The sequence below is a fragment of the Nicotiana sylvestris genome, chromosome 1 (genome assembly GCF_000393655.2).
Source record: "Nicotiana sylvestris chromosome 1, ASM39365v2, whole genome shotgun sequence".
Classification (NCBI taxonomy): Eukaryota; Viridiplantae; Streptophyta; class Magnoliopsida; order Solanales; family Solanaceae; genus Nicotiana; species Nicotiana sylvestris.
Genome location: NC_091057.1, coordinates 162,715,559 through 162,787,647, shown reverse-complemented (window position 1 = coordinate 162,787,647; position 72,089 = coordinate 162,715,559). Strand labels below are relative to the sequence as shown.

General features: G+C 40.0%; 2 protein-coding genes and 1 non-coding gene across 3 annotated transcripts in view; all 3 read left to right on the top strand.

The window, feature by feature from the left end:
* Positions 1 to 25,315: 25,315 nt before the first annotated feature.
* LOC104239270 (CRS2-associated factor 1, mitochondrial) lies at positions 25,316 to 47,473 on the top strand. The gene is made up of 6 exons (XM_009793865.2): positions 25,316 to 25,917; positions 27,226 to 27,353; positions 27,572 to 27,797; positions 27,870 to 27,997; positions 46,534 to 46,853; positions 46,960 to 47,473. Exons 1-5 carry the CDS (start codon positions 25,350 to 25,352, stop codon positions 46,744 to 46,746), a joined length of 1,263 nt encoding a protein of 420 aa, XP_009792167.1. The 5' UTR covers positions 25,316 to 25,349; the 3' UTR covers positions 46,747 to 46,853; positions 46,960 to 47,473.
* On the top strand, positions 41,849 to 41,955 carry LOC138882066 (small nucleolar RNA R71). Its single transcript, XR_011403540.1, has one exon. It is a non-coding gene; the product is annotated as a small nucleolar RNA R71 (small nucleolar RNA).
* Positions 47,474 to 62,217: 14,744 nt separating the features above from the next.
* Positions 62,218 to 72,089, top strand: part of LOC104239269 (lysophospholipid acyltransferase LPEAT2) — a 19,967-nt gene continuing 10,095 nt past the window's right edge. The window contains exons 1-9 of the mRNA XM_009793864.2: positions 62,218 to 62,798; positions 63,824 to 64,004; positions 64,202 to 64,261; positions 65,162 to 65,325; positions 65,418 to 65,481; positions 66,752 to 66,820; positions 67,716 to 67,811; positions 68,496 to 68,540; positions 69,624 to 69,694. Of these exons, the coding sequence (XP_009792166.1) occupies positions 62,320 to 62,798; positions 63,824 to 64,004; positions 64,202 to 64,261; positions 65,162 to 65,325; positions 65,418 to 65,481; positions 66,752 to 66,820; positions 67,716 to 67,811; positions 68,496 to 68,540; positions 69,624 to 69,694 (1,229 nt within the window). The 5' untranslated portion in view covers positions 62,218 to 62,319. The remainder of the gene's footprint in view (positions 62,799 to 63,823; positions 64,005 to 64,201; positions 64,262 to 65,161; positions 65,326 to 65,417; positions 65,482 to 66,751; positions 66,821 to 67,715; positions 67,812 to 68,495; positions 68,541 to 69,623; positions 69,695 to 72,089) is intronic.

Below are 72,089 nucleotides of genomic sequence, written 5' to 3'. Positions count from 1 at the left end.
AGGAAGAGTGTCAGCAGCAAGCAACCAAGCAGCAGTCACACATCAGTGCAAACAGCAACAATGTAACCTCTAGCTCAAGAACACCCAACAGCAGTTCAATAACGATAACCCACAGGTGGTCGAGCACCACAAAACAAACCCAGAAACAGAGTTGCAACCAGAAGGAAAAACCCAAAATACTCAATGCAATAGCAACAACAACTCAATAATCACAAAAGCTCGGCAAATAACCAACAACAACTTCAAATAGCAATAAGACCATAATCAGCTAGCAGCATATAGAAGCCCAGAATAGTAGTAATCCCACAGAGAAAATCAGAATATCCTAATGGAATAGTAACAACCCAATTAGAATAAATGACTTGCCAAAGACAACTTGACCAACTTAATCTCTTATGCAGTTTTCAGACAGTGTTTGGTTACAATATTCTGAAATTTTCTTTCTGTTTTTTCCAACTTTTTCCGTCCCTTTTTAGCTAAAAATGGCTCTATTTATCATCTGAAAGAGACCCCCTAAGGTCTGCCTAGGATTTCACAGCCTCCAGGGCTGCCCATACCCTTCACTTCCCATGCCTAAGCATCTTCTTGGTGCAAGTTATTTGGTTCCCCATGCTTGGCTTATTGCTCTAATCAAGAGTCATGGGTTCATTTAAGTATTCATTTTAAACTCCCATGCTCTTATGTTTTGTACCCACTAATACTAGATTAATAGTATTTTTGATTAAACAATTGATAGCCCATTAATCCTGAACATTTAATCAGTTTTTTGCCAAACCAAAATTACCCAACAGGCCCTTGATCATTACTGCCTTGCCCCACCCTTTCACTCTATTAAATCTGCCAGTTATAATCATTCGAGAACTAGTTCGAACCCCCCGCCCCCCACAGCTAACAAACAAACCTATAATCAGTCCAACACAACAATTCAACAAAATCAGCCAGTAACAGTTAGGTCGCTTGTTATTTAATACTGTGAAACTAACGACAAACATGTGTCGAGTCGACTTTGCGAGTTATAACGTATACTAATTAGTCGCTAATCAACTAAACTCAAAACAGAACAAACTGAGTGATTCAAGCATTTTTCGGATAACAATGTAACTTTACGACACTTAATTATTTGACGACGTTACTCAGGTCGACTATACGAACTATTATACGTAACAATTAATCGACTAACAACATAGACTAAACAGGGCACCAATTTATTTCAAAACTCGGGATATTTAACATGTAGTTTACGAAATTTAACTAGTCAACAGCATCAATCGAAGCGAATAGACATCTTATAACACTCAATTAACACTTAAGAAAAGAAATCGACCAAACAAAAGGGTCTTTGAAGATTGGGGGGGGGGAATTGACAGAAAAAATAATCGAAAATCCAAAATAAATCCACAAACATATGCATAACACATAAACAAAAGGAAAGAAAAGAAGATTACACCGGAAACTTGCCTCAAAGCGAGCCAGGTTTGGTTTTCAGGGTTCTTGAACTCAGATTTGGGGTTCGCAGAGTTCTGCTTACATCTGACCGGAACCAAAGCTGATTAGGGTATGAAGGATGTTAGGGGAGTGACTAGGGTGAATTTGGGGTGGTTTGGTGTAGATCTGGGTTTGGTCTCGAATCTTCAAATCAAGATTCGAGATGGAGGGGGCTGATTCGAGGCAAGGGGGTAATAGATTTGGGTTTGGGGTGGTGAGGTGCATCAGGGGTGTTACTTTGGTGGTTGCCGGTGTTGCTGCCGCCGGATTTATGGTGAGAGCGTATGGGGGCGGCTAGGGTTCGGAGGGGTTCGTCTCTTGAGAGACGACGATGAACAAGAGGTGAGGGGGTGTAGTTTGGATAAGGGGCGTGGGGTGTGATAGAGGGTTTATATACGGAAGGGGAAATTTGATCTGGTTCGTTAGATCAGATGATCTCAACGGCTTGGATCCACTGGTGAGGGACAGGACAGGGTCGTTTGGTATAGAAACAGGGTCGTTTGGTTTAAGTGAAGGGTTGGGTTGACCCGAGCAAACAGGTCGGGTTATGGGTGTGAGTGTGGACCGTTGGATGAGTGTGACTGAACGGCTCAGATCAAACGCCTTATGCGGCGTCGTTTTGGGGCATGCCTGATATCTTGACTAAATTGGACCGGGTATGGGGTTGCTTTGGGCCTATTTTTTTGTTTCATTTCTTGGCCCAACCGATTTTTCATCACTCTTTTCTTTTTCTTTAATTACAAAAACTCCTAAATAAATTGTAAAATAAAAATAAAGTTACACATCTATTATTAACACCTATAATAATCAACACACAATTTAAATGCATATATTTTGATTTTCTTTTAACCAAATTATGGTTAATTAATTTCTAAATGTGTCCGTAATTCCTAAATGCACGCAACATGTATTTGTATTTTTGTTTACGAACAGAACGATTGTCAAAAATGTCATGCATATTCTCAAAATCGTACCCGAAGGTATCTTTTTAACTTTGAATTTTTGTGGGAGTAATTCTCATACAGAGCGAAAAATCTCGTGCTTACAGCTGCCCCTCTTTGCCCGAAGACACGAAGGGTTTTCGTGCAAAGATAAAGTGAGCGATTTTTGCTCAACCGAGTACTCCGTGTGAAGCATTTTTTTTGAAAATCTTTGACCGAACCTTTGCTTCAGAGGTTTCCTACATATCCTGGGCTGAACAGGAATCAGGTCAATGTAGTTCGGGAAGTTTTGGTAGCTGGGACTACCATGCGACTGTAACGTTCGCTGTCGTTGTGTGCTGTTACATGCTGATGTATGCTGTTATTGCTTACCAGTCTCCTTGTTACATTGTGCTGGAAAAAAAAACAAGAAACTAGGCTAGACTATGGATCATAAGATCTCATCTATCTTTGACTTGTTCTTGTTGCCTTGCTTTCTTGTCGGCTTGTGCTTTCATTGGTCCTTTGCTTTTCCGAATACCAGTTTTCATCATTTTGTTCGGTCCGCTGAGGACATGGCTTTTTCATCAAGTTGGTCGGCGATTCCTCCAGGGATATGGCTTTTTTCATCAGACTTGTTATGCTGGGCATAATTTAATGTACACAAGCCGCTCCTTTCAAGACGCGTCTTTTCTTCCTTTAGACTCGGGTGCTTGAATTTATGCTGGGAACTCTTGTTGCAACATTCCGTTTCCCGGGGCTGGGGATTTTTATTGTTTCCTGCTGGGGGTTCTTGTTGTGATCTTCTACCTTTCTGTGGGCTGCTGATTCCAATATCTGCAGTATAAGACTCAAAGTATTTCTCTCGTTACGCAGAGGGGCGCCTGAACGCAAAAATATGAAATGTATGCCCGCATTCTACTAGTGGGTGACCTAGAACATGAATGTATTCCCGCATTATACTGGTGGGCGACCTAGAACATGAATGTATTCCCGCATTATACTGGTGGGCGACCTAGAACATGAATGTATTCCCGCATTATACTGGTGGGCGACCTAGAACAGAAATGTATTCCCGCATTATACTGGTGGGCGACCTAGAACATGAATGTATTCCCGCATTATACTGGTGGGCGACCTAGAACAGAAATGTATTCCCGCATTATACTGGTGGGCGACCTAGAATATGAATGTATTCCCGCATTATACTGGTGGGCAACCTAGAACATGAATGTATTCCCGCATTATACTGGTGGGCGACCTAGAACATGAAATGTATTCCCTCATTATACTGGTGGGCGACCTAGAACATGAAATGTATTCCCGCATTATACTAGTGGGCGACCTAGAACATGAATGTATTCCCGCATTATACTGGTGAGCGACCTAGAACATGAAATGTATTCCCGCATTATACTGGTGGGCGACCTAGAACATGAAATGTATTCCCGCATTATACTGGTGGGCGACCTAGAACATGAAATGTATTCCCGCATTATACTGGTGGGCGACCTAGAACATGAAATGTATTCCCGCATTATACTGGTGGGCGACCTAGAACATGAAATGTATTCCCGCATTATACTGGTGGGCGACCTAGAACATGAAATGTATTCCCGCATTATACTGGTGGGCGACTTAGAACATGAATGTATTCCCGCATTATACTGGTGGGCGACCTAGAACATGAAATGTATTCCCGCATTATACTGGTGGGCGACCTAGAACATGAAATGTATTCCCGCATTATACTGGTGGGCGACCTAGAACATGAAATGTATTCCCGCATTATACTGGTGGGTGACCTAGAACATGAAATGTATTCCCGCATTATACTGGTGGGCGACCTAGAACATGAAATGTATTCCCGCATTATACTGGTAGGTGACCTAGAGCATGAAATGTATTCCCGCATTATACTGGTGGGCGACCTAGAACATGAAATGTATTCCCGCATTATACTGGTGGGCGACCTAGAACATGAAATGTATTCCCGCATTATACTGGTGGGCGACCTAGAACATGAAATGTATTCCCGCATTATACTGGTGGGCGACCTAGAACATGAAATGTATTCCCGCATTATACTGGTGGGCGACTTAGAACATGAATGTATTCCCGCATTATACTGGTGGGCGACCTAGAACATGAAATGTATTCCCGCATTATACTGGTGGGCGACCTAGAACATGAAATGTATTCCCGCATTATACTGGTGGGCGACCTAGAACATGAAATGTATTCCCGCATTATACTGGTGGGTGACCTAGAACATGAAATGTATTCCCGCATTATACTGGTGGGCGACCTAGAACATGAAATGTATTCCCGCATTATACTAGTAGGTGACCTAGAGCATGAAATGTATTCCCGTATTATACTGGTGGGCGACCTAGAACATGAAATGTATTCCCGCATTATACTGGTGGGCGACCTAGAACATGAAATGTATTCCCGCATTATACTGGTGGGCGACCTAGAACATGAATGTATTCCCGCATTATACTGGTGGGTGACCTAGAACATGAAATGTATTCCCGCATTATACTGGTGGGCGACCTAGAACATGAAATGTATTCCCGCATTATACTGGTGGGCGACCTAGAACATGAAATGTATTCCCACATTATACTGGTGGGCGACCTAGAACATGAAATGTATTCCCGCATTATACTGGTGGGCGACCTAGAACATGAAATGTATTCCCACATTATACTGGTGGGTGACCTTTCTTGCATCGCGTCCTTCTGCCATCATCAACCTTTATTTCCCTGCAGCAGACAAAAGGATTTTGTTAGTTTTAATCATGGTGGGCAGCGGTGTCCTTCCCGCTGGGGGATGATTTTTCCTTTTCTTTTCCTTGCTCTGTGCTCCCACAACTGGTTGGTGGATAAAGTTGCTTGCTAGGGTGACCTGCCTGCTGGGGATGGTTTTCCATCTATCCCCTTTCCTGCTTTCTCTTTAAGAACAAGTTACGGGAGTCTGCTTCAATCCCGGAACCACTCCCTTAGGAGTTTTATTTCCTCCCAGAACTGCAAGGCATGGAATTTTATCGCCTGGGGATAACCTTTAGGAATCTTGCATCAGATTAATTTCCCTTTCCAGTGGTGTCTGACCACTTCGGACTTGAGTCCGTGATTTATCGACATTCTGCGGGGAAACCTTCTCGGAACTTGGTCCACAAGTCCTTCACCCGTCCTTTTCCGCTCTCTTTACGTCACCCTTAACTTTCTACACAATTCGTCCTTTGGTTTTGCAACCGACACTTTTTGTCTTATTGCCTCGGCTTTTGGCCTGTCCCTTTTGTACTTTGCTTTTGTACCCCTTCGGCCTCTGGTAGTAAACTCTGAAAAATCCTTTTCAAAACGAATTTCTAGAAAGAAATGAAAAAGATAGAAAAGGGGAAAAATCTTTTTGAACCAATACTGGTGGAAAAAGGAAAAGAGAAGAACTTATCTGGATGACATGACTGGTCCTTATGATCATGACGTGCACCATAGATTCCCGACCCAGTCTATTTGTATCAATCATCCTGCCTGATAGTCTTACTTGTTGGGGATAAATGGGTGTCCATTTCTTCGCGAACGTGGACCCTTTTGTCGATCTGTCTTGTCGCCTTATGGTGCCCTTTGAGGGGTTTTCACTAATGAGACTTTCTCTTTTCTCTCAGCTCCTGGCGCCTTATGGTTCCTGTGAAGGTTTTCACCGATAAGACTCTCTCGTTTTATATCTCTCATCTTTCGTCGCCTTATGGTGCCTGCGAAGGTTTTCACCGATAAGACTCTCTCATTTTATATCTCTCATCTTTCGTCGCCTTATGGTGCCTGCGAAGGTTTTCACCGATAAGACTCTCTCATTTTATTTCTTCAACGGGGAATTGAAGTGTTGTCGATATGACCCTCTCTTCTGGAGATTCCTTTTGACTATCAATTCATTTCCAGTTTTATGATCCTCTTCTTTGCTGGGGATCAGTGTATTATTCTCGGCTTTATTTTCCTGACTTGGCACCTCTTAGAGGTTGATCGGGAGGTCTTTTGGACATCCATGTTGGTTTTGGTGTGGGGCTAAAAGAAAAGCTATCAAGAATTCGAAATAACTTCAACGGGTGAGCCACTACAACTCTTGGAATCAATCCTTTGTTGAAACTTTAAAACATAACCTCTGCCCCAGTTTTCTTGCTTGGGGGATTCTATTTTTTTACACCATGTTGGGCTATGCGCGTTACGCACAACTGTGCACACTATGCACACTTCGCACACTATGACCGAGCCGTGAGGCGCCTGCGTATCCTCTTTGAGGAATCAGGTCAAACGTAGTTCCTAACGGTTTTGTTTTTCTTGTGATTTTTATCTTCTCTTCTTTTTTTCATTTTCTTTTTAATTTTTTTTCTTTCTCTTTTTTTTCTTCTTTTCATATCTTTTCCATTAGTGATTCCAAAAGAGGGGTATGAAAGAATAACTTAAGGCTCAAAAGGGGGAAACAAGGGTAAAAAGTGTTTGGATAGAAGAAAGAATTGCCTCCGTCATTTCATTATCCAATAAGTACCAAATACAAACAAACGAACCAATAACTACCATAATCAAAGAAATTACGCATAATATCTTTTGACTGCATCAGAATTGATAGCCATGTCGACACATCTTCCCTCGATATCCGTCAAACACAAAGCACCATTGGACAACACTCTGGTCACGATATAAGGCCCTTGCCAATTTTGGGCAAATTTGCCTTTTGCCTCGACCTGATGCGGGAGGATCCGCTTCAATACCTGCTGCCCTACTTCAAACTTCCTGTGGCATACCTTCTTATTATATGCCCTTGCCATTCTCTTCTGATACAGCTGACCATGGCACACTGCTACCATTCTTTTCTCGTCTATCAAGCTCAACTGTTCCAATCGAGCTTTGACCCATTCATTGTCATCAATTTCGGCTTCAGCGACAATCCGGAGGGACGGAATTTCGACCTCCGCTGGTATTACTGCCTCAGTTCCATACACCAATAAATAAGGAGTTGCGCCTATGGAAGTCCGGACGGTAGTGCGATAACCCAACAAAGCAAAGGGTAATCTCTCTTGCCATTGTCGGGATCCTTCCACCATCTTCCCCAGTATCTTCTTGATGTTCTTATTGGCTGCTTCGACCGCTCCATTCGCTTTGGGACGATGGGGTGGAATTGCGGTGTGTAATCTTGAATTGTTGGCATACCTCTCTCATCAAGCTGCTGTTAAGATTTGTACCGTTGTCCGTAATGATCACTTTTGGGATCCCAAATCTGTAGATGATATGGGAGTGAACAAAATCCACCACTGACTTTTTAGTTACCGACTTGAAGGTTTTAGCCTCGACCCATTTGGTGAAGTAGTCAATGGTCACCAGAATGAACCTATGGCCGTTGGATGCTGCCGGCTCGATAGGCCCAATGACATCCATGCCCCATGCAACAAACGGCCAGGGTGCTGACATCATATGTAACTCTATTGGCGGAGAATGAATTAGATCTCCATGTATCTGACACTGATGGCATTTCCTTACAAAAGTGATACAGTCATGCTCCATGGTGAGCCAATAATACCCTGCTCGAAGGATCTTCCTTGCCAATACATATCCGTTCATATGTGGCCCACAAACTCCAGCATGTACTTCTGCCATAGCCGTCGTGGCTTGACCGACGTCTATACATCTTAACAATCCCAAGTCCGGGGTTCTCTTGTACAACACTCCTCCGCTGAGGAAGAAACCATTCGACAAACGCCGAAGGGCTCTTTTTTGGTCTTCAGTGGCCTGTTCTGGATATATCCCCATTTTGAGGTATTCCTTGATATCATGAAACCAGGGCTCGCCATCTACTTCCTCTTCTATCGCGTTGCAATAAGCGTGCTGATCACGAACCTGGATGTGCAAAGGGTCAATATACATTTTGTCAGGATGGTGTAACATTGATGCTAAGGTGGCCAAGGCATCCGCAACCTCGTTATGAACTCTCGGGATATGTTTGAATTTCACTGATCGAAATCGCTTGCTCAGACCGTGCAAACATTGCCGATATGGTATGAGTTTCAAATCCCGTGTTTCCCATTCACCCTGAATCTGATGTACCAAGAGGTCTGAGTCTCCCAAGACCAAAACGTCTTGGACATCCATGTCCGCAGCTAATCGCAGACCCAAAATGCAAGCTTCATACTCGGCCATATTATTGGTGCAATAGAAGCGTAGTTGAGCTGTAACAGGATAGTGGCGTCCTGTTTCAGAAATGAGTACTGCTCCTATTCCAACCCCTTTTGCGTTCGGGGCTCCATCGAAGAAAAGCTTCCAACCCGGTTCCTCGGGTAATTCCAGCTCACTTGTATGCATCACTTCTTCGTCGGGAAAATACGTTCTTAAAGGCTCGTATTTTTCATCAACGCGATTTTCTGCCAAATGGTCGGCCAACGCTTGGGCTTTCATGGTTGTTCTCGTCACATAGACGATATCGAACTCTGTGAACAGAATTTGCCATTTTGCCAACCTTCCTGTGGGCATAGGTTTCTGAAAGATATACTTCAATGGGTCCAAACGAGATATGAGATAAGTAGTATACGAGGACAGGTAGTGCTTCAACTTCTGAGCCACCCAAGTTAGGGCGCAACACGTTTTCTCGAGTTGAGTGTACTTGACCTCATATACTGTGAACTTCTTACTAAGATAATAAATGGCATGCTCCTTCCTTCCTCTGACATCATGTTGCCCCAGTACACAACCAAATGAATTTTCCAGGACCGTTAGATAAAGAATTAAGGGCTTCCCTGGCTTAGGTGGAACCAACACGGGTGGATTGGACAGATATCCTTTGATTTGGTCAAAAGCCTCTTGACATTCTGCCGTCCAGCTTACCGCAACATCTTTTTTCAGCAGCCGAAATATGGGTTCACAAGTTGCCGTGAGTTGAGCGATGAACCTGCTGATGTAATTGAGTCTCCCCAATAGGCTCATTACCTCTGTTTTGTTCTTTGGCAGTGGCAAATCTCGGATGGATTTGATCTTGGATGGGTCTAACTCAATACCTCGTCGACTGACGATGAATCCTAACAACTTTCCCGATGGAACCCCGAATGCGCACTTGGCCGGGTTGAGCTTGATATCATACATTCGGAGTCTTTGGAAAAATCTCCTTAGGTCCGCTACATAGTCTTCCTGACGCCAAGATTTTATGATCACATCATCTACGTACACCTCAATTTCTTTGTGTATCATGTCGTGAAACACAGTAGTCATTGCTCGCATGTACGTTGCCCCGGCATTCTTCAATCCGAACGGCATTACCCGATAGCAGTAAGTTCCCCATGGCGTAATAAATGCTGTCTTTTCCACATCTTCCTCGTCCATTAGGACCTGATGATATCCCGCGTAGCAATCCACAAAGGATCCGATCTCGCGCCCAGCGCAATTATCGATCAGGATATGGATGTTGGGCAATGGAAAATTATCCTTGGGACTTGCTTTGTTGAGATTGCGGTAGTCGACGCACACCCTGATTTTCCCGTCCTTCTTCGGAACTGGTACCACATTGGCCAACCACTTGGGATATCGAGTGACCCGAATGACCTTCGCCTGCAGCTGCTTAATCACCTCTTCTTTGATCTTTTCACTCATTTCTGTTTTAAATTTCCTTAGCTTTTGCTTGACCGGAGGGTATGCCGGGTCAGTGGGCAATTTGTGAACCACTAAATTGGTGCTTAATCCCGGCATATCATCATATGACCATGCAAAAACATCTTTGAATTCCACGAGGGTTTTGATCAATTCTTCCCTGACATTTGGCTCAATGTGGATGCTGATTTTGGTTTCTCTGACATTATCCGCATCTCCTAGGTTTACAGCCTCAGTGTCATTTAGGTTAGACTTGGGTTTCTCTTCAAATTGGCACAGTTCTCGGTTTATCTCTTCGAAGGCTTCATCTTCGTCATATTCAGACTCATTGTCACAAACGACCTCTTGTAGCATTAAGTCGGGCTCGGATTGATTTATTAGACTAGGTCGAAGATCCGTTGTGCATGCCATGTCATTAGAACCAGTAAAAAGAGAACTGTTCAGAAAGAAAAAAGAACAAAAACAAAATTAAAACGAGACAAAAGAAGAGAACTTTATTAAACTTGCGGGATAATAGGGTTCACACTTTTACAAAATAGAATGAAAATTGGGATTACACCCTGGAATAATCCGAACAAGAAAAGCATAAATCACAGCCTACTACCAAGACTCCCTCCGGATAGGAAGAGGAGTAACCGTCCAATTGTTGGTTTTGGCCTCAGGCCCCACAAACTGTATCTCCGCTCTGCTGGAACTTTCTCCAGCTTCTACCATACTGACATTCGCGAATAGCCTCTCGAAACTCTGATTCAGGTCCCCGTCCATACCAATCAATGGTCCTAGAATCTTTGGGACCGGTGACCCCTTGGTATTTGCTTTAACAAAAGATCTTGAGAGACGTGGCACCGGCTTGGGTAGAAGCCAAATTTTCTTCTTCATTTTTCGCGCTCGCTTCATATCTGCCGCAGTTGGTTTGAACCCCAAACCGAAGTTTTCCAAGTTCTTGGGCAGGGAGATAGGTTGGACAATCCCCTGAAGCTCAACCCCCAAACCTTTTCCCGGCACAAACCCGTTGCCCAGCATTTCCGAGACCATCATGATTGTTGCGGAAGCTACCCTAGGGCACCGGCTTTGTTCTTTTGGACTATTTTTTGAAAAAGTAAGTTGGGCCCGATGGGGGTTGCCTACGTATCTCACGCCCCGCGAGAATCAAACTGGCGTAGTTCGGGCAGAAAACATAAACCAAATTTTGGAAACAATATTTCTCATGGCAAACTATTTTTTCTCTTCTGTTTGAAAATAAGATAAAACAAAGACTTTTTTATTTTTTTCTATTTTTCCTTTGCCTTTAATAAACCCACTAATAAGACACATTTTTCATTTTCTCCAAATTTCGGCAGAGTTTTGACCGTTTTTGGGCATTGGTTTTTTTTCAAAAATAAACAATTAATTCCCTAATCGTTATTTCTTTTTTTTCTTTCCTCTCCTTTTCAATTTTACAACATTCCCGATATTCATAAGCCGGTCAGCATGCAAGTCTGAAACAAGTAACTGCATAAAGCAAACAGGATGTAGCAGGATGGCCATTTTCATTTTTGGGTACATCTGTCCTAGACAGACCCAACCCCTGTGTTGAGCCTCCAAAGTCAGATGCACGTGATGCAAATAAGCGTTCCTACTAGGGATCCGGCATGAGGCTTTGTTATGCTAAGTTTAAAACCTAGGTGTTTATTCTAGACCTGGCTTACCCGAGCGGACAACTCGAGCCGAGGATGGGAGCTGTGTACCGGTAACCAAAAGGCCATCCGGTTTTGCAACTCCTCCGAATCCTCGTTCTATTTTGGTATATGACACTAACAAAAAGAAGTCACGACCAGTGTGCACTCCTCAAGAGAGAGAAGAGAGGGGTTCTGGCCCAGTTTATATATACAGTCCAAGTAATATCAAAGCGGTAAAACACATCATTTAGCACATTGAGCCCAAACATGTAACAAAATCAGATAAAACCAAATATGACAATTTATCTAAGCTCGAATTTCTAACCCTGAACAAGTGGTTCTGGGTTCATTCCCCAACAAAGTCGTCAGAGCTGTCACACCTCCTTTTTCCATACCCGCGAGGGGTGAAGGGAGTTTTTTCCAATTAAAGGACAATCGAAACGGGATTTGTTTATTTATTTCAGAGTCGCCACTTGGGAGATTTTTGGGTGTCCCAAGTCACCAATTTAATCCCGAATCGAGGAAGAGAATGACTCCATATTACAGTCTGCGTACCAGAAATCCGGATAAGGAATTCTGTTAACCCGGGAGAAGGTGTAAGGCATTCCCGAGTTTCGTGGTTCTAGCACGGTCGTTCAACTGTTATATTCGGCTTGATTATCTGATTTTAGACAAATACGAACTTATGTGCAAATTTTAACTTTTTACTGCTTTCATGATTATTATTATTATTTTTTATAAGGAATTGCAACGTTGTGAAAACATATCTCGAACCACGTTACATCAATGCACCCGTGGTTATCGACATATCTCGACTCGGTTGAGATTTGGATTTGGGTCACATAAATGTGCACCCGAATTAAGAAAAATAAATTATTAAAGGCGCGCCTAAAGCAACTAGCGTATTGTTATTTTGGGGAAGGCCGTAAAATTCGCTAAATCGGCCTGTCCCGAATTCTAAGTATTTTAATATATACATTTAGAGGGCCCCGCAGCTTGTGCATTTTTTGTTTGTCGAGGCTCGTCTCATTCATTATTAAAAGGAATTTGCAACGTCATGGAAACGCGTCTCAAATCACGTCACAATCAATGTACCAGTGATTAGAGACACATTTCGATCCCGTTGAGATTTGGATTTGGGTCACATAAATGTGCACCCGAGTTTAAGGAGATAACATTATTAAATACGCGCCTAAAGCAACTAGCGTGTCATTATTCTGAGAAAGGCCGTGAAATTTTGCTAAAACGGTCCATCCCGAAGCCTAAGCAATTTTAAAGCAAATATTTACTGAGGGCCCCGCAATTTCGTATTTTTATTTGGCGAGGCTCATCTCATTTTTTATTTTTAAAAGATTTCTTAAAGCGACTACGTTCTTCTTTTTTTGTCCGTCTCTAGAATGAAAGAGAGAAAAATATCCTAGTCCCATTACATACTTAAAGTTGTTGTAGTCGAATTCCAAACAAAAGACAAAATTTATGAGGTTCCAAATACAAGGGTATGTGTGGGCCATCCGTTGGCCAAAGCGTGGGCTTGGGTCCAACGCATAGAGTATTATACTGGGCTTGGGCAGTCCTTATCCCGATATTAGCCTAATTGCTTATTTTTACGCCTATTTGTGAGTTTGCAAAACTGGAGGATAAAAATGATATTATTTCATTTAACAGTCTATTGTAAATTTAAAATAGGCTATCTGTGTCATGAAAGAACTTTGAGATCAAGTTTTAGTCCTAATTCGAACCATTTGCATATTGAGATTAGACTGTTATGACAGTTAGAAGTCCATTTACGTGATTCAAGTCTAACATGCCTCTTTACAAATGACTGAAATAAGCAGGGTGATTTCTAGCATCATATCCCTCTAAGGACTTACCTAGGGAGTTCATAAGCTAAATTATACAGTTCCTTGGAAGGAATTACATATTGATGATACACAAAATGGCTTAAGTACAATCAATACAAAAAAAAATCAGTTTATAGCTTCAACTTCTTCATGTGTGTATTCATGCTTCAAATGTCAACTTCAAACATGGTAATTACATCGACTTAGTATGTGTACCTGGATTCAGATAACAAGAACAAAAGAAGAGGAAGAGTGTCAGCAGCAAGCAACCAAGCAGCAGTCACACAGCAGTGCAAACAGCAACAATGTAACCTCTAGCTCAAGAACACCCAACAGCAGTTCAATAACGATAACCCACAGGTGGTCGAGCACCACAAAACAAACCCAAAAACAGAGTTGCAACCAGCAGGAAAAACCCAAAATACTCAATGCAATAGCAACAGCAACTCAATAATCACAAAAACTCGGCAAATAACCAACAACAACTTCAAATAGCAATAAGACCAGAATCAGCTAGCAGCATATAGAAGCCCGGAATAGTAGTAATCCCACAGAGAAAATCAGAATATCCTAATGGAATAGTAACAACCCAATTAGAATAAATGACTTGGCAAAGACAGCTTGACCAACTTAATCTCTTATGCAGTTTTCAGACAGTGTTTGGTTACAATATTCTGAAATTTTCTTATTTTTTCTTTCTGTTTTTTCCAACTTTTTTCCGTCCCCTTTTTAGCTAAAAATGGCTCTATTTATCATCTGAAAGAGACCCCCTAAGGTCTGCCTAGGATTTCACAGCCTCCAAGGCTGCCCATACCCTTCACTTCCCATGCCTAAGCATCTTCTTGGTGCAAGTTATTTGGTTCCCCATGCTTGGCCTATTGCTCTAATCAAGAGTCATGGGTTCATTTAAGTATTCATTTTAAACTCCCATGCTCTTATGTTTTGTCCCCACTAATACTAGATTAATAGTATTTTTTATTAAACAATTGATAGCCCATTAATCCTGAACATTTAATCAGTTTTTTACCCAACCAAAATTACCCAACAGGCCCTTGATCATTACTGCCTTGCCCCACCTTTTCACTCTATTGAATCTGCCAGTTATAATCATTCGAGAACTAGTTCGACCCCCCCCCCCACAGCTAACAAACAAACCTATAATCAGTCCAATACAACCATTCAACAAAATCAGCCAGTAACAGTTAGGTCGCTTGTTATTTAATACTGTGAAACTAACGACAAACATGTGTCGAGTCGACTTTGCGAGTTATAACGTATACTAATTAGTCGCTAATCAACTAAACTCAAAACAGAACAAACTGAGTGATTCAGGCATTTTTCGGACAACAATGGAACTTTACGACACTTAATTATTTGACGACGTTACTCAGGTCGACTATACGAACTATTATACGTAACAATTAATCGACTAACAACATAGACTAAACAGGGCACCAATTTATTTCAAAACTCGGGACATTTAACATGTAGTTTACGAAATTTAACTAGTCAACAGCATCAATCGAAGCGAATAGACATCTTATAACACTCAATTAACACTTAAGAAAAGAAATCAACCAAACAAAAGGGTCTTTGAAGATTGGGGGGGGGGAATTGACAGAAAAAATAATCGAAAATCCAAAATAAATCCACAAACATATGCATAACACATAAACAAAAGGAAAGAAAAGAAGATTACACCGGAAACTTGCCTCAAAGCGAGCCAGGTTTGGTTTTCAGGGTTCTTGAACTCAGATTTAGGGTTCGCAGAGTTCTGCTTACATTTGAATGGAACCAAAGCTGATTAGGGTATGAAGGATGTTAGGGGAGTGACTAGGGTGAATTTGGGGTGGTTTGGTGTAGATCTGGGTTTGGTCTCGAATCTTCAAATCAAGATTCGAGATGGAGGGGGCTGATTCGAGGCAAGGGGGTAGTAGATTTGGGTTTGGGGTGGTGAAGTGCATCAGGGGTGTTACTTTGGTGGTTGCCGGTGTTGTTGCCGCCGGGTTTATGGTGAGAGCGTATGGGGGCGGCTAGGGTTCGGAGGGGTTCGTCTCTTGAGAGACGACGATGAACAGGAGGTGAGGGGGTGTAGTTTGGATAAGGGGCGTGGGGTGTGATAGAGGGTTTATATACGGAAGGGGAAATTTGATCTGGTTCGTTAGATCAGATGATCTCAACGGCTTGGATCCACTGGTGAGGGACAGGACGGGGTCGTTTGGTATAGAAACGGGGTCGTTTGGTTTAAGTGAAGGGTTGGGTTGACCCGAGCAAACAGGTCGGGTTATGGGTGTGAGTGTGGACCGTTGGATGAGTGTGACTGAACGGCTCAGATCAAACGCCTTATGCGGCGTCGTTTTGGGGCATGCCTGATAGTTGACTAAATTGTACCGGGTATGGGGTTGCTTTGGGCCTATTTTTTTGTTTCATTTCTTGGCCCAACCGATTTTTCACCACTCTTTTCTTTTTCTTTAATTACAAAAACTCCTAAATAAATTGTAAAATAAAAATAAAGTTACACATCTATTATTAACACCTATAATAATCAACACACAATTTAAATGCATATATTTTGATTTTCTTTTAACCAAATTATGGTTAATTAATTTCTAAACATGTCCGTAATTCCTAAATGCACGCAACATGTATTTGTATTTTTGTTTACGGACAGAACGATTGTCAAAAATGTCACGCATATTCTCAAAATCGTACCCGAAGGTATCTTTTTAACTTTGAATTTTTGTGGGAGTAATTCTCATACAGAGCAAAAAATCTCGTGCTTACAACAGTGACGAGGAAGAACACAGCTAGCCAGAGGAGAGATACAACAGTAGGTGAGGGGACCAGTAGGGTACCCCCAATATATGGGGCCCAGTCTGAGGCCCAGAGCGAGACTCCTACTCAGCCATTACCGGCTCCTCTACCACCTGAGAAGATTCCTAGGGATGCCGCACATCCAGCTCCCCATCCACTTCCATCAGATCAGGACTTGAGGAGTGCGATGCATTTGTTGACACGGTTGGTAGCTACCCAACAACAGGCTAGGGCATCAGCTAGTGCATGATCTTTTGAGGGGTCTAGGAGTTTAAGGGTCGGAGAGTTTATTGCTTTGAGTCCCCCAGATTTCACGGGGACAGATCAGAAGGAGGACCCACAAGATTTCATAGATCGGCTTCACAGGATATTTCGGATTATGCATGCCACGGAGAAAGAAGCAGTTGAGCTAGTATCTTTTCGACTCCGAGATATAGCCATTCTTTGGTACGAGGTATAGGAGAGGTCCAGGGGATGTGATACACCTCCAACTATTTGGGAAAAATTTTCAAATGCCTTTCTTGACCAGTACTTACTGTAGGAGATCTGACAGGCTCGAGTCGATCAGTTTCTAGCCCTCAAGCAGGGAAATATGAGTGTCCGAGAGTATAGTCTTCATTTTGAATCATTGGCCAGATATGCACCATCTATAGTTGCTACTATGCAGGACATGATTCACAGGTTTGTAGTAGGGTTGGCCCCAGAGTTGACCGAGGCATGTGTCATCGTTGCATTGTAGGATAGTATGGATATCTCTCGAATTCAGGCATTCACCCAAAATATAGAAAGGGGTAGGCGCTGCCAGTAGGGTACAAAGAGGACTAAGCAAGAGCATTGTAAGAGGATGAGATTTCCCAGTTCTTAAGAGTAGTCTCAGGGTAGTTATAGGCCCCAATACTTCGGACGACCACCTAGGACTCCGCTACCTCAGTTACAAGGTTACAGGTATGACCGATATTCTCAGTCAGGACTAGGTGAGAGTTCACAGGCGTCGGGTTTGTATTGACAGCGAGATTCTGTGCAGACATGGTCATTTTTGCCGCAGTGTAACATCTGTGGTAGATGACACTTGGGCTAATGCTGAGCAGGTTCTAATGCTTGTTATACATATGGGCGTCCGATGCATATGATGCGAGCTTGACCAAATAGAGATTCTGGGGGAATGGCACAACCAGCGAGTTCAGCAATAGGATTATCTATGTATGTACATCCTTCAGGGCGCGAGTCTCAGTCTTCGACTGGTAGAGGTCGAGAAAGAGGTAGAGGTTCCAATTCAAGTGGTAACCATAACCGTATCTATTCTTTAGCGGGTCGACAGGACTAGGAGTCTTCACCAGACGTTGTGACAGGTATATTGACCATTTGCTCTCATGATGCTTATACCTTGATAGACCCGGGATCTACTTTATCATATATTACCCCATTTGTCGCGGGGAAGTTTGGTATAGTGCCTGAAATACTAAGTGATTCTTTTGCTTTATCTACACCGGTCAGAGAATCGATTATTGCTAAATGGGTTTACCAAGGTTGTACGGTGACAGTTTGTAATCGTCAGACCTCAACCGACCTAGTTGAGCTAGAGATGATGGATTTTGATGCTATTATAGGCATGGACTGGTTGGCAACTCGCTATGCCACAGTTGATTGCCGAGCAAAGGCAGCCAGATTTCATTTTCAAGGTGAGCCAGTCCTTGAATGGGTAGGTAATACAGCGTCACCCAGAGGTAGGTTTATTTCTTATCCAAAGGCGAGGAAAATGATCGCAAAAGGGTGCATTTATCATATTGTGCGAGTTAGAGATGCATACGTTGAGATACTTATACTTCAGTCTATTCCCATAGTCAAAAAATATACAAATGTGTTTCCAGATGAGCTTCCAGGTATTCCTCTAGAGCGAGAGATTGATTTTAGCATCGATTTGCTTCCAGGAACTCAACCAATATCCAACCCTCCGTATAGAATGGCACCTGCCGAATTGAAGGAGTTGAATGAGCAGTTAAAGATTTGCTGGAGAAAGGTTTCATCAGGCCCAATACCTCACCTTGGGGTGCACCGGTACTGTTTGTGCGGAAGAAAGACGGCTCATTGAGGATGTGTATCGATTATAGGCAGTTGAACAAGGTAACTAGTAAGAATAAGTATCCACTTCTAAGGATTGATGACTTGTTTGATAAGTTGCAGGGGTCTAGATGATTTTCAAAGATATATTTGAGGTCAGGGTACCACCAAGTCAGAATTTGGGAGAAAGTCAGGACCCGATATGGCCACTTCGAGTTCCTTATCATGTCCTTCGAGTTGATGAATGCACCTGCCATATTTATGGACTTGATGAATAGCCTATTTCGACCATTTTTAGATCTGTTCGTGATAGTATTTATTGATGATATTCTAGTTTATTCACGTTTAGAGGATGAGCATGCGGACCACCTGCAAGTGGTACTCCAAACTCTCCGTAACCGTAAGTTGTATGCTAAGTTTTCTAAATGTCAGTTCTGGTTGAAGTCTGTAGCATTCTTGGGGCATATTGTGTCATATGAAGGTATAAAGGTAAATACTCAGAAGATTGAGGTCGTGAAATATTGGCCTAGACCTACCACTCCAACAGAAGTTCGTAGTTTTCTAGGCTTAGCAGGATACTACCGGAGGTTCGTAGAGGGTTTTTCTTCCATTTCGGCACCATTGACGAGGTTGACGCAAAAAGCAACTAAGTTCAATGGACGGAGGCTAGCGATCAGAGTTTCCAGGAGCTTAAGAATAGGTTGACCTCAGCGCCAGTTCTAACACTTCCAGAGGGTCCAAAGGGTTATGTCGTGTATTCTGATGCCTCAGGTGTCAGGTTAGAATGTGTCCTGATGCAACATGAGAAGGTAATTGCGTATGCTTCAAGGCAGTTGAGGAAGCACGAGAGGAATTATCCAACCCACGACCTCGAGTAAGCTGCGGTTATCCATGCACTTAAGATATGTCGGCATTATTTACATGGTGTTAATGTTGATGTATTTACAGATCATAAAACCTACAATATATCTTCAAGCAGAAAGATTTGAATTTGCGACAGAGGCGATGGCTTGAGTTATTGAAAGATTATAATGTTAACATTCTCTACCATCCAGGGAAAGCTGATGTTGTGGCAGATGCCTTGAGTCATCAATCTATGGGTAGCTTAGCACATGTAGAGGTCGAGAAAAGACAATTAACTAGAGAGATTTGTCAATTGGCTTGTTTGGGGGTTCAGTTAGTAGATTCTGGCGATGGTGGAGTTGTACTCCAAAACACTGCAAAATCATTTCTCATAGCTAAAGTCAAGGAAAGACAGTACGAGGACCCAGAGTTGGTCGAGTTGAGAGAGCGAGTTCTGCAGTATAAGAGGCTGTTGTTAGAGCTCAAGGGAGGTGGTGGGTTTTCAGATACATGGGTCTTCTATGTGTTCCAGATATAGCAGGGCTATGAGACAAGATTATGTCATAGGCATATTATTCCTGGTACTCCATTCATCCTGGGAGACGAAGATGTATCATGACAATAAGGATGTGTACTGGTGGAACGATCTGAATAAGAACATTGCTGAGTTTGTCGCCAGTGTCCTAATTGCCAGCAGGTGAAGGTAGAGGACCAGAAACCCGGAGGGCTAATGTAGACTATAGAGATCCCAACGTGGAAATGGGAGGCGATAAACATGGACTTTGTCACGGGTTTACCTCGTTCTCATCATAAGTTCGATTCTATATGGGTGATAGTCGATAGGCTCACGAAATCATCTCATTTCCTACCGATCAGATCTACATATACAATAGAAGATTATGCAAAGTTATATATTAAGGAGACAGTGCGGCTACACGGAGTGCCAATATCTATTATATCTGACCATGAGACCCAGTTTACAACACATTTTTAGAGGTCGTTTCAGAGAGGTCTAGGGACTCAGGTGAATCTCAGCACAACTTTTCATCCACATACCAATGGACAAGCCGAGCGCACAATTCAGACGCTTGAGGATATGTTACGAGCATGTGTGTTGGATTTTAAAAGAAGTTGGGATGAACATCTACCTCTTATCAAGTTTGCATATAATAATAGTTACCACTCTAGTATCCAGATGGCTCCGTACGAGGCTTTGTATAGGCGTAAGTGCATATCTCCTATAGAGTGGTTTGAGGTTGGAGAATCTGGTTACACGGGCCAGACCTGGTTCAGCAGGCCATAGAGAAAGTAACGCTTATCCGGGAGCGACTGTTGACAGCTCAAAGTCGTCAGAAGTCATATTTTGACGTGCGACGATGAGACTTAGAGTTCAGGGTTACTGATTGGATATTCTTAAAGGTATCACTTATGAATGGAGTGATGGGGTTTGGCAAGAAAGGCAAGCTTAGCCCATGGTATATTGGGCCTTATAGGATCATTCATAGAGTGAGCCAAGTATCATATGATTTAGAGTTGCCCTCAGAATTGGAGTCTGTCTATTCGGTTTTTCATGTATCTATGCTACGGAAATGCATTGGCGATCCTATCCAAGTGGTGCCCGCGGATGATGTATAGATTACGGAGGACTTGTCATACTCGACAAATCTGTAAGCTATGAAATAAGGAGGTAGCCTACGTGAAGGTTTTATGGAGAAGTAAGAATATGGAAGAGACCACGTGGGTAGCAGAGGAAGAAATGAAGTCTAAATACCCCCAACTATTTCAAACTGAAGATATAGCTCGAGATAGGATGCTACAACACAGCTCTATTCAATCCAGTAGGTCATCAGGTAAGCTCTTATTTTTTACTTTCAGTATTTATGATTTACGGCTATGTGAGGCAAAGTGTTGCTATTTAAAGACATTGGCCATGTGTGGCATGCATAGTATGTTTTCTGGTTGCGTGCAGGTCAGTTTTAGTCTAGTGTACGGAGGAGAATCTGGCAAAAATTTTCCCAAGTCTCTTAGAGTAAACATTTGAGGACGAATGTTCCTAAAGGGGGAAATGATGTTACACCCCATATTTTCGTACGTAAAAGTGCATCGTAAACAAACTAATATAGGACTAAAAATAAGATAATATTTGAAAGTATATAAAGTAAGTTAATCATGTTACCTCAGAGGTTACAAATATTGAAGATCATGAACAACAAGTATAAAGAGAGTTGGAAGGTTCAGAAGCTAAAGGAATTGAAGAAAATAATATTTCGTCGAAAGTCGACAAGATGTGAATGTTATAACATGTACTTTTGGGGTGAGACTAGGGTGATTAATATGATAAGTAGGTTATATTATGAATTAGTTTAGTCGTATGATAGTCGTGTGTTATGTTTTGAAGTCAAGCGAGTTGTGGAACAAAAGTCGACGAAAGTCATCACAAGTTGCATTTATAAGTTTTATTGAAACTTTGGGTCAAATGTAGCTGCGATTTTCTCCCAATATACTTAGATTTATGGGGTGTTCCACCCATAAAATTGAAGATCTATGAGTCTATTTTCTAACGCATTAAACCGTTTGTCAATATGACATTGGAGTATAAAGATATATACATTTTTTGCGAGGCTGCGCAGACTGCCAGGTGACAAGTAGGTGTGTCACCTACTTGGTTAAATAAAAGTCCAAAAAGAGGTAATTTCAGGTCAGCCAAAGAGCCCATTTAAGGGGTTATCTCCTAAAATATAATCCTCATTATATATCACAAATAGCCAGACCTAAACCCCTGCAATCTTCCTCCCAAAAATTACCCACAAATCCTAGTTGATTTTCCCTCCCTTTCAAGTTCTAATTGGAAGTAAAACCTAGAGTTTGAAGAACCAAGATAAGAGCTGAATTATCCAACAAATAAGGTAAGTTTACTGCTCTCTTTCATCCATTTTTTATGTTGTAAATTCATGGTAAGTCGTTCTATAGTTATAAGAACTCATGGGACGGTGATTGGAAGCCATGAGTTCTAGTTATTCACTTGTAGCAGATTATTTTGTGGACTGTTTTGTATTGTTGTTGGGCTGCGTGTTTTACTACTGTTTTATTGAGTTTTGGAGGAGGAAAGGTGTGGATAAACACCATATAGATGTAGTTGGTGGTCTGGTCGTTCGTCGTAATATTTCTAGGTCGTTTGACACTACTACGGTGGTCGTTTTGTGTATGAAGAGATTACAGTGTGTTGGGCTATTTTGTAGTATTTTATGGTGTATATAAGTCTGAAAAATAATGTATATATATATATATTGTTGTTGTTGTATTCTTGTGTTGTTGGTGTTATCTTGAATTTTGAGGAAGTAAGGATTATAAGGAAGATGTTGCTCATTTTTACACAAAATAAGCTTGTCGTTCGTTGTGCGATAGTTGTACCTTTCGTAAATTAACGATAGTATTATTATCATTGTTGTAGATTAAAGTGCAAAAAGGCGAATTCAACTTGGTGATTTGAAAGATTGTGATAAAGTATGTTAATGCTAAGCTGTTCCTTCATTTTGGCATGATCTCGTAATTACATGTGTTTGATAACAAGGCATAAAGAGAAATTCATACTCCCGAATTTATATACACTACCCTAGTCTCATAAATTACAGTATTCTCTCTTCTCGTGACTTTATATTCAATTGAGTATTGTCTTCTTCCAGTCAAGAGAGCATAGGGTATATATATATACAGTATTATATTATTTTCACCACCATCGAGCTATAATCGATGGGCAGGCCCCTATTGGGTAACCCCTGATCAGATGGTAAGTTATATACCGAGCCTACTATGGTCGGGTGCCTATGAGCGAGCCCAGAATGGCTGAGATACAGAGCCTAGTATGGTCGAGCGCCTACAAGCGAGCCTACTATGGCAGAGCAGTTACATGTTCCGAGCATTATAGGGCCGGACATTTATTTTACTTACTGTAGTGAGAGAGTTGAGTCAGTATCAGCAGGTAAGTATATCTCCGGATCATCTTTGACTCCCAGTTGCTTTCAGTTATCATATTATCAGTTTAGTTTCAGCTTTCGATTATTTTATTGCCTTACATACTCGGTACATTATTTCGTACTGACGTCCCTTTTTCTGGGGGCGCTGCATTTCATGCGTACAGGTTCAGACAGACAGACGGGTAGACCTCCTCATTAGGTGTTGCCCGAGTTCAGCTTGATCGGTAAGCTCCACGTCCTTCGGAGTTGCTGGGTCTAGAGTTTTGTGTATATACGTATATATGTTATAGGTAAGTCGGGGCCCTGTTCCAATCACAGTACATCCATCACTAGAGGCTTGTAGATATATCATGTTAGTTAGTGCAGTATGTTGGGCTTGTAGGCCTTGAATGTATATTTTGATGAGTTGTTAGGTGTAGTAGTTATGACGGCCTTGTCAGCCCAACTTTATATTGATGTTTAGTCAGCGCTAATTTCCATTTAATTTTATATTTTTTATTCGCAAATTGTCTTGCAATGTGGCCCCATGGCCAAAGTATGACATTATATGTTTAGAACCCCTTAGTCGCAAGTTGGTACGCAAGGTTAGGCGAGGCACCGGGTACCGGTCTCGGCTCCCAGGTTCGGGGCGTGACAAGTCATTTTTTTCAATTTCCATTGTCATAATATTCTTCATATCTAGCTCATAATTTGACAATATCCAGTCCCAAACAACACAAACTCGCAAATTTATTTCATCCTTCTAGCAATCATACCATCAATTGGCAAAGTATTCAAGACACATTTTTTCCCCATAAAGTACTTAAGCTTGTTTTTATCCCAGAGTCCACATAAAATCCCAAATGTTCTAGGAAAAAAGTGGAGAATAGATTGAGCATTATTGACTCTTTCCTTGTTATCTATTAGTAGTGCCTTTACGAGATGATATTTCGATATAATCTCGTATATTTTTAATTTTTATAATGTCAAATTAGTCTATTGGTTGTGTCAATTATTAAAATCAGAATGGACTAAATGGTACTTAACGTCATGAGAGCAAAAGAGTCTGTCAAATTCATATTGAATCTTTATCACTCTTTTTATCGATGAGGTGGGTCGCCATTAAATTCATATTTTTACAATAATAAGCTTTGAACTAGACGGGAACCATTCAAATTAGGAATTCGAAGAATTTTTTCACACACTTATAGCCTGTTTGGCCAAGCTTCTCAAAAGGCCAAAAGTGTTTTTCCCTCCAAAGCACTTTTTTCCGAGCTTGAGGTGTTTGACCAAGCTTATTTGGGGAAGAAAAAGTACTTTGGGGAAGAAGCAGAAGCAGTTTCAGAGAAACAGAAAAAAGTAGCTTCTTTCCAAAAGCAGAAGTAGAAACAGTTTTGGCTTTTCTTCTTACCTAAAATACCTTAACAAAATAAAGTATATACCAAAATAACCCTTAAACCTAATACTTAGGATATTAATTTATAAATATTTCTTCTTATTTTTAGGAAAACTTTCTAATATATAGTGACTTCAGGGGTGGATACTTTTATATTTATTGAAGGAATTTTAATATATTTAACTTATGTTAAAAGAATTAAGTACTTTTTAATTTTATTTTCATATTTTACTTAAATAAAATGATATTTTTTTAATTATTGCATGTAATAACAAATTTTTGAGATTATTTATTTACTTATAATATTAATTATTAAGTAAATCTATTCATGTCCTTATTCGTAATTTGACACTTAAAAGCACTTTCTAAAAAGCTTGGCCAAACACAAATTATTTCTCAAAATTACTTTTTAGGCTGATTAGCCAAACACAAACTGTTTCTCTCCAAAAGTACTTTTTTCAAAAGCACTTTTGAAAAAAATACTTCTCAAAATAAGCTGATTTCTCCAACTTGGCCAAACAAACTATTACTCTACTCCGTTGGAGACCCTCCATCTTATCCTTTCTTTGTCTTGATTTAATCAAAAGTGTCAAACTTTTATAAACATAAAGGACTTTTTATGTTTACAATAATGGATAAAGGACCAAAATTGAACTTGATCCTACACACAAGGGACCGTTTTGATTTTTACCGCTCAAATCTCCTCATTTATATTAGGAGAGGAATTAACCCGAATGCCTCTGCCCCGGCACAATGCTCCACTTCTTCTCCCGCCAGAAAAAGCAAATTCTCCCACTCTCAGTCACGCGCCACCTCTTCTCCACTGCCGCCCCCGCGGCGACAACCACCACCGCTTCTTCAAATCTCTACTCAAAATACTCCTTCGTACCCCCACCTTCCCTTAAACCCCAAAACCCTAATTCCACTCAACCCCACTCTCAATCACCATCCAAAAAGCAGCCCAAACCCCGATACCGTCCGCCGTCATCACTGGACCGGACCGGCGAGAAACCGGTTCAGTCCAGGTTGCCATTCGACTTCCGTTTCAGTTACACAGAGAGCAGTACGGAGGTGCGGCCCATTGGGCTTCGAGAGCCTAAGTACTCACCTTTTGGGCCTGGAAAGTTGGATAGGGTGTGGACTGGAGTTTGTGCGCCTGTGGTTGACCCAAAAGTAGGGTCTGCTGAAGATGAGAAAACTGTGGAGGAGAAGAGGCGGGTTATGAGAGAGAGAATTCAAGGAGAGCCTTTGACGAATGCTGAGAGAAAAGCTCTTGCGGAAACATGCCAGAGGCATAAAACCAAGCGCCAAGTCAATTTGGGTATTCACTTTTTTATATAAAAAACATTTCTTTTGTGATTCCACAGAACGATTGTAGAAGATTCATATAGGTGACCCAAATGCATAGTTGATTGATTGATAATCATTTATTTTTTGATTAGACAAATTATATAATACCTGCATTGGAAAGAAATGGGTCTAACGTAGTTGAATGACTACTGACTAGAACTAGTTTAGTATTGAAGCATAATATTGATTGGGTTGATCATTTCTTTTCTGATTAGACTCAAAGTTAAGGTACTATATTGGATGAGGCAAGTTTTGATTTATTGTCTTTTACTGTTATTATGTAATATCTGATTTGCAAAATTATTTAAGTGGAGCTGAGAAAGTAAATATAGGTACTTTACCTTCGCACTTACTTGCTATGCCACGGGATAGATGCCAAAGACCCTTATGGTGTTGGTTTACATCATTGCATATTCTAATTGCATTAAATGGAAGTGGTGAAATTCTGCACACAGATTGGGGTGGTTTGCTGACTTAAAGGTGGTACTCAGCTGGGTTTGGTATTAACTTTTTATTGTAGTGGCATGATTGCACATGTACGACTTGAAAATTAGTATCATTTCGTAATTCCGTTGGAAAATTTGACAATTTAAACTGCATTAAACTTGTTTGCCAAGCATACATGATTAGATTATTCAAAGAAATCAATGTTGATATTCTGATGGCTTTGGTATGGCTGCCATCTAGATGCATATAGAAATGCTTTACATAGGAATCAACTCACCGTGTATCTTGAAGAAAGGGAGTTGAGAACAGGATGAATCAAATGTGTTATTAGGGCTAAATTTTAATCCTATATGGTTGAAGATTTTTAAACAATAATCACTAAAGTATTTTCTGAGTAATGGCTTTTAGGAAAAACTCAGGGAGGCTCTGAAAAGTGGTGCGTTGCCTAATATTTGGAGAGGGAATTTGGTGAAACAATTTAGTAATTAAGGCACTATGCATATTCTTATCAGTAACTCAGTCGTCATATGCTCTTGTAAAAACTGCTTGCTACACATAACACCTTCGTGTTCTTTTATAATACAAACCACGCTTGAGTTCTGCTATTTGCATTTATATTTTCTGTCATACACTGGGAAATTTAGTGATGTGATGTGCTCCATTTGGCATTAGGATCTTAGCCTTGTAATGACAATGGCATCAAACACTTCTTTCCTTCTCTACTTTATTGAGAGACGAAGTTGAATATCACTGGATGTAAGTTTCTATAGCGGGATTATGATAGCACATGATTGGAATACCTGTTTGCTGATTTTTCATCTTTGTTCTGCAGGGAGAGATGGCTTAACACATAACATGTTGAATGATATTCATAACAACTGGAAACATGCTGAAGCTGTAAGAATAAAATGTATGGGCGTGCCTACAGTTGATATGAAGAATGTTTGCACTCAGTTGGAGGTATCTCCGTCCTTCAAATTCAATGACATCCACTTTCTTTGCTTCTTCATCCCTTCATGTTATTGTTCTTCTTCTGAATTAAGTTGCTTGAACAGGTATCTGTTTACTTTGTTTATGGGGTTTATTCTCCAAAAAATATGGTTCTCTCAACTTAGAATCTCCTTTTTATGTTGTGCTGTGCCTTTGATTAGTAATGTGGATTCTTGTATGTCTCCTAGGATAAGACATTTGGTAAAATCATCCACAGACATGGTGGTTTACTTGTGCTCTATAGAGGAAGGAATTATCATCCCAAGAAGAGGCCTGTTATCCCCTTAATGCTGTGGAAACCTCATGAGCCTGTATATCCTAGGCTTATAAAAACTACTATTGATGGCTTGAGCATCGAGGAAACCAAGGAAATGAGAAAAAATGGATTAGCTGTTCCGGCATTAACAAAACTTGGTATGCTTTCTTGTCAATTGTGTTTGATGAGGTCATCTAGATTTGGTATGTGAAATGTATGCTACTATGCAGCCAAAAATGGTTACTATGGCAGTCTTGTACCGATGGTACGCGATGCTTTTCTCACCGAGGAGCTGGTTCGGATGGATTGTAAAGGCCTCCCAAAGAGTGATTACAAGAAAATAGGCTGCAAACTGAGGGTAAGAATTTCCCCCTTCTATTTTGTGTTGGACTTGTACTTGTTCATGCTATAGTTTTTCTTGTATCTTTCTTGTGGAGTACTATGATTTACGAGAAGAGGTGTAGTTTCTGTTATTCTTTTAAATACAAGTTATTTTCAATGATAATTTATTTGTTGAAATCTAGACTCCCTGGTTTGCCAATAAGGTGCTCCAAACCTTATTGACCCAATTGTTTAATAGAGGATGGGCCTGAGGTTTGGGTTTTATGTGGCGGGGTATGGGGCTTATTTATGGTTGCAGTAAGAGAAAACCCGGGTTAGTATCCATTGGGGTTCGACTGCTGAGATTTGAATTTTAAATCTCCACCCAGAGATAGTCTGAACATGCGGGTCTCTTTTATTGGCAATTCATGAAAAGAGCCCTTCCCCGTGCTTCTTGGGTCAAGCAGAGGCATTTGCTTTATTGTATCTTTTCCAGTGACATTGCTGGCTGCTGCAATAGGCAAAGCTGATCTAGAAGGAATTTGTGAGCATATGGGGCATGATTCCGCCCAAACAGGGATGGCCCATATAGATCCCCCGATTTCGATATCGACAAATTTGAGGATTTTATGAGGGGAGATTCAACTTGGATCCTGGCCCATTCAACAAAGCTTCAGTCACTGTTTGCAGTGGTCAATGGCTGTGACTAGGGGTGTTCATGGTTCGGTTTGGATCGGTTTTTCCCTAAAAAGAAACCAAACCAAGTAAGTCGGTTTTTCAAATATTAGAACCAAACCAAACCAATTAAGTCGGTTTTTTCTTGATTCGGTTTATGTCGGTTTTTTGTTTTTTTCGGTTATTTATCGGTTTTTTCTTAAATATAAGACATACACTACCAAACACATATTTCGGCGACCACATTTACAACGTAACACTATCAAATCAATTGCCCTTTGAGAAATCTATTATTTACCAAGATATATTGATGATAATTGAATCAAATAGTGATAAATAATTTAAGGACTCAATTAAAAATATACTATTTTTAACATGAAATAGATTCTTACACTTAACAAAAGAAAACTATCAATCAAACTAGAATGTAAAGGTAAAGACCTGTACTAAAAGTGCAAACGATTAACATTTACTATAATTTTTTTGAAACTTTGTATAAAAGTATACATATATATAGGTGTAATAATAAATTTAAAATAGCTACTCCTATATTCGGTTTGGTTCGTTTTTTTATTAAAACCAAAACCAAACCAAATTTGATCGGTTTTTAAATTTCAAAACCAAAACTAAACCAAACCAAAAAGTATTGGTTTTTTTGGTCGGTTTGGTTTGGATTTTTATGAACACCTCTAGTTGTGACCCCCCCCCCCCTCAAAGAAATTTCTGGACCAGATATGAAGAGGAACACCACTGAATTTGATCCAAGTGTTGTTTTCTGTCCAATTCTACTGTGATTTTCCAATTTCATCTAAAGAGAGTGGGGCTGTTATAGGGTTGTAGGTTAGGAGATAGACGAGTCTTACTTTACTTCGTACCTTTGTGAAACTAGTCTGGTAGGGTTTTTGAGTAAGATAGCTAGTGACAATGTTGTGTCTTACTATTTCACTTTTCAATGCAGGACATATTTACTAGCTAACGCTTTTGCTTTGCATCTTTCTTCTGGATTTCATGTTGTTCCTATTTTTCCTATGATTTCTATAGTGATATTAATATTGTCTCCTTTTGTCCTTTTGTTTTCTTGAGCCGAGGTTCTTTCGGAAACAACCTCTCTACTCATTCGGGGTAGGGATAAGGTCTGTGTACACACTATCCTCCCCAGACCCCACTAGTGGAATTTTACTGGGTTGTTGTTGTTGTTGTAGAGTGGGGCTTTATAGGGAAACTCCCAATTAAACATCTCGAGATATAGTTGTCTAGACTTAGTAGACCTTCTATATTAAAGCCTATTTTGAGTGAAGCTCCAAACATAAGAGATTACTGATCACACCCAACTATGCCTTATAAAAAAGACAAAGCGGTCCCTGCAAATATATTCCGGTTAACAAGTCCGGAGTCGAATCCCACAGGGAATTAACCTATCAATCACAGCTATTGGACTCACAGAAATTCACGTATTCAATCTTCAGGGATATTTAAGTAACATATTGGGTGTTTACTAACTAAATATTACGAAATGAAAATACAGTAATTAAGAACTAACTATGAACGGTTTGTAAACAAGAATTGGAACGATCTAAGGTTCTGATTTCCCCTGTTGTCGGAATCCTTTCCCCTATGTTTGCTATAAATTCATCTAAGTCTTCTCTATCGATCATGAGCACTGTGATTGTCGTAACTCTCTCCCGAGTAATTACAACAATATACTAGACATATTCTCCCGAATTACGCTAGCTATCTTTTAAGTACAACTCACTTAGATCGCACCCAAGGTTTCGTTATCCCTAATCCCACCTTTAAACCATTCGTATTGATCCCTCATATACGTTAGGAGTGATGATGTTCAACAACTACCTAAATATGAACTCTCTCCCGAGTAATCCACGCTAAATAGGAACAGTTAATTGAGGGCCCATCAATCAACAACAATAACCATGTAGTTGAACAAATAGATATAATACTATGGCAAATTTATATTAACATAACGAGAAAATCATCCTTTAACAAGTTCTATCAAAACCCTAGATTAGGAATTTAGCTACTCATACTCATAGTAACAATTTCCCAAATAATTTGCATAACTAAATTACAAAGCAAAAATGAAAGAATGAAGAATTCGATGCTAATCTCCTTCGAAAATTGCTCCAAACTTTTTCTCCCTTCCGAAATAGTTTCCCTAGGTTTAAGATATGTCAAAAGTCCTCAAAACAACATTTTTATATGTATTTATACCAAGTAGGGTCGAGCCCAGACGAAACACCCTTTCCTGCGCGAAATAGGACTTGGCTCTGTAAAAAATGTACAGCTGCGCCGCGCTAATGGACTTTGTCTGCAGCCTCTCACTTTTCTTGTCAGGAGCCTTTTACACTGTTGCGTCTCACCTTGCAGCGCCCCATGCGGCGCGGCAGTGTAATTTCCTCGAAGTGAACTTATTTTATCCTCGTTTAACATCCAGACTTGGTACACGACCTCCGAACACGATCCCGGCTTAATGTATTGGGCTTTTACTCAGACTTCAAAGCTCTGGATTGATTAATTTAGCTCCAAATTAACTTTTGAGCTCAGGATCACCTCCTGCAAGGCATAAAACACGTACTAAGTGTAATTCAGTATCATTTGAGCTCAAACATACGCAAAAATGCAGTAATTGGAATGTAATACTATGGCTAAAACACGAGCTTCTAGCCTAACATCAACACCCCACACTTAGACCATTGCTCGTCGTAGAGCATTTGAACTACACTACACCTAAGGGTAGCCTTTCATCAAACAACCTCCCTGATACACCATGCCAAGAATAATTAAAGTAGACTGAGCACCTTATCATAATATCCCACCCTCAAGATTCGACTCAAAAATACCATGCATTAGTCACTCGCCCACTTACTCTAACACAGAGGTCAATGACATTACCTTCCTTCATGAATCATGTGCCCTCACACAACAAAAGAGTGTAGTTCCATACACAATAAAATTTAAGAACAATTAGGAACTCAAAATAGAAAGAATTCACTCACTCTCAGAAATAATATTCATATGCCACAAAAGATGCACCATAGGCTTGCCTGTAGTGTACTACTCTACTAATCGAGCTCATTCAGTCTAGGATGAAGTAGGACTTTATTTGGTTGTAATGTAGGCTGAGGGGCGGTAGGATACATTTAGATATAAGAGTGGCTACACCTCCCTAAGCACTTTAATACATACATTTTAACATTCAATCCCATACTTATGTCAAACCATAACTCTGCCTTCACATCAATGTATATTACCCCATACTTCTTTAAGCACAATTACATTAAGAGTCATGACTTATCAAGGAATATATACCTTTTTTTTTTCACAGCAATACAACTATTTTTCCTTTCTTTTTTTTCTCTTTTCAATTCAAGTAACTCTTACTTTTTCAAAACAATGCATCTTTCTCCCTATTTCATTAGCTCAACTCAAAAGCCAAACCAGTCACCCCACACTTTAATCCTTTCAAGGTTCATTACAATTCAAGTGCTCATGAGAGGTAAAAGGGTTCAAATATATAGTCAATTCAAACAATTGGGTAAGACTTGTAATGTGGTTGCTAAAAAACAGGATTACAGGTTCAAAAGGGTTAACTACGTTACATAATATTAGGCAGGTAAAATATACATATCTGGTTCAACAAAGAAACGCCTATATCATTTCCAAGACTGAACAAAACTACTATTTCGCTTTGCAAATACACGGGGCAAGTTCTAGACATCAAATGCAATGCACCGAATAATACAAAATCTTACACACATATGACACATAACTCACTCAAGATCGGACTCATCAAGACACTCTAGCCAAAACCGTTAAGCACAATTATAATTACACAATTTAAGGCACTTATTTAATAGTCAAGAATTGAGCCTAGGTGTCACAATTAAGGCACTTACCACTCTCAAGGCATATGTAGTTAAGGGAAATTGATCCTTTAAATTAGCTTCATGAGTAAAGATTCTTAATTCTTAAAATAAAAAGATCTAACTACACCCGGTTCAAGCAAAACCCTTGGAAAAGAACCGCGGCACAAAGAAAAACCAAGGGGGAATTGTTACATTACCTAAAAAGAAACTAAAATAAAAGACATATTTTTGGATTTTCACACACACACACACACATTTTGCTAACCTACTACATGGTTGTAGTAGGTTAGCATTGTATACATATTTGATTTGCCCAAATTAACCTTGCCATTTCTTCTAAGTTCTTTGGTATGTCATATGTAATTGTGTCATTTTATCAAAACAAAATAAGAAAATTGCAGACAACTCCTTGTTATCATCCAAAAGCCCCCCCCCCCTCTCGATCTCTCTCTCGACACAGTAGCGCAAGGCAGCTTCAGCTATCTCTTGAAAGAGAAAAGTTGAGTGACTGAATAAGAAAACTAAAGATAATTATTTTTCTGCATCTCTCAAAAATTCGCCCAAAAAAAACAGCAATTGTTCAAGATGGTTTAGATGGAGAAGCATTTTTTCGGGGTTATCTTCATATTTTTTTGCATTTTAAAAATAAAATTACGTTGGAATCTCAACCTTGCAACAGAGCAATCAACTAAAGATGCTCATTCTAACAAAACGAAATGCAATTAGAAGTTTGGAACTGATCAATCTTGAAGCCTTAATTATGTGTTCAATTCTCAAATTTGATCTTCATATTTCAGACATTTTTGCGGTATCAAATTTTAAGGAACATGAAAATTAGGGCAATTTAGGTGAAATTTCATGGAAGATTTAGTTGGGCTTGCAAATCTAACGTTGAAAGTAAAACACGGAGCTCAGAATTTTCTTCGACTTCATCTTTGCAAATATACATGACTCCATTTCCCTGATTTCTTCTTCAACTATGGATAGATAGAGGAGAGAAGAGAGGTGAAGGGGTTATGGGAAAGAATTCTGGAAATTTGGGATTTATTTTTGGAAAATGTAGAGATGAAATGTGAATTTTTTTTTGTAAAAGGACAAAATGCCCTTAAGTTTAATGTAGTGGCAGTAAATAATGGGGGCATTTTGGGCAAATCAAATATGTATACAATGCTAACCTACTACAACCATGTAGTAAGTTAGCAAAACCCTATATATATATATATATTTTTTTTTTCTTCTTCTTTTGACTCATCTCCCTCAAGAAACCAATCGACGAAACCCATCGTCGGGAAGAGTCGACTAAACACTTAATTACTAGCTATTACATACCAATAGAATTCAGAATTATAGTTTACAGACCACAATATCTATGAAAACAAGAAACAAATCAAACAAAACCAATTGGCAAAATAAAAAAAACAAGTACAATCAAATAGGAGCACCCCACCCCACACTTAAGAGATTGCATTGTCCCCAATGCAAAACAGACAAATCAAGAGTGAAAAGAAGGTGACTCCGTGAGGCCCAAGGCCTAATCATCAGCACCCTCGAAGGTGCTCAAATACTCCTCATCATCTGAGGGAATGGAGTTCACATCCTCATCGGGTGGCAGCTGTCCCCCTCTCGTCAACCCCAACCACTGTTGAGTGATAGCAGAAAGAGGGTGATCTTGCTGCAAGAGTTTGATTTGGAGATCCGTGACCGAAAGGGAACGAAGAACCAAGTAGCTGACCATTTATTCAGGCTGGAAGGAGTTGAAAAGAAGGTTGAGGTAGAAGAGATTCTGGAAACTTTTCCAGATGAACAACTACTAACCATGAGTCTCGAGGAAGCGCCATGGTATGCAGACATTGCAAACTACCTGGCTAGCGGTATTTTTCCTTATGACCTTTCCTCTGTTCAAAAGAAAAAGTTCTTTCGTGATTGTCGCATGTATTATTGGGATGAGCCTTATCTGTTCAGGATTTGTGTTGATAACATGATCCGGAGATGTATCCCCGAGATAGACCAGTTTTTTATTTTGCAGGCTTGTCATGCATCACCATATGGTGGGCACTTGGGGGAGTGAGGACAACTGCGAAAGTCTTGGAGTCGAGGTTCTATTGGCCAACACTGTTCAAAGATGCACATCTATGGATAAAGGGGTGTGATGAATGCCAACGAACCGGGAACATTTCCCATAGACATGTTCAAGCATGATTTTACCAAGATCGAACCGCATCCGAGTTAACAGGGCATAGATCAAACACACTTTCAGTCGGGGACATCAGTGTCACTTTGAGTGGGTGTGATCTTGGCATTAATCAACCGCAAAACAACCCTGGCTGGCCGCTGTAATGTTGCCTTCTTCATGTCCTTGTGGAATTCATTCACATCCTGTGTCCATGCGGCAGAAGAGTTAGCGCCACATAACAGGCGGCGGATAGTCGGATAGTCTGGCCAACTCTCTAAAAGAGCTTGTGGGAATGCTCTGTGAATCCCATAATCCGATTGGTCACCCGGGAGGAGAATGAAATCACTTTACCCCTTACCTGCACTTCATAAACCGTATCCAGGCTGGCTTCAGGTTGCCAGTTAGCATATAATTCTTTGACTAGGTTCACATTCACCGCATCACCCGGATGGAACAGACTGTCGAAACCCAAAGCCCGAATGTTGTTGTATATTTCACCATATTTGCGGGGCAACTTCCCATCGTCAATAGCAACGTCAGGGTCCGGGTTCACCGATGGGACAAATGTCTGAAACCAGTGTTGAGCATGGGTGGGGACAACCCATATACCATATTTGCATGCTGGCACCTCATCCGCATCAAGGTCAATGCGCTCCTCTTCTTCCTCTACTGGGGCGGGGGGAGATGCACGTCTCCCACCACGACGGCTACTAGAAGCAACCTCAAAAGAAGCAGTGTTAGAGCGTTTGCTCGAGCGGCGAGACATTATACCTGCACAAGACTGAACAATATTAGCCACAACACGAAAACCAAAACAAGACCAAACGGGGTAACCACCCGTCCACCCCACACTTATGTTATTGGCATGTTCACAAGTAAATGTATATCAGGGACTCAGATTACCCCATTGGAAGTGCGCCACAAGCAATCAACAATCCCCCCAACCGCCAACATAATAGTACAACCACAAAAGCATGGACTATACTATCTGAAAATACAAAATTAAGAAGCTAATCTAGTAACTATGAAGAGAAAGAAAAGAAGTTATACTAATGCACTACTAACAAACTTTAGAAAGTACAATACAACACTACACAAGCACATAGAATGAATCGAACATTCCAATTGCACCTAGCACCACCTTATCTCATAACAATTATCCTTTACTAAGCTACAATGTCACCTTCTATATCATTGAGGCATTTAATCAAACACATGGTATTCACCAAAGTTACTTCATAATTTCAACTTTAATTCTTCCAAGATTACTACACAACCATACCAATCAACCATCTTACAACCACCACAATGTAACAAGGGCACAAAGTGCTCCAAATTTGCACAAATATTCCACATATTTTAGGCCATAAGGCACCTTCACCCAACTTCACCATCAAACCATTCTATAAGCCTCAAGACATAAAAACTCTTCCACAATTAGAAGCACAATGGAAACCCCACAAGTTAAGCACCACGCATGGCCAAAATAAGCAAAGAAATTAAACAAAAGAAAAAATTTAGCACAACTACACTACCTAGGGCTTAGTTCAAAATAAACTAATACTACTCAACTACAATAAATTACTCAAAGAAAAGAGATGAGAGTAGAGAAACTTACCTTGAGGATGAATGGAAAGGGTGAGAGGTGTGTGTGGGAAAGGAATTGAAGAAGAAAAGAGATTGGGAAATTGGGGGAAGGTCTGTGCGTTTGGTTTGGGTAAAGAAAGAGAAAAGATAAAAAAAAAAGGGTGGGGTGGGGTTTATCTGAACGGGTTAGTAGGGAAAACTAAAAAAGAAAAAAATATTTTTTTAAATTTTTTATTATTATGTACTGTCGCGTCGCAGGGTGAGGCGCCCCATGCGGCACGGCAGTGTAAATTATCAGACCCATGCACTTTTGTTTCTCAGACCCGGTTGGCCTAGCGCGGCGCATGGCACGGTGCCCCATGCGGCGTGTTAGGCCATTTTTCACAGAGTTCACTTTATTTTCGACATTTAGCTTACGGGTTGCACCCCAACTCTATTATGTACTTATTTTATGTCCAATTCATGCTTGTACCTACCCAATCAAGTCTAGTGAGGTTAAAAATTGGGTTGCCTCCTAACAAGCGCCTGATTTAATGTCGCGGCACGGCGTAGGTAAGCGCATTTAAGGTACGCTCAATATCGGAGGCTCTGTCATATGGTCTCGGACACTCCTTTTGCCTCATCCATGCCCACATAATGTTTCAACCTGTGCCCATTGACTCTGAATGTGCAAGAGTCATTTTTCGCAGCAATTTCTATGGCACTAGTGGAGTGAATTTCAACCACACGAAATGGCCTTGACCATCGTGATTTCAATTTGCCCGGAAATAACCTTAGTCTTGAGTTGTATAGCAATACCGTATCTCCGGGTTTGAAATTCTGCTCAATAATATTTCTATCATGTATCATCTTCATTCTATCCTTATACAATCTTGTGCTCTCAAAGGCGTGATATCTGAACTCATCTAGCTCGTGCAACTCCGTTACTCTACTTGTGCCCACGGCTTCAATATCAAGATTTAACTGCCTCAACGCCCACCAAGCTCTATGCTCCAACTCTACGGGTAAATGACACGACTTCCCAACACCAACTTTTATGGCGGCGACATGCCAATTGGAGTTTTGAAAGCGGTTCGATACGCCCAAAGTGCATCATCTAACTTCTTTGCCCAATCTGTTCTAGTTGCATTCACAATTTTAGTCAGCACATTCTTTATTTCTCTATTCGAGACTTCTACTTGCCCGCTTGTTTGTGGATGATATGGGGTGGCCACCTTGTGGCGTACATCATACTTCTCCAACAACTTTGTAAAGGCTCGATTGCAAAAGTGAGTGCGTCTGCCACTGATTATTGCCCTTGGGGTGCCAAATCGGGTGAAAATGTTCTTTCTCAGAAAACCAATTACCCCCTTTGCATCATTTGTAGGGAGTATTGCAGCTTCTACCCATTTGGATACGTAGTCCACGACGACGAGTATGTACTTGTTGCCATATGAGCTGACGAATGGCCCCATGAAGTCGATCCCTCATACATCAAACACTTTTACCTCTTGAATTGGGTTCATGGGCATCTCATGTCTGCGGGAAATGTTCTCGGTTCGTTGGCATTCATCACACCCCTTTATCCATAAATGTGCATCTTTGAACAGTGTTGGCCAATAGAACCCCGATTCCAAGACTTTCGCAGCTGTCCTCACTCCCCCGAAGTGCCCAACATATGGTGACACGTGACAAGCCTGCAAAATAGAAGACTAGCCTATCTCGGGGATACATCTCCGGATCATGTTATCAACACAAATCCTGAACAGATAAGGCTCATCCCAATAATACATGCGACAATCACGAAAGAACTTTTTCTTTTGAACAGAGGAAAGGTCATAAGGAACAATACCGCTCGCCAGGTTATTTGCAATGTCTGCATACCATGGCGCTTCCGCGAGACTCATGGTTAGTAGTTCATCTAGAAAAGTTTCCAGAATCTCTTCTACCTCAGCCTTCTTTTCAGCTCCTTCCAGCCTGGATAAATGGTCAGCTACTTGGTTCTCCGTTCCCTTTCGGTCACGGATCTCCAAATCAAACTCTTGCAGCAATAGCACCCATCGAATCGGGCGCGGTTTTGACTCTTTTTTAATTAAGTACCTGAGAGCAGCATGGTCAGGATAAATAATTACCTTTGAGCCTATCAGGTAAGACCTGAACTTGTCAAATGCGAACACCACTGCCAGCATCTCCTTTTCGATCACAGTGTAATTTAGTTGGGCTCCACTCAACGTCCTGCTTGCGTAGTATATTTTATGCATGATTTTATCTTTTCGCTTCCTAAGCACTGCTCCCACAACGTAGTCACTCGCATCACACATCAGCTCAAACGGTTGCTCCCAGTTGAGGGCAACTATGATAGGTGTTGTCACTAGTCTCTTCTTTAATTCCTCAAAAGCTACCCTGCAGTCATCAGAAAACACAAAAGGGTGATCGTTTTCAAGCAATTTACACAAAGGGGTTAGCAATTTTGGAAAAATCTTTTATAAATGTCCTATAGAAACCGGCGTGCCCAAGAAAACTTGTGATTGCTTTGACGGATGTGGGTGGTGGAAGCTTTTCTATCACATCAACTTTTGCACGATCCACCTCAATACCTTTACTTGACACTAGGTGCCCCAAGACTATACCTTCCTGTACCATGAAACAACACTTTTCCCAGTTGAGTACCAGATTAGTCTCGATACACCTTTTCAACACTCCCCTCAAGTTCACAAGGCAATCATCGAATGAATTCCCCACCACTGAGAAGTCATCCATGAAAACCTCCATTATCTCCTCTACCATATCTGTGAAGATGGTCATCATGCACCTTTGGAATGTGGCGGGTGCATTGCATAGGCCAAACGGCATTTGCCGAAAAGCATAGATTCCGTAAGGGCAGGTGAACGACGTTTTCTCTCTATCCTCTGGGGCAATGAAAATCTGATTATACTCTGAGTACCCATCTAGGAAGCAAAAATGAGACCTCCCTGCCAATCTATCTAGCATCTGATGAATGGCAGTTGGAAGTGGTCCTTCCTGGTGGCCAAGTTCAACTTCCTGTAGTCTATACAAATTCGCCAACTTGTGACTGTTTGTGTAGAGATCAACTCATTCTTCTCGTTTTTCACTATCGTCATACCTCCTTTTTTTGGTACACACTGCACTGGGCTGACCCAATTGCTGTCAGAGATAGGGAATATGATTCCCGCATCTAACCATTCAATCACTTCCTTTTTCACCACTTATTTCATGTTGGGGTTCAGCCTTCTTTGATGTTCTCTGGAAGGTTTGTGCCCGTCTTCCAGCAGAATCTTATGCGTACAGAAGGCCGGGCTGATCCCAATGTCTGCAATGGTCCATCCAATTGCAGTCTTGCACTCAGTTAGTATCTGCAAAAGTTGTTTTGCCTGTACATCTAACAAACTGGATGAGATAATAACAGGTGGAGTTGAGTTAGGTCCTAAGAATGCATGCTTGAGATGATGGCAATGACTTCAGTTCCAGCTTTGGTGGCTCTTCTATTGACGATTTAGCCGGAGGAGTTTTTCTTTCCTCCAAGTGCAAAGGCTCAAATTCAAGCTCCCTTTTCCAAAAACCCTGGCCTTCAAGAGCAAGTACCCACTCTGCCAAGTCTTCACCATTAGCTTCGTCTAAGTTCATGAGACAGGCTGCTAGAGGGTCTTTAATGTTCAATGCTGCATCGTCCTCCTCCAACACTACATCCACCGCGTCTATTAGAGAGCAATTGGCAAATTCACTGGGTCTGCGCATAGATTTCTGCACGTTGAATGTTATTTCTTCTATCGTTTAATCTCATTTTTAGCTCTCCAGTTTCGCAATCAATTAAAGCCCTCCCAATGGCCAAGAATGGTCTCCCCAAAATTATGGGAATTTCCTCGTCAACCCGACAATCAAGGATGACAAAATCTGCTGGGAACACAAATTTCCCAACCTGCACCAATACATCATCTAGAATCTCGAGGGCCTTTTTACAGTTCGGTCAGCCAACTGTAGTAGCATAGACGTGGGTCTAGCTCTTCCAATGCCTAGCCTTTTGTAGATAACTAGGGGCATAAGGTTTGTGCTTGCTCCCAGATCACAGTGCCTTAGCAAATGCAAAGTTGCCTATTGTGCAAGGGATTGTGAAACTCCCTGGGTCAGACAACTTCTCAGCTATGGGTCTCGTTACACCAACACTACAGGTCTGAGTCGGTGTAACCGTGGCCAAGTCTTGGAAGTCGAACTTGCGGGACATCAAGTCCTTCATCATCTTTGCATACCCAGGCATTTCCTTTAAAGCATCAATTAATGGAATGTTTACTTGAATCTGCTTCAACATCTCCAAGAATTTCTTGTACTGCTCATCTTTTTTATACTTAACCAATCTCTGTGGGAATGGTGCTGGAGGTCGCTTCTTCCCTGTAATTTGGTTTTTCTCTTATTCGGGCACTGCTTCTACTGTCGGTTCCGGTGAAGCTTCAGTCTCTTTCTCAACCACCTCTTCGTTGTTGGTGTTTTCTTGCGCATTTGGTACCGTCACCTTAGTTAAACCTGCTGAATCATTTATCTCAATGGGTACTGGCACCAATGTCTCAGTCGACCTGCTTTTGGGAGCAATTTCTTGCTCCAGATCTAAGTCCCTACCATTTCGGAGACTCACTGCCATCAGCTGCTTCAGGCCCTGCTCTTTTGGATTGATTTGGGTGTCCCATGAGGACGATTATTTAGGGCCATGAAAATCTATCCTAACTAGATCTCAATATTCTTAATCGCTGACTCATGTGAGTCTACTCTGTCAGCTAGTTTTTCGGTGGTCCCAATCACTTGTTGCATCATACCCTCGAGTTTAGCAAACCCATCTTGATGTCTCACAATATGTTGTTGTTGAGGTTGTTGATAAGCCTGTTGCTGATTTTGCTGGTTGTATCCTTGTTGCCTTTGGTAAGGCACCATTTGCCCCTCTAGTCGCATAGCCCTATGATTATTGTTGTTATTGTACTGCTGCTGAGCTTGTCTGTATTGCTGATTTTGCTGGTTGTATCCTTGTTGCCTTTGGTAAGGCACCATTTGCCCCTCTAGTCGCATAGCCCTATGATTATTGTTGTTATTGTACTGCTGCTGAGCTTGTCTGTATTGTTGATTTTGCTGACCCCAATTCTGACCACCTGGTCTCGGTCCCCCGTAGTTGGCCACATAATTCATGTTCTCCTGATATTGTTGACTATCACCTTCAACACTCCATGAGCAGACATATGGTTGGTTAATGCATGATGTACATAGACCCCCATTGGTTGCATCAACTATGTGTACCTGCCGCTTTTGGCCTGATTCTTCAACCTTTTTGGTGAGGATGCTCATTTGTGTCATTAGAGTAGCCATATTTTCAGCTATGGAGTTAGCTCAGTCTAGAGCCACTGAGCGAACCACAAGAGTGATGGAAGCGTTCCTTGTTGTCCATCCTGAGTTTTGTGCCATCTTGTCAAGCAAGATCTTGCTCTCTCTGAATGTCTTGCTAAAAAATGCTCCACCTGCCGAAGCATCAACATTAGCTTTCAAAGTATCTGCTAAACCCATGTAAAATCTCTGCCCCAACACCTGCTCTGGAATGCCATGATGTGGACATGTAACCAAGAGACCCTTGAATCTCTCCCACGTTTCATGCAGCGTCTCAGTGGGTCTCTGTTTGAAGCTCAATATCTCATCAATTTGTTGAGAAGTCTTGTTGGGTGGATGAAATTTGCTCAAATATTGCTTGACTAATTCCTCTCAAGTAGTGATGGAGTTGATAGGGAGTGAATTAAGCCAAGTCTGGGCTGCTCCTGTCACTGAGAATGGAAACAACGACTAACGTATTGCTTCCGGTGTCACATTGTGTTGTCTCTGTGTGGCACAGATTGAGAAGAAGTTCTTTAGATGTTGCTGAGGATCTTCAACGTATGACTCAGAGAGTAGTCCCTTGTTCTGTAACAGATGTAGCATGTTATTTGTGATCTGGAATGAATCTGCTTGTATCTGAGGGACTACAATAGCAGTTGCTAAGTTGTCAGTTGTGGGTTGTGCCCAGTCATATAGTGCTGCTTCTGTCACAAAAGGTGCCACACCTCGATCGATTGGATCATTTGCGTTGTTTCTGCTATTTGGGTCATTCACGTTGTCCCTGTTGTTTAGATTATCGTCTTCCATGTCTGGTTCAATTCTTTCGGTCGAGTTCTGTTGTTGTTTGCCTTTCCTGTTTGCATGGTTCAATGCCTTGAACACCTTCTCAGGATTTGATAATGCTTCGAATAATTCTCTAGTTCTTGAGGAGTTTCTAGGCATGCACCTGTAACAACCACGACTACAAACGTTAGAATTTCAATAATCAGTTTAAATTGAAGAAAATTGACTACACTAAGAATTTTTGCACTTCTTTTTAACTGCAATCAATAACATCGTTAATTCCCCGACAACGGCGCCAAAATTTGATCACGCCCAACTATGCCTTATAAAAAAAACAAAGCGGTCGCTGCAAATATATTCCGGTTAACAAGTCCGGAGTCGAATCCCACAGGGAATTAACCTATCAATCACAGCTGAACTCACAGAAATTCACGTATTCAATCTTCGGGGACATTTAAGTAACAGTGTTTACTAACTAAATATTACGAAATGAAAATGCAGTAATTAAGAACTAACTATGAACGGTTTGGAAACAAGAATTGGAAGGATTTAAGGTGCTGATTTCCCCTGTTGTCGGAATCCTTTCCGCTATGTTTGCTATAAATTCGCCTAAGTTTTCTCTATCGATCATGAACACTCTAACTGTCGTAACTCTCTCCCGAGTAATTACAACAATATATTAGACATATTCTCCCGAATTACGCTAGCTAGCTTTTAAGTACAACTCACTTAGATCGCATCCAAGATTTCATTATCCCTAATCCCACCTTTAAACCCTTTCGTATTGATCCCTCATATACGTTAGGAGTGTTGATGTTCAACAACTACCTAAATATGAACTATCTCCCGAGTAATCCACACTAAATAGGAACAGTTAATTGAGGGCCTTTTCAATCAACAACTATAAGCATGTAGTTGAACAAATAGAGATAATACTATGGCAAATTTTTTTATTAACATAATGAGAAAATCATCCTTCAACATGTTCCATCAAAACCCTAGATTAGAAATTTAGCTACCCATACTCATAGTAACAATTTCCGAAATAATTTGCATAATTAAATTACAAAATAAAGATGAAGGAATGAAGAATTCGATGCTAATCTCCTCCGGAAATTGCTCCAAATGTTTTCTCCCTTCCAAAATAGTCTCCCTAGATCTAAGATATGTCAAAAGTCCTCAAAATAGCGTTTTTATATGTATTTATATCAAGTAGGGTCGGGCCCATACGAAACACCCTTTCCTGCGCGAAATAAGACTTGGCTCTGTAAAAAATGTACAGCTGCGTCGCACCATGCACCGCGCTAAAGGACTTTGTCTGCAACCTCTCACTTTTCTTGTCAGGCAGCCTTTTACACTGCAGCGTCGCACCTTGCGGCGCGGCAGTGTAATTTCCTCGGAGTGAACTTATTTCGTCCTCGTTTAACGTCCAGACTTGGTACACGACCTCTGAACACGATCCCGGCTTAATGTATAGGGCTTTTACTCAGACTTCAAAGCTCCGGATTGATCAATTTAGCTCCAAATTAACTTTTGAGCTCAGGATCACCTCCTGCAAGGCATATAACACGTACTAAGTGTAATTCACTATCATTTGAGCTCAAACATACGTAAAAATGCAGTAATTGGAATGTAATACTATGGCTAAAACACGGGTTTCTAGCCTAACATCAATTACCTTTGGCATTTTTCCTCGGAAGGATATGAGTTCTGTTGGGATGGATTAAATTTTCAGTACTTTTAAGAACTTGGAGGACTATCAGTGGTTATCTTGTATGTTATGGACCATTTTGATCGAACCCAAACTGCAGGGACTATTTTAGGATTTTTCTTGAAAAAAAGCCTGTCAAGGAAAAAACTCTTGTACTCTTCCTCTTTTAATCTCTCGCTAGTCTTATAATTGCGCGTGTACACTATCTCAATAAGAAAGAACTATAAAATACTGTATAAATAATATATTAAAATATTATGTTTGAGTGATAAATAAAAGTTTATTTTTCCTAAAATGATGAATCTTCATACAAGTTCTCAATCATTAGTCAATATGTTTAACTAAAAATTTATTAATTCAATCATTTTAAATTCATAAGTTATCATGCTTCTTTTTCAATTTCAGCAATCACATATAATCCTTAAAAACATAAGAATTTTTTGAATTTTTTTTTTGAAAAGTTATTCCCTAGTTCATTTTAGAAGACTCAAACAGGAATAACAAATTGATAGAAAATAATAATTTTGTTTTCAAAAAAAAAGAATGCAACCGATTTAATTTTTTAATTAATAATAAATACTATATGAATTATTTTAAACAGATTAGAAAATGAATAAATTCCCAGACCCCTCCTGCTGGGATCAAACTGGGTTTGTTGTTGTTATAGAAAATGAATAAATTATTGTAGCTCATTGTATAATCAAATTACATAACTTATACGAAGAAAAGGTGTTCTGAAAAAGAAAAAGAAAATAAATAACACTAAACCTAAAACTTTAAAAAAAAAAAAAAAAATAGAGCACGTCAAGGACTCTTAAACAAAAAATTTCACAACAAAAAGATAATTATATGATTTCTCATATCAAAGTCCTAAATTTTGGGCTATTAATTAAATGTTTGTCCCTAATATTAGAAAAATAATTAATGACAATTCCTGCATATAAGGAAAATAACTAAAATTACTACTCTGTCCAATATAAAATATATTCTTGAAGGGTAAAAAAGGCGAACGACATTTTGCTAAGGGCCTTCGTGCTTTTAATATAGTATAGATATAGATAGATAGATATAGATATAGATATTCCTGTTTGCTCAAAAAAAAACTTCTGTTTTGTTAGTTTTCGTTGGCCTGTTGGCCTCTTTTCTTTTATATGAACCACCTAAAAATCATATTTTTTGAGAGTTCGTGAATATTATGAGAATCAAAATTTTTATTTACCATAACTTATACGTGAAAGAAACTTAAAAGTAAGATGTTATTACTTGGCCTAATTTATAGAAAATTGCGAGGTAAAATCTTACTCAATCTCTAATTCCTAATAATTAGGAGTTCTGCGTAGATCAACTAAGAAAAAATTTAATAAGAAAAAAATTATTTGATTACCCAAATATTAAAAAAATAGTTAAATTATTATCTTGTCCAATGTGAACCCTATTTTTAAAGGGCAAAAAAGGCAAACGACATTACGCTAATGGCCTTCGTGCTTTTAATATAGTATAGATAATGATCATAAACTATTTCGGACTATGAATACCTACCAAGTATCCAGTACGATACACGGAGAACTTGATATGGAGACAGGTTTTCGATTCGTGGACCGTATGTCCACCTGGCTAATCCAGTCTTGAGTCCAGGAAAAACAGCCATTTTTTTCTTGAATCAACAAATACATTGGTTGATAAATTCTTTTCCAATAATGAAGTAAATAAATCAAGAATTAATAAGAAATATTCACTTTAATTCAACTATAGAATAGTCACATTTATTGTATGCTGGTAAAAAAAGAAGTTTCATATTTTGTTGGCAGACTCAAGCTGGTAACAGTACTCATTTTGTACCTGTGCTATGTCGCTATTAATGTCTCTTCTGTTTCTTTTCATTTTTTTCCCCTCTTCGAACAATTGATCTTTGCCCTAATTTATTTATCTTCATCGTTAACCAGCGGTGGTTGCTCTAGTGGTGAGAGTTCTTTAGGAGTCTGAATCACCAAGGAAGAAAGTGGTGAAAACCACTCTTGGCCCCTGGGAATGGGGGTTTAGAGGGGTGAATTTACCAAATCAGAAAAAACGGATGAAACAATCATGGTCATCACTCATCTTCTACTTGTTTACTTTTAGAGTTCTTTGCCTTGATTTAGTGGTGTGTTAATATTCCTAGAACTGCAGTTAATTGCATATTAGTTTGGTTGTCTACCTCCTTCAGTTTACTTGCTTTGCTACTTGAAATAAAGACCTCAACTTAGAAGGGCCAGATATTTGGAAGAATGCTGTGATATCCATTTGGAAAGCATAGTGATTGGCATGCTTTTAAGACCAAAATTTAATTGATGTTCAAAGAATGTTCTGATATCCATGTGGATGATATAGTGATAGCTTGCTACTAAGACTATGTTTGAGTGGATTACCTTATGTCATGGCAGGATTTGGTCCCTTGTATACTCGTAACGTTCGATAAAGAGCAGATCGTGGTATGGAGGGGTAAAAACTACGAACCTTCTGCGAATGGGTTCTTCCTTACAGAAAGAGAACCATTTGATGACTCAAATAATGATTCTGATAATCGTGAGGAAGAAAACGAAAGCAGAAAAGGAATTCCTGGTGACAGTGATTATGATTCTGGCGATAGTGATTAGATCTTCCATTGATAAATTATCTAAATGTTGTTGGCTTCAAGCAGTTATATTTACTGCAAGTCAAGCCAAAGGAAGTAACAATATACAATACAACGACCAAATGCAAGGTAATGGTTTATATGTTCTTTTTTTAATAAGGAATAGTTAGATATATGTCCATCTTTATATTCTTGTCTAAAGATGTATCTGACTACGTTTTGATATTATTTACAGAGAACACTTGCAGATCTTAGGGAAGAATCAAGATATGCATGATTAAAAAAATTCACTTCGCTGTCATTCATTGTATATAGATAACATGTATTTTTGTTGGGTGAGAGTCTCATGTGTGGCAACACATCTCAAGTGTTGGCTCTTCAAAAACTTGGAAAATTACCAGCCCCTGCATCCCTCAAAAGGTAGGGATTGGCAACTTGGAATAGGTGTAGATATATTGACTCGCACATGGTTTTGCCAGGAGTTCATAATGTCACACTTGCTTGCTACTTTATGGTGATTATTTAAGTCCCAATTCCTGCCAATGTAGGTGGAAGTTTCTCCTGCAGTATTATACTAACCTGACAAATGTTCTTGGTGGATCTCAATGCAATCAGATCCTAAAATCACTATCTTATATGCACATCCCGATGTTACCCATATGTCTCAGGAATAATGTTTGTCTGGATTTTACATCAAACTATATTAACTTATTATGTTAATGTGATTAAAGAATGTGAGAATTCTCCCACCTACTGTTATTTCCCGGGGAAACCTTGTTCTTGCTCTTTTGGCCAAAAATTTCATTCACCGCCCTTTGTATCTGAAAGTTGTTAACCAAGATTCAGTGTGGCAGTTTCCTTGCTTCTACCATAACTTTTTTTTAAACGAAGAAAGTTTCCTTTTACAAATAAATTTGTCTGGTTTTGAATAATTCAAGTAAATCAATTGCTTTACGTGTGGGGTTTCTCTTTGCTAAAAAAATTGCCACGCGAAAAATGGTAACGTCGAAGGGGTTAACAGATTATGTGAGCTGGTAGGTTAACGTTGACATGTTGATAAAAGTAGGACTATGAACTTCTGATTAACGTTTGAGGGTGCCACACGTACAAAAATTGTATCTTTCATTTAGTCATTTCAATTATTATGTCGTATATCCCAACAACAACCACCCAGTATAATTTTACTAGTGGGGTCTGGGGAGGGTAGTGTGTACGCAGACCTTACCCTCCCTACCCTGGGGTAGAGAGACTGTTTCCAAATAGACCTTTGGCATCCTTCCCTCCAAGAACTCTCTACCTTGCTCTTGGGGTGACTCGAACTTACAACATCTTGGTTGGAAGTGGAGGTTGCTTACCATCAAAGCAATCCCTCTCGTCTAGCAAGATAACCTTATGTCGTATAACCCCTCTACCATAAATGAACTTTCGTTGAACACGATAACTAACCTTTATCTAGCAAGATAACCTTATTTTGGTCACAGTTGTGTCATCTCAATTTTGTATCATAGACTCTACTAGATAGCGACTTGCAGAAGCTAGGATTCTGAATTTAAATTGAATAGGTTCAACATTGTAATTTTTCTTAGATATATGCGTAAATGTTAATGCAATATCATACAGTGATCAAATTATGGAAAACAACTGAAGATATCCGTGGCATTTCAAACAATAGAAGCATTTTAACATATATTTTTTCAAATCAACATTTATCAAATTATTAAATTTGGCACTTGGAACCAAGCTGATTAGCTGAATTGTATTAGTTTTCCGAAACTATCAACTTTTACATGTAAATTATCAGAGAGTTGATTGTATGTTGTTCATGTTTTTCTAACGCGTGTAATTTTTCTATGGTAACAATTACTCTTGGAGGGTGTTTATTTGAACTAACAAAATATTTCTTTCTGTACGACATATTTTCTTGGTCCATGTAGTTTAATTATTAGTGCTATTACTGTATACGGCAAAAATCGGCGGTCCGATATTACGGTCACCAAGGCGCCTCGAAGAAACTACCTCCCTAAGGCTCGAGGCTATGGTCGAGATTCATCCCCGAGGGCTATCGACGCCCGACCTCGGGGCAGTATAGATCAACGGTTATGGTGAAAAAGTGGGAAGTTCACAAGGCGCGTAGCTAGAGCCAACAAAGTATGTCATGCTAGTCTAAGCCCGCATCATGGCATTAATTGGTTGTACCATCTCCATATTTTTGTAATAAATGTATTTGTACTATGTTGTGATTCCCCCTCATATATAAAGGGGATCCTTATCATTTTGTAGGGGTCGGATGCTCAATATTGAATACACAAGAACATTCTCTGCTCTAAAACATATTCTCTTGGTCTCATTACTTCCATTTATTGCTTATATTCGTTGTGTTCTATTTATTGCTTATCACTGATCATAAAGAGCCACCACCGTAGCTCTCATAATTGTTAATCTCCGCTCGGTCGCCTGAAGTCGGCCACCCGACTCGACCCCGAGGCCTCATACACGACAGCTCGAGGCCCCGATCTCCAGCCGTCTGGTTTAACTATCACATCGTTTTTAAGCTATAATTTTGCCTTCTAATCTTTTTCCTTAGCATTCATTGCCTAACAACTATCATAAAAATAGATCACGTATTTTTAGAACCACAAGATCAAATTTAATTGTTATTACCATTTTTACGGTAAACAGTTTGGCGCCCACCGTGGGGCTAAAAGTAATAGTGATTGTTTTCTTATTGGTTTAACTACATAACGCAGGTTACCTTTCACACTTTTTCTTCTCCAAGATCTTTGATTTCAGGTCAAAAATGTCTAACTCAGTAAACAACAATCTTGAGAACCATGGGGAGAATGGTGTGGATGTTCCAGGTGTTGGCGTACCGCCACGAAACCCTGACTCCCTGAGAATGCACCAGAACCTATTCCCGTGAACGCGGTCTCACGCGATGCCCAACACGTCGATATAAGCTCCCACACTAACAGTAGCGTACATCAAGGAGATCAAAAAGAAGTCCAAAAATCCCAACTAGGGAAGAACGAGAGGTTAGCCTTCACGTTATTTTTGAAATGTTAGAGGCACAACAGCTGGCGATTGCTCAGCTGCAAAATCACCAGAAAACTCCCAGCACGGTAGCACTGGGGACGGCTCCCTCAGCCGAGCAGGTACCAGAGAGATCAACAACGGGTCAGAAGCCGAACCCGCCATCGTAAAGATGCTCGAGGACCTCACAAAGAGGATTGAGTCGGGAAAGAAGAAGATAGAAGCCAATGACAAGAAGGTAGAGACCTACAATTCCAGGGTCGATCAATTTCTAGGCGCACCCCCGATTCTGAAAGGTGTAGATTCGAACAAATTTGTGCAAAAGTCATTCCCTCAAGAAGCGACCCCAAAACCCATTCCAAAGAAGTTCAGAATACCCGAGCTTCCGAAGTACAACGGAACCTCAGACCCCAACGAGCACGTCACTGCCTACACTTGTGTAGTGAAGGGAAACGACCTAAGGGACGACGAGATCGAGTCCGTCCTGCTAAAGAAGTTTGGGGAAACACTCTCGAAAGGGGCCATGATGTGGTATCACAAACTAGCTCCTAATTCTATAGACTTATTTGCAATGCAGGCAAATTCTTTCATAAAGGCAGATGTCGGTGCCATCAAAGTAGTAACAAGGAAATCCGATGTCTTCAAGATCAAGCAGTAGGGAGAATGAGATGCTACGAGAGTTCGTATCTCGCTTTCAAATGGAACGAATGGAACTACCACCAGTCTCTGACGACTGGACAGTGCATGCATTCACTCAAGGTTTGAATGAACGAAGCTCGGTGGCTTCAAAGCAGCTGAAACAGAATCTGGTTGAATATCCTGCCATGACTTGGTCGGACGTCCACAACTGATACCAATCAAAGATCGGGGTCGAGGACGAACAATTAGGAGCCCCATCGGGCTCGGTATACCCAAACATGCTTCTGGCGAATGAGTCGAAGCCGAACAAAGAGAGATACCAACCATACACCAAAGATAGAAAAAACACCCCGAGGCATAACATACCCCGGAATGATCAATGAACAGACCTAGGACAGAACCCTCGGGGACTCGTCAGCAGAGCCGGGTTCGATAGGCACTTAGGGTCGGCGAAGGTACCCCACTTGTCGGAGTACAACTTTAACGTCGATATTTTAGATATCGTGTTCGCCATCAGTAAGATCAGAGACGCCAGGTGGCCGAGGCCTGTACAGTCAGATCCTTCGCAAAGGAACCATAACTTAACATGTGAATTTCATGGCACACACGGTCACATGACCGAGGATTGCCACTAGCTCCGGGAAGAAGTAGCCCGACTACTCAGCAAAGGTCACCTCCGAGAATTCCTCAACGACCGGGCCAAAAATTAGTTCCGGGAAAGAGAGGCGACCAAGAAGAACGAAACAAATGAGCCACAACATGTCATCCACATGATCTGGGAGGCATCGATGCCCCATAAGAACCCATGATCAGAAGAACAAAAATATCCATCACCAGAGAAAAGCGAACTCGGGGTTACATACCCGAGGATGCTCTCATATTCAACGACGAGGACACCGAGACCTTGTCTCATCCCCACAACGACGCACTGGTAATATCTTTCCTTGTAAATATATTTCAAATTAAATGTGTACTTGTGGATTCAGGTAGCTCGACCAACATTATCAGGTCGAGGGTGGTAGAACAGCTCGGACTGCTTGACCAAATTATGCTCGCCTCTCGAGTCCTCAACGGATTCAACATGGCGAGCGAAATAGCGAAAGAGGAAATCACCCTCCCAGTCAACGTAGCCGGCACAACCCAAAATGCCAAATTTTATGTCATCGAAGGAGACATGAGATACAATGCCTTGCCGGAAGGCCATGGATACACTGCATGAGAGCAGTACCATCAACCCTTCATCAAATGATGAAGTTCCCAACAAAGGACGGAATAAAAATCGTGTACGGGGAACAACATGCAGCAAGGGAGATATTCGCAGTACACAACATGGCGCCGACACCAGTACCTCCACCTTCGAAGGAGCCAAAAGATAAGCAAATAGTAAAATAGCAATAAAGCTACACTCTCGGCTACCCCCGACTAAACAAAACAAAGGACCGTATCGAGTCCTCATAATAAGCAATTGAATCACATCGAGATCTGAAGCGCCATCAACACTAAGGTATGGTCGTCTCCCTTTCTTGGCTACATTTTATACTAACCTGAATGCAGGTATCCGATTGAAACTGCCGAAGCGCTTCCCAACTCGAAGGCCTTAGGTTTCAAAATCATGCATTGCACTCTTTTCCTTCGACCGGTTTTTTATCCCAATAAGGGTTTTACCGGCAAGGTTTTTAATGAGACAACATCTATATGCTACCTAAGGAAGACCCAACAAGTATTCAAGGCTTCTTTTGCAATCAGTCTCAAATACTAGGGGGCACCCCCCGGAATGTCACCTACTCGGAGAAGCCAAGATGCACTAAATAGGGTCTCGGAGAAGCCAAGATGCACTAAGTGGGGTCTCTAGGAAAATATTGTACTGGGCCAAATGGTCGAACGAACCGTGTCCGCATAGAAAACTGAGCCCGTAACAACAAAAATGTGTATACTTATACCAAGTAATCAAAGAACACTTTCCCCTTCATCAAAGTATCTCGCGTTTCAAGGAAGCTCGATATTTTTTACAAAAAACGACCCCAGAGCAAAAAAATGTCCCGAATACTCGGGGACTGGCGTCAATAACTCAAAATCGTATGGCCCCTAGGTCGGAGCTTCAAATTCGTAAGCCCTCAATGAGGCAACATCAAGTTCACAAAATGGCTCCAAAGTCGAAAACGTCTCGAACACTCGGGGACTGGTGTCGAAAACTCTAGGCCACATGACCTCCGAGTCAGAAACCCCGAAATCATCAGCCCTCAATGAGGCAATACCAAGTTTACAAGTAATGGCTACGACTTATCAAAACCCGAGGCCACAAGACCACATGTGGGCAGCCTCAGTCTTGTAAGACCTATATAAGGCAATATCTGTAACACCTCAAACAGGGCATGAACCACACTTGTACCATGTGACAATATTTGTAAGACCTCAAGCAAGGCATGGACCGTACTTGTCCAAGTAGCCAAACCGTGAGACCTCAAGGGCATGTAAAACTTGTAAGACCTTACTAAAGGCATAATTCTGATCTTAAAGTTAAGGCTATATATCGAACTTGTAAGACCCCTAAAAAGACATACCCTCGATATAGATGCCGAAACTACTTCACTTGGGGACTGAAAGGCTCCGGCCAAACACAAATGACTACGGTCTCAAGGCTATACCAGCCAAACTAACGCGACTCGGGGACGCCCGACCGTCGCTATAAAATCACAGACCTTCAATTACTTCGAAAAGAACTGGTTAAACAGGATACCCTAGACATAGGCAAAAGAGCTTCGACTATGTCAGCTCCAAACTATAGGCTTCGAGATACTCAGCCACCGAGCCAAACCTCTCGAGGTGCTCGATCATCGCCATATAATGACTCACAATCGAGGTTTTAATCGAACCGTCGAAGAGTTAGGCAAACACAATTTTAAAAAGTCCTTAACGAGGGAAAAATAAAGCCTATATAAAAGGTCGTACCAACCCAATGCGTAAGAGCTACTGTTGCCAGCCCATACAAAGATTGTACCAACCCAATGCGTAAGAGCCACTATCGCCAACCCATACAAAAGGTCATACCGACCCAATGCATAAGAGCCATTGTCGCCCGCCCATACAAAAGGTTGTATCGAACCAACGCGTAAGAGCCCAAGGACCAGCCTTAAATTCAAAAACTTGAGGGTCGAATGAGCTCGAGTCGAAACCCGATTCGGAGACTAAACCCAAAACAGTTAACTAGATATGACTAAGAGCAAGAGCATTAGAGCTCAAACGCCGGCTCACACTAAAAGGTCATACCGACCAAGCACGTAAGAGCCTACGGGCTAGCCCAATAAGCCCCAGGGCCATACCATGAACCTGAGGATTCCTTAACTCGAAGACCAGTTCACCTGGCTAAAATCAAGGCAAAAGGAAATGCATGAAAAATAAAAACCGCGAGGCTTCCTTTTATACATATATGTGAGGGAATACAATCTTCATTTACAAAGTTCTATGAAAGCACTCTACGCGAAACATGAAAGGAAAGGCCTAATTTGATCTACGTCCCCCTGGGGGACTATGGTCCATCAACTTCTTTCTCGCTATCTTCGGCATCAGACAGAAAGAACTTAACATCATATTCTTCCGCCTTCGCCTGTTTTATGTCTTCCGAGAGATCGAAGCCCCTGGCATGAATTTCCTCGAGGGTTTCCTTCCAAGATTTGCACCTCGCGTACTCTTTATTCCTACTCTCCCGGTCGAGAGTCCCCCTTAGCTCAGCACAAGCATCAACAACTTCCTTCAAATAGGCAGCCACATTCTTATCAACCTTAGCTCGGATTATTCTGGCTTCAGCCCGCGCATTCACAACTTCGGCCTTCATCTTCAGGAGCTCGGGCTTAAGTCTTGGAATCATGTCCATTCGGACCAAGCTGTTCTCGCGAGCATTGCGAAGTTGCACTTCAAGGGCGGAAGCCTTGGCCAAAGCATCTTTTTTAGCCGATATCTGGGTGTCCACCCAAGCCTTTAGCCCATCACGCTCGAACTTGGCTTGACCAACTTCGTTCCTAAGGCGTTCCAGGTCCTCCGTCTTTTTCTTCAGCTAATGTAAATGAAACATTAGCCTCGGATGATAGAAGAAGAAACGTGCACTCCTATGAAACAGAAATTACTTGTTCCTCGAGGTAGCTTTCGTAGTTCAGACTATGACTCACCTCATACCGCAAGTGTGCCAACTCGTCTTCCCTTTCATCACAAAGAAACTTGAGGGATTTCTCCCTATCTATGACTTTTCGCAATCTGGCCTTACGATGAATCAACTCTGATTTGAGCTTGTTAAAAGCATGTGGAAGAGAAACGTGGTAAGAAAGCGAACATTACAAAAGTATAAAACCAGTACGAACGGCCAAAATCTACCTCCGAGTAAAGTCGTTGAGCTTCCTCGAGAGTTGAGCGTACATCTACTGGTCTGTCTCCATCTACCCCGGTAGAACCGCCTCGATTTGGGACATGATCGCCCAATATACACGCCCCTTGGCATCGAACATCCCCCGAAGTGCCTTCGACGGGAGAAGAAGCCATCAGTAGAGAACCCTCGTTCCTCGAAGTACCTTTGACGGTAAAGAAAGATGGCAGCGGAGGAGGGACCATTTTTCTAATACAAGAAACCTCGAATGCCGCATGTTCGGTTGATACACCCTCTCTGAGCCTCCGTGCCGGACTCGTCTTGCTACAATCATTGTCGCCCTGCAAAGGTCTTTTTTGCTTATTGTTATTATTATCCCTCGGTCCTAAAGTCGACGATCCTTCTCTCTCTCCTAGAGGGCGTGATCCGGCTTCAAAAAACTCCCCAATGTCTGCGATAGTAGAGTTAGTGTGCAGAAAGAAAAAGCGCCCTTCCAAAAGGGGGGAAGGGGTGCAAATCACATAGCACGTCCCGTGGTGTTTTGTCGCCCACCTATCCTTAGACAAAGCTCGCCACTTACGCTCATTATAAGTCGAGTGGGTCACCAACTTCTGAGCCCAATCTGGCAGGTCAGGGACCTCACACGACATCCATGAAATTGCTGCAAAAAGGGAAATGAAGGCGCATTTACAGAGCCCGCCTTCGCCATAATTAAATAACTACAAAGGCACGAGTATACCACTTATGTGTAAAATTCTACCCCTCAGGAAATGGCAGAAACTCCACATAGATAATATCGACAGTCTGTACTCGGACGAATTAGCTCATCCACCCCCGATCTCCGTCTTCTCCATCATAAACAACAAAAGCCGTGGTGGATCGGCATCACAGGGTTATCATACCTCGATGGTAAAAAGGCCGGTACAACTTGATGAGATGACTAAGAGTAAATTCAAGCCCTGCTTTCTCAGCAAAGAACCTCATCATCAATACTATCCGCCAAAATGACGGATAAATCTGCGCCAAGGTAACCTGGTACTTTCGACAAAAGTCGAGCACAACCCTATCAAGGAGACCCGGCGTAAAAGGATATGTGTACACGTTCAAAAAACCCTCGGCACGGTCCATGATGCTCTCTTCCGGGGAAGGTACCCGCAATACTACCTCTTCCCCCCATCCACAATCCTTCCTCGCCGATTTAAGAAGATCTCCCCTCGAAACAAAATGCCCAGAGGCGGAACTCCTTTCTCCTTGCCGAGTGGACCCTGACATAACAGCCATAACTGTGGTAAAACTAGGGGATTGGAGCAGGAATTTGAGCAAAGGCGTCAAAATTAAAATGATGGAGGACCTAACACAGGAAACGAAAACTCTGCGAAAGAGGATAACTACTCAAAATAGCGGAATCTTCAAAAGGGCGAAGACAACCCTATATATGGAAAAAGCGGCGACTATCCGCCAACCTCAAAGGCCGATTATAAAACTGGCTAAAGCTTTTATCACTTTGGGAAAATGTGCCGGCGGGATCGCCTCAGTCATTTCGTAACCATGTCATATACTTGACGCTGCCATACGATGTTTTGGGGTCGGAGACCCCCACATCAATTAAGCCTCAAGATGGTACCCGATCTCGAAGGCCTCCGCCAAAAAGAAGAAAGGCTCTAAGGAGCCATCAATATCATTGCAAGTCCCGAGATGGTACCCGATCTCGAGGACCTCCACCAAGAAGAAGACAGGCTCCAGGAAGCTAATGGCATCACTACACGTGCCAAGATGGTACCCGATCTCGAGGATCTCCACCAAGAAGAAGGTATGCTCTAAGGAGCCATCGATATCATCCTAAGACTCGAAATGGTACCCGATATCGAGGTCCTTTGTCAATAAGAAGATAAGCCCTAAAAACCTACTCATATGGTCTTGGCCTAGAGGTGCCATCTAAACTCGGGTAATCCCTTATCCAGAATATATCTGCAATGCCTTAAGGCTATCTACACTGAGTTCGGAACAAGTTTCCAGGTCGCCCGAGCTTGAGCGAACCCCCATTCGGGGACTGCTCTCAAAGGCCTAGAGGCTATCATTATTCTCAGGCATCCGAGCAAATTTCCCCTCGAGGACTATCGCGGGGTCTAAAAGGCTAAGTCTTGTACTGAAAGTTCGAAACCCTACTCTCATTCAACTCGAAGTCGGGGATCTCGACGACCCGAGTTTATCAATCCAATTCGGGGTCGGTCCAAGGAACGACAAAGGGTTCTACGGGGAATCGTGTTAATCAATCAAGGGCTAGAAGAAATACTTTCACCCGGGCTCGATATTCGCACCAATAGGTGGAGTCATGTATTTAGATTCTCCACAAACGCAGATAAAAAGAAATATAGCATAAATCATAGACAAATTGAAGAAACATCTTTGTATTCATGAGAACATGATTACAAAAGCCAACGAAGGGTCCTTGTATATGATTATAAAAGCCCATGAGAGGTCCCTACTTAGAAATAAAGAAGCAAAAAAATACATATATAATAAAAGTCAAGAGTCTAATCTATTCTTGGGGGTGCATCCTTGGCGGCAGTATCTTTGAGCACCACCTCCTCGGGGGCCTTGTCTCGATCTTCCAAAAAGGCATCTTCAAGGGAGAAGATGGAGAAGAGGAAAGTGATGGAGAAGAGGAAAGTGACGTAGAAGAAGCAGAAAAGGATGAAGAAGTGGCTGGGTGAAAAATCTGGCTAGTATGAATTTCGCCAGCACTACTATTGTGAAGCCATTTTTTGAGACGTTACATAGGTGCGGGATGCAACATTTAGTAGATAGTACCACCTCACTCCGCGGAAAGCAAAATGAGTGAGGCGCCGCACCGGGTAGTCAAGAGAGATGAGTAGAAGTTCATAGTCCTCATATCCTCTAATGCGAGGATAATTTGAGATTTCTCTCTCATCACCTTGGGTCAACAACAACAACAATAACAACAATAAATCAGTACAATCTCGCTCAGTAAGGAAAAGCCATGGAAAAAGGCCATGGCGTAACTAATGAGAATGTCGCCATGTAACCTTAAGGCCACATGCCTCAAACATGGGAAATAACAATGGATGAGGATGGAGAGAAGAAAGGGTTGAAAGTCTGTTGAAGAACATTTGAATGCAAAATTGGTTCCAGGAGGCTCCCATTTATAGAAAGGGTGGCAGCATAACCGACGACGCCATCAACGTCTTTGAATGACGTATCGGCAGGCGCAAGCAATGCGTTTTTGGGAGCTGGACCGGCAGTGACATTATCAATTTGAAGAATAAGAATCGGCAGTGCATTGAATGATTCTGGAAAGATGAACCAACGGGACGCCTCGGTTATCGCAACGGCTCACATCATAAGTATGACATCGTCATGAGAAGTTCGAAGAGACGGATATCAAATACATTTCTTATCGTTTCACTCTAAGAAACGTGGGGACTATCTATATACGGTGAAAATCAGCGGTCCGATTTTACGGTCACCAAGGTGCCTCGAAGAAACTACCTCCTGAAGGCTCGAGGCTATTGTCGAGATTCATCCCCGAGGGGCTATCGACGCCCGACCTTGGGGCAGTATAGATCAGTGGTTATGGTGAAAAAGTGAAAAGTTTCCAAGTCGCGTAGCTAGAGCCGACAAAGTCTGTCAGGCTAGTCTAAGCCCGCATCATGACATTAATTGGCTGTACCATCTCCATATTTTTTTGATAAATGTATTTGTACTATGTTGGAATTCCCCCTCATATATAAAGGGGATCCTTATCATTTTGTAGGGGTGGATGCTCAATATTGAATAACAAGAACATTCTCTCTGCTCTCTAACATATTCTCTTGGTCTCATTATTTTCATTTATTGCTTATATTCGTTGTGTTCTATTTATTGTTATTCATTGTTGCTTATCATTGATCATAAAGAGCCACCACCGTAGCTCTCATAATTGTTAATCTCCCCTCGGCCGCCCTAAGCCGTCCACCCAACTCGACCTCGAGGCCTCATACACGACAGCTCGAGGCCCCGATCTCCAGCTGTCTGGTTTAACTATCACATCGTTTTTAAGCTATAATCTTGCCTTCTAATCTTTTTCCTTAACATTCATTGCCTAACAACTAACATAAAAATAGATCACGCATTTTTAGAACCACAAAGTCAAATTTAATTGTTATAACCATTTTTACGGCAAACAAATAAAAGGATCTGCAAACGTTATAACATTAGTATCAATTTAATTACGACTGATGAAGCAGGTACGCTATGGGTGTGTTTGATATGAAGGAAAATATTTTCTGAAAAATATTTTCCAATTTTTTCATGTTTGGTTGGTTTAAATGTTTTGGAAAATATTTTCCTTATCAACTCATTTTCCTCCAATATTTTCCTTATCAAAAGAAGGGAAAATATTTTCTAAAACTCCTTCTCAATCCCACCAACCCCCACTAACCCACCCAACCCCAACACCACCCTACCCCTACTTACCCACCCCACCCCATCCTAAATAAAAATACTATTAATAGTATTTCTTTTCATGTTATAGATAATTTTTTTTTTCATTTCAACAAATAAGTATTTTTTTCCGGAAAATATTTTCCACTCATCAACCAAACAAGGAAAAATAAGTGATAAAATTACTCATTTTCCATAAAAATATTTTCCTTCATGGAAAACATTTTCCTTCGTAACAAACACACCCTATAAGTCCTTTTAAAAATTTCTCTACGACCATGTGGTTATGTTTTTAAAATAGGACTGCTTTTAGTACACTTTAATTGAAAAGCGTGAGCTGAATATTCACCAGATTGGATCCAACATGATATATTAATTTTTTTTAAGGTTCAAGATCTTGCATAAGATTCTTGACAATCAACAGGGGCGAAGCTTATTTCTAGCCATTGACTAAGTTCTCATAAAAGTACTTTAGGTTGATTTAGGACCTGTTTGTCCATCTTCTTTTTCGATTTAAAAAAAAAAAGTGTTTGTCCCTAAAATTTTGCAAGTTTCTAGAGATTTTTTGAAAATGAGTTTTTCAAAAATTAAAAAATAATTTTAATCATTTTCTCAAAATTTTCAAAATTTTTTTGTTCCCCCACTGACATTCACAAAAATGCAACATATTTTAAGTGAAATGCATGTTCAAACATAATTTCAAATATCATTTTTCAGCTTAACTCCAAATACTATTTTTTTCAAAAATTTATAATTTTTTATGTCCAAACGCATGTTTAGTTATATTCAATATTAAAATTCCAATAATACACATACGGAGGAACCATGTAACCTAGAATGTGTCTATGTGTGTGTAGTTTCTGAAGTATAATTAGAGTAGTTTATTTCATGAATCGTAATTAAAGTTGCAACTATTTGTTAATAATACGCTTATTAAACATGTATTTAAATTTCTCACCTCTTTTATTATAAACGTTTCAAGTTTTGATTGTTACTAAAAAAGGTTGTCTAAATTGTGATCAAACGTTCATTTAAAGGATAAATAGTGAATTATTTTAAAATCTTATTATAATATCTACATTAATTTAATATTATTAGTATTTGTTGGTATTACATGCTATGAATATACATTTAAAATTGTATAGGGTAAAATTTGTTTATATTAAATGACTAAATGGCGGCGTGACACGTGGAATCGGAGACATGCGGAAAGACAAATAAGAATCAAGCCCGCAGACAATAGCTGCGCTTGGTATCGGATAGAACCTGAAGGGAGCATAACCAAGGGGAGCGGGTCAAATTTTTGTCACCGGATGACATTTAATGGAGAATATTCTCTAGTACTAAATAGGCAGGTGTTGCAGAGAATTTTGGCATTCATGGCATGCCATTACATATTCATCAATGACCTCCTTTATTGTTATTTAAGAGGAGCTTGATCCTAAGATCTTGTTTCCTAAGTAAAACTATAAATAGTAGATCCAACAACCATTGTAGGGACACGAAATCACTGAAAAAACTTATGCGACATTCTGTTCTCAAGTTAAATAATATCACTTTACTTTTTCTTGCATATTGTTCTTATTTCTGTCCTCGGATACGTTGCTCTCGGAGCCAAGCGTACCATTTTCTTTGATTTTAACACTAAATCTTACCTTTAATCTTATTTATTTATTAATTTTGGATTAAATCAATTCGTTTGTCTATAAACCACGTAACAAATTCAGTTGTACCGTTTTATGGGTAAACAAAGATATTCTCATTCTTCTTGTTTCGATCACGTAATAGAGTTTTGTGCAGTGAACTTATATGCTTGATTACCCTTAAACTTTATTTTTACTTCTAACATAATATTGATTTGTTCTAATTCCTATGGGTAAGTCTCTAACATATGTTTTAAGAAATGGAGAAAGAGATCATTATACAAAGGTTGGTGATCTAGAAGATAAATATTTAAAAAACACTTTAAGAAAAATGAAGTTTATGGTGCTATATGCAACTTTTCCGTAGTACATTATATTGCTATTAGGAAGGAACCAAATAGCTGATCTACTAACATAGTATAAGAAATTAAAAGGAAATTTCATATGAAGTTGTCTTATATTGCCTAGGCACGAGAGAGCTGCATGGAACATTCACAACTTTTCATATTCTAATAATTCTTAATTAAGTCTTAGAAGAAACCTACATTCCGTAATTTTTTGTTACTTTTAGAAGAAACCTACACACAAGCACATAACAATATACTTGCCTATTCTATGTATCATCACTCTTTTATCAAATTGGTTCGAGCAATTTCGTATTAGTCTGATTCACAAGGTATACTGTTCTTATGAGAAGAATTTGTGGTCAAAAGAATTGGATTTATCTTGGAAAACCATTTTTACAATTACATATTTTTAATTAATCAAAAAACATATGTTAAGTAAGTTTCTAAATTAAAATATAGAACAAACTATGCCATTTGATAAACATATATTCCCTTCGTTTGCTTTTAATTGTCCATTTTGAACTTTTCATGCCTCTTAAAAAACAACAACAATATACCCAGTATAATTTTACGGGTGAGGTGTGAGAAGGGTAGTTGTACGCAAACCTTATTCCTATCTAGAAAGATAGAGATGTTGCTTCTGATAAATCCTCGGTTCAAGAGTACGAGAGAAGAAGAGGAAAGAAGGGGGAGAAAGAATGAAGAAGGAGGCAAAAGACCATAAGTAAAGAGACCTCTTAAAAAAATAATAAATAAAATATATATTTTATAATTTTATTTAAAATAATGATAATATTTTCAAAAGCCTCGGGTATGATTTAGGGAATAAGTAACTAATAATAAGGATAAAATAGGGAAAAAATATTATTTTTTGATTGTATAATGAATAAATAGTAAAAGTAAAAATATTTTTTAAGTTTATCCACCGTAAAATCCAAATGAACAAATGAAGTTACCCATCTGTCCGACTTTGTCGCGTAATATTTGTCTGATAGGTTAAAAAAGAAAGATTTATAGCCACAGAAAATCGTTATTTGTCGGAGAGAGTGTTTTCCCCTCTGACCTTTTCACTCTCCATTTCTCTTCTCTTTCTCTCTCTGTACGCTCCGCTTCCGGCCACCGGCAATCGTTTCCCGGCAATGTCGGACCACACTGTATCCGCTCCTCTTTTACCTTTCTCCACCCACCTCTCAGACTCCGATCACGATCAGGCGCCTGAGCCGCACGTGATCGTTACTGTTGACGACGATGATGGGGTCCACCAGCTACCCAACGGCGATGATCATCAATTGGTTACTCATATTTCGGAGGTGGATGATAACCCATATGCGTTTCTTGGAGCGAAACGGTTCGACATGCCTGGATCCACTACCGTTGACCCGTTCAGGAACAATACACCTAGAATCGAAGGGGTCTATGAATGGTTCAAGATTGTCGTGTGTTTGCCACTTGCTTTGGTGAGGTTGTTGCTTTTTGGGTTGTCTTTGATGGTCGGTTACGTGGCGACACGTGTTGCTTTGTACGGGTGGAAAGATAAACACAATCCTATGCCTAAATGGAGGTCCAGATTGATGTGTGTTACCCGGTCTAGTGCCAGAACCATCCTTTTCTCTTTCGGGTATTTATTCAAACAACGACCTTTTTTGGCTTTCAACTATTTGCTTGCAAATTTGGCCAGTCAAAGAATATTAATAGTACTTTTGTTTAATTAAAGGAGTCGGATTTCTTGAGTTTGTGTCGATACAGATTACTTCTTTCGCAAGATTGCTTTCTTGTGAAAGGGTGAAGGAGAATTTTTTTTTTGGTTACTTGTGTTTAAAGGTGAAAAATAATAATTTATACGCCTTTTTTCTCAAAGAGAGGTGCTATTAAGTTAACTTCATTGAGCTTTCATTTGTTGCATCGACCCATCATATGCATTGAGCCCTTGACACACCCGTTGGGGACGGGTGTGATTTGAGTTTGAGTCTTTCATGTGGATCCTTCAAAATACATAAACTTAACAAAAGAGCTAGATGTACTTGCATTGGATACTTATACACACCTGTATTGGAAACTGATTCATCTAGCAGGAGAGTGATTAAATGAAGCAACAATCACAGTAACCTTGAGATTTTGACGGAGTGGATAAAAAAACCTGTTTACTATGTAGGTTGGAGCTCTTGGGAAATTTAGTGGCTTCTTTACGTTATTAATGAAGACCTCTGGCCTTGTTCATGCCACTAAATAAGCTTACCTGTTCAAATATTTTCTTTTATTGTTAATTATACCCTTATGTATCCTACTATTATAGTATTATTCCTTTCCCAAGTATTTAAGTTTTCTGTTATTCCTTTGTATCTTGTAGCAATATTTAGTTGTCATGAATTGACAAGATTAATGGTTTCATCTTGTATATCAGAGGGGTATAGAACATGCCAATAATTGTGAATTCAATGTGGACAGTAACTTGTTAATTGAAAGTCATGCAGTTTGTGCTGTCAAAGCGAAACAGGTCTTTCCATGAAAAGAGGTCATGTCATACTCCTATTAGTATGCAAACTGCTGTCCGAGTTCAAGGAATTTGTTTCATTAGATTTGCTTTCCGATCATTGCGTCCGACAAAATATCTTTTTTTCATTCCTTTCCTATTTACTGTTCCAGGTACCAATGGATAAGACGAAAAGGAAAACCTGCACCAAGGGAGATAGCTCCCGTTGTTGTATCTAATCATGTCTCTTACATAGACCCTATCTTCTTTTTCTATGAGTTATTTCCTACCATTGTTGCTTCCGAGTCCCATGATTCCATGCCTTTCGTCGGAACCATTATCAGAGCTATGCAGGTATTTGTCACACAACAACATTATCTCAAATTTTATGTGTACTTGTTCTAGTACGTTATGTGTTGTCTTTTTCTGGCAGACTTCATTTGATTCTAGCTTCGAATTCTGGAATCCAGTTTATTCTGCCTCAAAATGCCTGGTATATATATCTGTACTTAAGACATTAAACTTGCTTATGCCTTCTCCCGTTTTTGCAGGTGATATATGTTAATAGATTCTCTCCCACTTCAAGGAAGCATGCTGTTAGTGAAATAAAGGTAAATAGTATCTGTCTTTGGTCTCTTGTTTATTCTATTGATACTTTGGATGGCAGGCATTTTTTTGTTATTATGTTAGTGCATATCATTCTGAGTTTATTTAAATCTACTTCTTACACTTAGGCTCATGGTCGCTTGTTCGTAGTTGTATGTATGTTTTCAAGATGTGCTGTTGAGGTTTGCCCTAGAGCACATGAAATGTTTTGTGCCATCCCAGGCAGAGCTTGCTCCTTTAATTCCATGTTTGGGATCTAGGGTTGAGCTCTATACTCCATATAGATGCAGATCAGTTGAAGTCTGGGGGTAGTTTCCGAGCAAATTTTGCTCGTTCAACTGCTTGCCAACAAGTGCAAAGAATTATAGAAGACCGGGAAATTAATATGTGTGGTCCATAGGAGACTCTTGATCCTTTTCATCAACAAGCATTTTGCCATTTCTAAACTTCCTATTAATATATTAATAATCTACCCATTTCTCTTTTGTCTCCTGATTGCCATCTGGGTAATGACTTATTATTATTCATTTGATATGAAGTAAATATTTGTTTAGAATAAAGCTGACACATGAGAAGGTACCACTAAAAGAAAAGAAATGTTAGCAAATTTTTTATCTCCGGAATTCTATGAAGTCCATGTACTCTCTTAATCAGTTAAATAAGGCCCGAAGAAGTACCATCTATTACACTCCCTTCATGGGGAGTATTTGGTGCCACATGTATATGCAGAATATATACAAAAGTTTTACTTTGTATTCCGCTAGTGCATAAGAGAATTAGAAATAATGAACAGCTCGGTCCACAAATTGTAAGTAGATTACATTCTTTCCTGAATGTATAAATATAAAGTGTTTAGCAATATAGCTATTTGATACAGAAATATGCTTTCAAGGATCTGAAAACAGAGAAAGGCTTCTTGCAATCAATTTCCCCGAGTGCTTTTATTTCCTGAAGGGACTACAACCAACGGAAGAGCTATTATTTCCTTTCAACTTGGTGCATTTATCCCAGGATATCCTATCCAGCCTGTTATTGTGCGGTATCCCCACGTACACTTTGACCAATCATGGTATACTCTTCCTTCTCAGCAAGTTCTTTTGGGCTGATATGATTGTTTATTTATTTATTATCGCCCTCATGTGGGGTTTCATTGTCGTGCAGGGGGAATGTTTCCCTTGGAATGCTGATGTTTAGAATGTTCACTCAGTTCCACAATTTCATGGAGGTATGTATGACTCACAGTAAGAAAAGAAGTGACTAAATGTTCATTGACGTGTATGCACTCTTCAATGTGTGACTGCTCCTCCAATGTCAAGTTTCAAATCTATTATCTGCTTTTCTGCTATGTGTCATATATCTAGAACTCTGCTCCTTTCCATCCGAAAGTCTGTGCTCTTTTACATGTATATGCATTCCTGTTTGGGCTCAGTTCGTGATGGTAATATGACTGCTAGCTGTTCATGGAAACTGTGACTCTTCTTCAGGTCCTTTTTAATTTGTGGAGTGATCTGTTGAATGCTGCTTAACTTTGGTGCACTGATATTTTTTGATTGTTGTAGATCTGTGTCTGATAGAAAAACTTATCTTCATTATGCTTAATTGAGAAACCTGCTGCTGTTTTCTCTGGTTGTGTTGTAGGCCCATCTGCTCTATTTCATTAGCTTTAAATATTTTACATTATGTTCTTGTTTGTTTTAGAAGCTGTAGGCCTATTTGATTCATTAGTTGTTAAATTTAATGGGGATCATGTTATTATGTGCTTTCAATCAATAGTGTGCTTGTTTCATACTCTCTTATTTAAACTGTGCTAATATATTCTTTAAAATTATAAATATTTCACAAAATATGTCTTACAAGGGAACTCCAGAAGTCTTAACTTCTAAAACTTTGGGATTCCATAAAACTTCCACTCCCCTAAAACTTTTTGGAGTTTTGCTTCAATTACTATTCTAGCTTCATATGCTTAGAATATTCCGGCAACCGTGGATAATTTCGTGTATTCGTGTTTTATTCTCTTTTCTCTAAATCATAATTACACAATCTAGTACAACAACAACAACAACAACCCCCAGTATAATCCCACTTAGTGGGGTCTGGGGAGGGTAGTGTGTACGCAGACCTTACCCTTACCCTGGGGTAGAGAGGCTGTTTCCAAATAGACCCCCGGCATCCTTCCCTCCAAGAACTTCCCACCTTGCTCTTGGGGAGACTCGAACTCACAACCTCTTGGTTGGAAGTGGAGGTTGCTTACCATCAGAGCAACCTCTCTAGTAATAAAATTAATTTGCACCCGAAATTTGTCCATGGTTTTTCTCATTAACTTTCAATTTTCTTCTCCTTCTTTTTCGCTTCCTGTGTATGGTGGTCATTATTGGGCTGGGGAGTGGATTTGGTGACATATGTGATTATTACCCTTGGAAATACTTAACATATTCTTTTGCTGGTGTCGATATTACTGTTGAAACTATTATCTCACTTTGTTTAGTAATGTGCAGGTTGAGTACCTTCCTGTTGTATCACCTCATGAGAATCAGAAAGAAAATGCTGTACGGTTTGCTCAAAGGGTGAGTCGAGTCTAATAACAGAACTTATTCCTCTGCTGACTGGACAAGATTTTATTTTTCATGTGTTGTATGTGTTGTGTACAAAAACTTCTTGAATGAAAAAATATGCAGAGTTCATGCTTTTTCTCCAGCTTGTTTTAATTCACGTGCTTGTTCTTCCCATTGTAGAAATCCGACCTGGTAAATTGCTGGAGATTTCATGATATGTAGATTTTGTGCTTTTGTTATGTTACATGGATTCTTCGTTAGCCTTTTAAAGTCAATAAATGCTACACCAAGATGGTGGCAAAAATATGTGCAATGAAAAAGGAGTGGATTAACCACATGTAGCCCACAAGTTGTTCCAATAAAAAAAGAATGATATACAACATCTCTTTACAAGCTGTTCATGTCCCTCTCACTAGACTGGACTTGTCTTCTTTTAACTTCCATTCACACTGTAAAATGAATGAACACAATGGCGTTGTTCTTAAGGAGTTGGGGGGTGACATGGGTGTGAGTAATTCATACCGGATTCTTCAATTACACTAGAATAGCCGCATAGCTGCATTATGAGGTCAGTGTAAAGGGATAAGGGACAATGCTTGTTGAAGTTGGGTGACTGTTTTTACAGTTACAAGGCCAAATTCATCTAAATTTTCTCCTTGCAGCTTCTGTAGCGGTTCAGATTTTAGTGATGAATAAGTTATGTTTGTTATATTTGAGACTCTTGTAGTGACTTGACACACACACAAAAACAAAAGAACAAATTTTGTGTGCTTGTGCAGTTGAATGTCATTTTGTGGATAACGTGTGTAAGTAAATGTTACTAAAAGTGTGAGCTTGTCTAGTCAGCTATCATCCTTTATTCATCCTATTTACGGAAGCTTGATCCTTAAATTTTCTATCAATACAGACTGGCCATGCTGTTGCAACTGCCCTTAATGTTGTACAAACATCTCATTCTTATGGCGATGTACTGCTTCTCGCTAAGGCATTGGAGGCCAATCAGGTATATGGTTCTTTTCAATATTTGCTAACTAAATCACATTCAAATTGCTTATATTTATGTATCAACTTTCTTTTCTTCCTCTTGGGGTGGGCCCTGCCTTATTCTTAGCAATATTTTTGAAAGATTTTCTTCCTAAAGAGCACATATAGCTTATCCGAGACTAATATAAACCTCATATGCTATTAGACTGTCAGCAAATACACGTGGATGCATGTACAGCTGCTTATAGTACTCCACATGTCACCAATCTGCTACATATCTGGTCCAAAGTGCTGTATATTTAACTCCAAGTGTGCCCTCTTGATACTGTAATAACATTTTTATTATCTGGGTTACTGTCAGCACTATGGGACTTATGAACTGGAAGCGTGCCAATTTTCCCTGCATTTGGAAATTCTTGTGGACTTAAATTTAGTGCCGTTTTAACAAGGAATTTTCATATTTGACGGTGGAGAAAGAGTTTAAGTTCAGTCTAAAAGAAACGCTGCTTCTTTCCCATGCTGGTGTGCAATGTTGAATCATTCAGTATAGGTGCAATCCCTTGGAGTTTTTTCTATGTTTTTTTTTGCTGAGGAAATGATGAATACTTTCTACTTGCTGATCAAATTTGATATCTATTTTGCTTGTACAAGGATTTCAGTTGAGTGTATCACTCTGGAGTAATGTCTTTTTATCCGTTTCCAGGAAAATCCATCACTCTATTTTGTTGAGATGGCAGCGGTTGAAGCGGTGAGTTTACTTTCTTTACTTCTCCTGAAGAAAGCAAATTCACCTTTCTTAGCTATTTGCTTAGAGTATGACAATTTTGAGACATGATGTGTTTATCAGTTAATTGTGAGACAAAGCTTGGCATGGAAAAGTACCATCATCATTTCTCAAAATGCAGAACTTTTAGCCTCATTGCCCCTTTTATTTGTGTTAATGCTCAAATATAACTTTTACTTTTGCCCCATAAGTTTAAAGTAGACCCAGTTGGTACTTTTCTATAGTTGATTCGGATACTACGAGGAAGTTAGGTGTACAGTAGCTCAAATGGAGTCCACTGTTTTTTATTTACTTTTAGAGTACAGAGAGGATTGCGATCGATATAGGTATCGGATGACTTTTATGGAGAACAATACTATTGTATACATTTTCTATACTGGGATTTTCCCCTTTTGCTGCCAATGAGAACATCAACAAAATATCATTGCTTTGGGTCTGAGCGGATCTAGTTTTTGTATTTAGTTTTAGTACATCTATTTTAGCATTGCTTTGGTTGAGGATAATTGCATTTTCGTTGTGATGTGATATAATGTTGATTGTTGTTACAGATTGATGTTGGGGAAGGGTAGAACAAGGGATCTGAATGATGTAGAGAGAAGTTTGGAAAAATGAGTTGACTTTTGTGTGCGTAGTGTTACAAAACAGAGAACATCATAGTATCACAGGCACTCGTTGTCTCCAAGCTAATATTACCTGTAGTAATTGGTAAAATGATCTGGTTCAAGAAATAATTGGTTAGTCTTTCTCGATTCCATTCAACCATAACTTGCAAATACAACAAAATTGTGTAATTATGTACTCTATTATTGATTAACAACAAAAGAAAAAAAGGTATTCTTCCCATGAATGAACTACCATTTTTCTGAAGAAGCAGTCCAAAACTTGTACTGACTGACAAAGTTATTCAGTGGCTTATTAAGATAGTTGAAGCATATTATAACCTAATATGCAGATTTTTGTGCCTTTGCAGCAATGTCCTTTTCCAAAATGTGGACTTAACGTGATAATTGAAAGGATATATGATCCTTCTCGTTTTCTTGTTTTTAGGCATTTCATTTGAGCTCTTTGGAGGCTGTAGAGTTTCTGGATGTTTTCCTTTCAATGAACCCAGACTCCAAGTATGTCATTTTTCTCGTTTTCAAGCATTTCATTTGAGCTCTTTGGAGACTGTATATTTTCTGGATATTTTCCTTTCAATGAACCCAGACACCAGGTATGTTGTTTTGGCTTGTGGAAAGGGCATGGACTTTCTGTTGCAAACAGTGTCCCCTTTCTGTCCGATACTGATTGGTTATTGTGAATTATTTGTCAAGGAATTTGACACGAGTTGAGGTTATGGACTTCCGGTAATTAAGTGGAAGAGAAATAATAATAGTAAGGGATAAAACTTATCCTTAACCATTGTGGCTTTCAATCAGGAGTGCATAGGTGGGCCACACTGCTTCAGTCCTCACAAGGCTATATAGGCTTTTTTTTTTAAAACATGAGAGCACGTGAAATGATAACTTTCTAGATCTAGTTTTTGGCATTTAACTTTTTAATACACGTAATATCCACACACAAATAACATGTAATATCCAAATATATTAAAATACAGAGATTGACAGAGTGATGGCTCTGGTAAATATTTCCCCCCGATGGCTCTGGTAAAATTAAGCTATTTGAAATGTTGGATTTCATTTTCGGTGTGTGTGTGTGTGTGTGTGTGTGTGTGTGTGTGTGTTCAAACCTATCATATACATGTCTTCATGTCACACAAGGGACTTCAAGCTGGATAAAATATCTGGGTACGGGCCTGGCAGCAAGGAAGCTGGTTGTCTGTATGCATGTATTTTGTTGACTAATAACTTTAGCCGTTAGGCGTTCTGGTACAAACTTGGTGAAATTTAGATCGCTGTCCTTTATTCTCTGTTCTATTCACATTGATCGTACGTAACGATTAATTACTTAAAAAAGTACCATCAGTGTTGGATATACTTTTCCTGACTTTATAAAGAGAAGGTTAACATGTCCTGACTTTGTGTGATCCGGACTTTTCTTTTTTGTTTGTTCGTGAACTGATTTAAGTCACATGTCTGCATCGCTTTGGTCAATTTCATTGGTTTTTCTTGTTAGATGACTATGTCTAAATGTAATTCTCTTTCTCACAATCTCTATTTATTGTGTGAGTTTCTCCCATTCTCATGTTATACGGGTGTTTTATTGAGATGTCATTATACCCTCCTCCCTACTTTATGTGGTCTCAATAGAAAATTTGAAAATATCCACAAAGTTGAGTTGGCCATCCAGATCTAGCTGTTTAGTACCTTTAAAGGTTGGCGGTAGTCCGCACGACCAGTAAAGATTCGAAATATACAAAAATTTTATTATAGCTTTAATGACTGTATGGAAGGATCTATCCTTTTACCCAAGCAAGGGGCCAGTCTACATCTAATACATACTCTTATTGAGCCCATGTGTCTAGTTGTTCTAACTGTGAAAGAGAACGCCCTTTTAACAACTTTAGCGGGCTTTAGTGTCACAGCTGGCTAGACGGAGCCACTAAGGCAAAGCCAATACGAGTAGTACTAGATTTGACTGTACCACCATCTTGGAACCAAGCCAAGAAGCTATATTAAAATTCTTTTATATTTTGATAGAGTCTGGATCTTTCATGGTTAATATGCAAGAGAAGTTAGACATTTAACATAGATATGAATCTGTTTAGCCGGACATAGTTACGGCTGGGGAGAGAAACGAAGTAATAATACTATAAAATAAATAAATACCTCTTAAGTCGGGATGCAAGGCCTGAAGATGCTGAACTTTAAATCTTTATTTACTTTAAATGCTTACAAAAGAGAGGGATTTACAGTAGAGAGAGATTAGAGAGAAGAGAGAGAGGTTTTTCTTCTGATGCCTCCTCAAAATGAGAGAAGGATCCTACTTATAGAAAGAAAAAAAAACATAAAGAATCTATACACAGTAAAGTGGGTCCCTTATCTGGGTCCCTTACACAGTGTATTTACTGTATATACAGTGTTTCTACTATGTAAATAGTGTTTCTACTGTTTGAATGGGGTCCTTAGCGGTTTTATTGTTGATCACAACCCCCTTTTCTCTAATTCTTTCATCCGATGGAGGAAATCTTCCGTTTTGTCTATGGCTTTATCAGATAATATCTCTTCTGATTGCATTTGCTGGGAATCATCTTCTGCAGTATCATCGTTGCTTGTTTCACTTTTCATTGAAGTGTCAGATCTTTCATATTGATTAAGAGATTGAAGTAAATTTCTTTTTACTTCTTCCAAATATTGGTTGATCATTTCATTCTTATCTCCTTCTTGAACAGAGATTCTTCTAGCAATATGTTTGACTGAGTTATCATCAATCATTTTCTTTTGAGGAGTGGCTGAATATTCTTGGATTTTTGTTTTAATGGAATCTAAGAGTTCTTGACCGTATAACAATTTTGTTTTGGGATCCGTTTTCATCAATTTATCCTAGAAATTATTATAAAACACCCTATATAAG

What these genes read in the sequence shown, in the direction of transcription:
- LOC104239270 (XM_009793865.2), top strand. Translation starts at nt 25,350, where the DNA reads ATGCTCCACTTCTTCTCCCGCCAGAAAAAGCAAATTCTCCCACTCTCA. An exon ending in CAAGCGCCAAGTCAATTTGG is followed by an intron (nt 25,918 to 27,225) that starts GTATTCACTTTT and finishes TTTGTTCTGCAG; the next exon opens with GGAGAGATGGCTTAACACAT. An exon ending in TCCGGCATTAACAAAACTTG is followed by an intron (nt 27,798 to 27,869) that starts GTATGCTTTCTT and finishes GCTACTATGCAG; the next exon opens with CCAAAAATGGTTACTATGGC.